The sequence below is a fragment of the Oreochromis aureus genome, linkage group 18 (assembly GCF_013358895.1).
Source record: "Oreochromis aureus strain Israel breed Guangdong linkage group 18, ZZ_aureus, whole genome shotgun sequence".
Lineage (NCBI taxonomy): Eukaryota > Metazoa > Chordata > Actinopteri > Cichliformes > Cichlidae > Oreochromis > Oreochromis aureus.
The window spans coordinates 37292193-37364281 of record NC_052959.1 but is presented as its reverse complement, the minus strand read 5'-3'; the positions used below and the strand labels follow the sequence as shown (position 1 = coordinate 37364281).

Below are 72089 nucleotides of genomic sequence, written 5' to 3'. Positions count from 1 at the left end.
AACAGCGAATGGTACTCATGACCATTGATCAGTGGTTGTTGATCAATGGTTGTGACAATTTGCATATTAATGATCATAAACTGACCTCACAGCCCATTGTTCATTCAGTGGTGCTGGTTTCAGTCATTGTGCAAAGGTCAGCTGAGACTGAAGACGTCACCTGATGATGATGAAACGTTTCTCCCACTGAAAACATCCAGATGAACAGAATCAGCTTTTTAGGATTTGCTTACCTGGATGACTGAGCGTGCATGTTGGTGTTCCAGGATATTGTTAATATCAGAAGATCATTTATACTCATTAAATCGTTGTTTTTTTTTTTCTGAGGTATTCATGAAATTGTTCACTTTGCCCCTTCATGTGGCAGCCCTGATATCACACCATCATCTTCACACAGGAAATATTCATATTAATTTCTCTCCACTACGATTAATACATGACTTAAATCACTGGAACAACCTCTCAGTGTCATGATTACAGGAATGCATCGACTCTAAAGCAGCCCACATGAGGCTAAAGCTTTACATGCTTTTATTTTGAGAAGGTTCAAAGACAGGGGGGGAGGTAAGCAGGTTTCCTGCGGAGGGACAGAGCAGGGAGACACCAGAGAACTGCCCGAGAGAACGACTGCTGAGTGTCAGTGCAGTCGGAATTGCTTATATAGTATTTATTAGAGTCCTTTCTTGTGTTTCACTTTTAGAGTTTCTGTGTCAGGGAGGTAAGTGAAGGTTTCAGAAGGCTGAGTGGGTGGAGAGTGGATGGGCAGGTGAGTTTTCCAGGTGAGTTTTCCAGCTCTGTTACAAGTAAGTCCTTTCCAAACAGCAGACAATGAGAGAATCCTTCAGGTTTCAGGTAACTCAAGTCCACAGAGCTATGAGCAGACACAAGAGAACATGGTGAGGTAACAGAAGCTACAAGCACAAACTCATAAGTCATAAATTAAGAGCTGAATTTCCACCAGAATGAAGACAACAATCTGACAGAGAGTGGATGTTTCAGCTGGACCTTTCATTCCCCAAAACATGAGGAGTTAATGAGATCTGGTTAGGAGGTCACCAACACTACAAGCACCAACCAGCTTGCAGCCAAAGCTCTGCACAGCCCCATCAGCACTGAGTCCCCAGCCTCACTCAGACTGCTGCCAAAGCTCTGCTGGAGGTGGGAGTTGAAGATCACCTGAACCACTTTGATACGCCAGGCCTGTCCAGCATTCTCCCCCACCACCTGACTCAACTCACCCCCAGATGGTGATCAGATGACAGCTCAGCTCCTCTCTTCACCAGAGTGTCCAGAACATACTGCTGCAGACCTGATGATGCAATTACAGAGTCAAACATCCACCTATACTGTGGTTAGCACACAAGTCCAGTAAAACAGAAACCACCATTCTGTCACTCGGACACATAAAGTCCTCAGAAGCACAATAGATGTTTTGTTTTTTTTTAATAAATCCTTGCAAACACAACATGTGCCCTCTCTTTGGAAAGAAGCAGTCGTGGTTCCTGTCCCTAAATCTAGACGTCCAAAAATTCTAAATGACTTTAGGCCTGTTGCCCTTACTTTAGTTGTAATGAAAGTCTTTGAAAAAATCATCAGAAATGTGATTATGAAAGAGACTGAACATCAGCTGGATCCAATGCAGTTTGCATACAGGCCCAACAGAGGAGTGGAGGACGCACTTTTGACTTTACTAAAACTGATTCTTAAACATGTAGAGAGTAAAGGGACTTTTGCAAGACTTCTTTTTATTGATTTTTCTTCGGCTTTTAATACAATACAGCCTCATATTTTAATTAAAAGACTTTTAGAACAGTTTGAAATCAGGAAAAACCTGGTGGGCTGGATTTTTTTTAACTGACAGGTCAGAAAGAGTGAGAATAAACAGGATTCAGTCTGACCCAGTGTTCTCCTCCACAGGTTCTCCTCAAGGGTGCGTCTTATCGCCCTTATTATTCATTCTCTATACAAACATGTGTCAGAGCAGATATGAAAACAGGGTCATTATTAAATATGCAGATGACTCTGTTATTGTCAGCTTACTGAAAGAGGGTGAAACTAACCACGGTCCAGTCATTGATGACTTTGTTCAATGGTGGGAGGAGTCTTATCTCCAGCTGAACATATCTAAAACAAAAGATATGGTTGTTGATTTTAGGAAACAACAAAATGGGCACAGAGTCACTTTAATTAAAGGTCAGAAAATAGAGCAAGTACAATCATATAAATATCTTGGGACCATAATCAATGAAAAACTGAACTTTGATCAGAATTGCAAATCAGTTTGTAAAAAGGGTCACCAGCACCTTTATTGTCTTAGGAAACTTGCTCATTTTCACAGTGACCAAAAATGTTAACTTTGTTTTATCGTTCTTTTATTGAGTCTGTTTTATCCTTTTGTTTGGTGGCATGGTTCGGTCAGACCTCTGCCACAGAGAAACACTCTCTAAATCAGATAGTGAGATGGTCCAGTCGTCTGATAGGTGAGCCACAGTCTTGTTTAGCCTCCCTGTACTCCAAGCAGGTACAGAGGATGGCTTTATCAATCCTTAAAAATGGTTCCCATCCTCTAAGGGGTGAATTTCAGCTTCTTCCCTCAGGACGGAGGTTTCTGTTTCCGAGATGCAGGACAAAGTGTTATAAAAATAGCTTTGTCCCCGTTGCTGTCACTGAATTAAATAAGAACTGTTTTTGATTCGAAATATTAAAATTACTATATATGTGCCACAGTGAGGTTTATATCTTTACTAGGTATGTGTGTTTTTAAAGGGATGCCAAATGCTGTCATTTTTCTGTAAAGCAAATTTACCTTTCCTATGGGTATAAATAAAGTTACCTTGAACCTTGAAGAGTTACCAGATGATGCAGCGTCCAGGATCCTGCTCAGAGACCTCAAGAAGGCCAGGTACAAAGTACCAGAGCAGGACAATGATGAAGGAGAGCATCATCATCTGATGTGATGAGTTCAAAGAGAATAAATGGAGTAAGCATGAGATGGTCTTCCTGGTTGGACTTTTAGCTTCATGTGAGAGATTTTACCTTAAAGAGATAAACCTCTGTTACTCTGTTTATTTTGCTTCTGCTGCATTTTTGCATGTCCTCATCCACTAAATATAAAATAGTGTAAATGAGCAGCTTTGGATGTTTGACAGTTTTTATTGTGTCTGAACGTTCCTACAGTTGGTTTGTGGTTGATGTGGATTTGCTGCTCATGTGAATCCTCCCACAGTGTTTCATTAGCAGCTGTAACCACAGTGACTCTGATAAAACAGGAATTAGCAGAATCCATCTGATATGAAGCTGTGCTTTGAATACCACTTCCCTCCTCTTTGAAGAGTAGTCAGATATCTGTGTTCAGGTTTTTGTACAGCCTCTTCTACACTTTGTATCACTGTGTTTGTAGAGCACAGTAGTAGAGAGCTGTGTCTGCCAGGGTTAGGGCTGTTATGGTCAGAGTAGTTGATGAACGTGATGTTTTGGTTTTATATCGATTATCAGGAATATATTCACCACTGCCTCCTTGTCCATCTTTCCAGAGTATAAACTGAGGAGCCTGAAGGTCAGAATGATGTCTGTACCAGTAAAGCCAAACACCACTTGCATCTGTCTCATAGCTACATGTGAGTTTGACAGATTTTCCTTCTGTTTCAGTGACTTCAGTTTGTTGAGGAGTGATTAAGTCTCCAGCTGTGAGTCCTGGAAAAAGAAAGAAGAAAAGTAGTGAAATGCAGTCTGTATATCTGCTTAATGCAGCAGCTTCAACTAAACTTTAATCCCTGTTCTTAAACTCACCTATAATGTGAGATAGAAGCAAAAAGAGGTGCAGCAACATGTCTTTGGAGTTATTAAAGCCAGACAGACAGCACATGAACAATGTTCTTCCACTGCAGCACAATGACCAACAAATAATGTCATTGGATGAGCTCAACTTCAGTGGGCGGGGACAGTTTAATACCTGAGCCAATCAAATAGTTTTGTGCTTACACAGCAGCTCTGTCTCTGTCTCTGATCTTTACTGCTTCATTTCTCTGTTGTCTTTGTCATCAGTCCAATGACACAAGAATCAGAGGTTTAACAGTGTGTGTCTCCCTCTAGTGGATGTTGTGGAGTATTCTGTTGTCTTTGCTCCAAAGGTTTTTGTACAGAGTTTTGGTGTTTCCTGTCACTGTGGGCCTCACAGCACAGTAGTACACAGCAGAGTCTGTCACTGCAGCAGAGGAGATCTGAAGGTTCATTTTTGTTTCATCCTTTCTGACTCCAACAGAGAGTCTGGAGCTGCTGGGTGGTATTCCTATTTCTCCTGATTCCGAATGAGAGATCAGGAACTCTGGTGTTTTTCCTGGATGTTGTCGATACCAGAAGAAATAATCAGCAGCACCTTTGGTGTACGTGCAGGTCAGAGTAACTGTGCTGCCCTCTAAACTGGACTCTTCATCTTTGGATGGAGTGAGCTGATCACATGTGACACCTGAAAGAAGAAATGTTGGAACTGTTTCAATAAATAATTGACATTAATGAATCGTTTGAATTGAACATAGTTTCCTGTGTAGGTGAGCATACCTGTGAGAGTGAGAAGAATCAGAGGAAACACACAGTGATGTAATGACAGCATGTTGAGGAACATAAAGTTTGTTTTGTGTTGAACTCTGTTGAATGTGGAGGTTTTTCTCTCTTCTGTAGTTCAGTAACAGCTCAGCTCCTCCCTGAATCTCTGCTCCTCCTCTCTGCTCTCAGTCACTCCTCCTCCTGTGGTTAACACACTTTGGGATTCTTATAACTCTATAACCAAAGTTATTTAAGGTGGTCTTTAATTGTTTTACAGGGCAAAATATTACAAACCAAAGAAAATATCATGAAGTCAGTGGTCCATGTAGAGGAGGCTGGTTGTTGATTTTGAAGCTGGTTTCTTTTGTTATTCTTAGAGTAGGTCTTTCTTCATAGGTTCAGGTCTGCAGAGGTCACAGACACTCGAGCTTCTCTCTGATAATGTGATAGTCTGAGTCTGTGACCTCAGGACCTGATGTCTTCTGTTTGGTTGAACTTCTGCATAAATATCTTGTAGAGGCTAAAGTGAGGCTTTAAACTACTGATTAACCTGATGGACGTTAATTACTCACATCTGATGAATCCTCCTTTAATTTTCTTCATAAATGATGATAAGTCATAAAAACATTCTGACTTGATACTTTCCATTTTCAGTAGATGAAGTCATCCATTAGATAAGAACCATGTAAGCTCCCTCAGAGTCACAATATTCACATCACAAAGTTTCACACTGAGGAATCAAACTCTGTTCTTTATTATTACAGGCCATTTACCATAAAGTCACCTGACTTGACTTCAGATCAGCTGAAGTCGTTGAGGGTTTCATTTGAGTTAGTATTTCTGATCTTTTAAAGAAACTGGGTGAAAAGATTCCTAATTATGGGGTGTGGAGATCATGGTTGAAGGGGCGATCTAAGAGACAGATTTCCTCTTAGGAACTGATCTTATCTTGTAAAAATGGTAAATGGCCTGTATTTGTGTAGCGCTTTACTAGTCCCTAAGGACCCCATCCAGTCATCCACCCATTCACACACACATTCACACACTGGTGATGGCAGCTGCATTGGATCCACAGCCACCCTGGGGCGCACTGACAGAGGCGAGGCTGCCGGACACTGGCGCCACTTAAAAAGTCATTGCAGTCCACATCTGAAAAGACTGGTGTACATGGACATGGAGGAGAGACGATGATATTCACTGTATCACATCAAGAGTTGGGAGTTCGCCTTGTAATCGGAAGGTTGCCGGTTCGAGCCCCGGCTCCGACAGTCTCAGTCGTTGTGTCCTTGGGCAAGACACTTCACCTGTTGCTTACTGGTGGTGGTCAGAGGGCCCGGTGGCGCCAGTGTCCGGCAGCCTCGCCTCTGTCAGTGCGCCCCAGGGTGGCTGTGGCTACAATGTAGCTGCCATCACCAGTGTGTGGATGACTGAACGTGTAAAGCGCTTTGGGGTCCTTAGGGACTAGAACATTTTTCTACTATTTAACAATAGAAGAAAAATAAAAAACAAGGTAAAATAGACAAACATTAAGTTCACAGTGAATATGCAGACTTGAACAGATTAAACTGGGGCAGAGATTTCCACAGCCTGGAGGCAGAGCAGCTGAAAGCTCTGCTTCCCGTGGTGCTGAAAGAAGGCACAGCAAGCTGGACAGAAGAAGAAGATTGAAGTGAGCGGGCAGAAGAGGTAGGGCCTAACAGGTGAGAAAGGTGAGGAGGAGCAAGGCTATGAAGGGTCTTGAGAAGAAGTGTGAACACTGTTCAGAGTTTCACAGGGAGCCAGTGAGGTTCCTGAAGGACAGGGGTGATGTGCTGTAGGACGGGGTCTGGTAATAAAACAGGCAGCTGAGTTTTGAACCAGTTGAAGCTGATGGAGGGATTTTTGGGGGAGACATGCAACAGTCAATGCAGGAGGCAACGAGACTGTGGACAAGAATTAGAAGAAAAGGGGAGTGGCCACATTGAACAAGCTAATTACAGAAATAAAAGCCATTCACTTAGATATGAAACAAACAGCAGACTGAAAATAAGGATTTACTGTAGGAGCAGGACATTGACAGCATCCCAGAAAAAAACTGAGTTATATAATAAACTTCAAACTAACAGAGAAAGAAATTAATAATGTTATATCTAAATGAAAAAGAAAACAGGAAAATGGCAGGAGCAAATGGTTATCCATCTGAAATGAACAACCTTTCCAGGAAACTGACAACACCAGCACTAAAAGAATGCTTTAACCATGTCCTTCAGGGTGGGGAGGCCCTGTGCCCTGGAGACAGGCAGCAGTATCAGTGATCTCTAAGCTGGGAAAGAGAAGAGTCAGTGCAGCTGTTATTGACCAATATCAGTTCTAAACATAGATTATAGACTGTTTGCATCAATACCAGCAAGATGACTGGAAAATCTAATCCCAGACCTCAAAGACACAAACAGGCTTTGTATAAAGCAGACAAACACTGGGTAATGTTAGGAAGGCTCTCCATCTCACTGATCACAAAACTCCTCTGAACAATGGACAGCTTTCAGCCTCGATGCTGAAACGGCCTGTGACTCTCTTTGTTGGGAATACTTAGTATTCTTAAAAGCAACAGTGAAGAGTTCAAAAGCAGGTGAACTATTACATTGTTCACACGTTTGAGACAAAAGCTGAATTAGTTATGTTTTCATAAAAGAGAATTTGAGCTCATTTCATGCTCAGAGATCCGAGAATGTAAGTGAAATTTGTCTTACAGTTTTCTCTGTAATAACTTTTGAATTCAAAAATTTTCAGGTCACACACGGCTTCTGGTGATATGGATATGAAACCTAGCAGCACCATTACACGGCCCACAAAATACATTTTGGTACACTGTGTAACGTCGGGTTGTGTTTAATGGTTGAGAGGAGGCGGCAAAACACTTAGCAGGATAGTGTTAAGGTTCAAAAATTGGAGAAAAGAGTACGGAGGTTCTCAACATCAAATGATGACACTGGTCCAGAAGGTATGATCAAAGCGAAGATTTATTGATTACACGCGTGGAGTCCGAAGCTGGGCAAAGTCAGCACTCGAACTGAACTTACAATTATTAGACAAAGGTTTTATATGGATACAACAACAAAGCCCCCTCTTTTGCAAAACAGACAATAGTACAGCTTACGTCAGCCCAAACCACAAAATGTTCCGTTACCTTTTACCATAGTTTTAAGAACATTACGTCTCATCTCCATCCCGGTGTCGCCCCATGTACGCATCCTTATCTCTTAAACCTCAGGTGCATTTCCTGTAAGCATCTGACAGTATGCCGGCAGAACTTGCACTTGCAGCCAAAAATACATCTTGACTTTTTACCTACTCTAGTCAATCTACTATGGTGTGTACGTGTGTGCGTGAGTGTGTGTGCGCCTGGTGTGCAGGCTATGTCTGTGTCATGACCTCTCCTGCACCCCAGCTTCACCTCACACCTCCGTCATAGCTCAGACCTAAGGCCTGAGCTCCTACTATGAATAACTCCTAGACTAAAGGTCACACTCGAATGATACTCAAACCATGAAGGAAACTTACTTAAAAGATATACGTGATAAATGATACAAACTTAAATCTTAGCTCTAAAGGATATAAGTAATAACTAAGCAGGTGTGTTGCAATTCCTTTCAGAGCTCCTGTTCTTCTCACCTTGTATTGGCTGATCATAGCGCCTGCCAAGAGTTTCTGACCTTCACTTGACCAGGAGCCACAGCTCTTCAATAAGCTCAAATGCAATCATGTATAAAAGATTAAAATCATTTTCATAACACAGGTTTTTCCTCCTCAGATCTGCTAATATGTTTGCTTGTCTCCACTACAGTTTGATCATTAAAACTACACTGATCAGCATACTATGTGGAAGTTACAGATTACATAATGGTTACAGATTACATAATGGCAAAAGCATTTTGTCTGACCCCTCATTCCCCCTTTTGACCTCTGGCTGACCAGAGGTCACCATACTTTCAGGTGCTTCACTCCTCGTCCCACACAGCGACTCCCATGTCCCTCAAGGGCATCATGGGCACGTGGCCTTCCGCTCCCGAATCCACCGCCTTCGTGATCACCTTTTCTAACAAAGCTCGAGCACAAGGAATGAGACAACAGCCACAGGTCACCAAAATACCCACCAGCACAGCCAATGAAAGCATAATTGAAAGTACAAACCCTTTCCACTGTCCGAAGACCGAGGTCATCCAGCCCTCCAGCGGATTATCAATTCCCGAGTGTTCGTGCATGGTCTTAGAGAGCGTTTTCAGTCCCTCTAAAGCTCGGGTGACTGACCCATCTGGAGCCGTGTTATTAGGAATAAAAGTACAGCACTGATCACCGAACATAGCACATACACCGCCTCGTTCTGCCAACAGCATGTCTAGAGCCATTCTATTCTGCACCCCCATCAACGAGGTCGGACCCACTTGCTCCACTAGCCCTTCCATCCCATCTCGGGTAAGGTTAGGGAGTCTCAGCAGATTATAGTGAACATAATTAATCCTATCCACATTCTTATTTGGGGTCACTGGAAAGAGAGCAGCGATTATTGGAATGTTTTCAAACCCGGCTGCTATTTGATCCACAAGCTTATACTCATTTGGAACTCCCCTGGGCACTCCTATTGAGTCTATCCAGGTCGGCGAGTCCATCCTAGGATCATAAGCATGTGTTCCCTCAGACCCTCTCTTCACCAAAACGTGTCTCTTGCGCCTAGCTGTCAGTGTGCGTGTGTCGTGCTGTGGGAATGCCTTCACCCGGTTTCCAATTAGCATAAGTGGCGCCCCTAGCCTCACCATTGCGCACGTCCCCACGCTTCCCAGAGGAACACGAGCCAAAAGAGTTTTGTGTCCGCAGTAATAATAAAGCCCACTTCTAGCCCAAGTCCCAATTAACGTGTTTGCATCACCTACACTGTTTGTGGTCCTCCCCGTTTTGGTAACTGAACACCAACTTGGATCAATTTCTCCCACCTTATATTTCACGTGATCTGTCGAGAACTTGAAACACGTATAATTATCTTTTTTCGGCATAAATGGTCCTGCCCTCGTCTGTTTATCGGTCGGGGGAAATAAACCGGACAAAACCGTGCAGTTTCCAGTGCTCACTGCTGCTCTAGTCAGTTGCAACATACAGTCATAGCCCCACTGATCCTCTGGATGTAGTGGTGCAGGTTCTGTAAACAAACGTGGTCTAGCAGATGCACAAGCCACACAATCTGACACTTGCTGTTCCCTGGCATTTTGGGCCATCCAGTCCAGCCACAGATTGCTGTCGCTGAACCCGGTAGCGCGTTCTATTAAATCCTTTGGTTTTAACCTCGTATAATCTACCGTGAGGACTCGCCTGACTTTTGGTTCCCGTTCCTCTGGTGCTGCGGTGGACGGCTCATTTCCTATTGGCTTGGGCTTTGGGTCGACAAGGTTTATCCTAATTACTCCTGTTGGATCTGTCCCTACCATATCTACCCCGATTACTAGGTAGAACACACCTCCCGGACTTTCTGACCTAGGGAGAGCATTCCAGGGACCCAAGGAAAGGGTGATAGGGTTCTGAGAAGTGGAAAAATCCCTCTGAATTGCTATCCCTTTTAACCCCTCAGGCACTTGCGGCTGCCACCCTACTCCGGTCCATCCTACCACATTCCCCCAACCAGGAATACACCACTGACCTGCAGTATAAGGCCCCAGCACAGCGTGACTTCCCCGGCTAGAGTGAGGGCTCCCTTTCCGCGTGCATATGTAAGAGTGACTACAAATCCACACATCATATCCCCTCCAAGTGCTATTTACCCCTTCACAATCTATCACTTCACATAAGTCAAACGTATATGCACTTGTGGACCCTTTAACGTAGTCCAACTCTAGCCCCTTATATCTGCTGAGACACCCATCCTTTGTGACCGAGATCTCACGCTTTATTCTCACCCTCGGCCCCGTTTCGGTGAACGATCCCTCTTGTGGTGCTGGAGTGGGCTGGCCTCCGGTCTCGGACAGTTCACTTGGGTTTTTCTGCAAAGTATAAACGAGCAAACATACGGCCATAATTAATATCATCACAGACATCAAACTCACTATAACAAGTAACATTTTAATTTGTGCCCTCTCTTCACGAGGTTCTAATTCATGGCGTGGCATTTTCAGCGTGTATTTAATGATAAAAAATAAAGAATGTCAAGCGTGCTTTTCCTTTGTCTCTTTGTTGCTTGCTTTTTCTCTTTTCAGCTACTCTCTTCTGGCCACTCAGCTTGTGGTCCTCCTTTCTGCAGGCGCGGCGATCTCCTCCTCAGCGGTTCTTCTTCTTCGACCTTCTGGGTGGACTACCAGTCGGCCCGTTGCACAGGGAGAGGATTTATTCTGCCTCTTAGACTCGTTGCCCCGTGTCCGCCGGAGTCGGATCCTCGTCCACTAGGCTCGCCTGCTGCCGCACACTGCGTCCAATGGAACCAGGTGTCGCTTTTCCTTTCAGCTGGACCGCTGTAGCCGTCCGAGCTGTCACCGTATGGACCGGTCCACCTGGGTTCCTTCCACTTGCGCTTGATGACCTTTAGCCACACCGCCTTGGCCAGGGACCTCTCCTTTCTCTCTGGGGTTCTCACACGTCACCTGTTTTGTGAAACTGGACACAAGGGCTTTCAACTCGTTAAAATATTCAGCATGAGACCTGTTCCTTTTCTGGGGCTGCTCCGTCGAGACCACTGTCCAAGGGGCTGGAAACTGTCTCCCGGTCAGCAGCTCGTACGGGGTAAAGCCTGTTGACTGATTCACAGAACATCGTATGGTCATCAAAGCAATGGGGAGTGCAGCTACCCAGTTTAACCCTGTTTGTGCACATATTTTAGCCATCTTATTTTTTAAGTTCAGATTCATTCTTTCTACTTTTCCTTGGGACTGGGGATGATACACTGTCCCAAATTTATGCTGCACTCCCAACATTCTCTCTACTTCTTGCAGATCCTGGTTTTTAAAGTGTGTGCCATTATCTGATCTAATCCTTCGGGGAAACCCGTGTCGCGGAATGTAATGGTTAATCAAACACTTTATTACACTCTTTGCGTCTTCCTTCCGGGTTGGCCAAGCCTCTGGCCAGCCGGTCAAGGCATCAACACACACCAACAAATACCTCACACCACCTGGACCTGTCTCAATCATGTCAGTGAAATCAATAACAATCTCCTCTCCTGGTCTCTCAGGCATCAAAAACTTACCCGGCTCTGGTTTCACTGCTGGTTTGGGATTGTGTGCTCCACAGATTAAACATGTTCTGGCCTTTTCCTGTACCATGTTCCTTAACTCCGGGTGCCACCACCGACACAAGTTTTTTTCCATTTGTTTTATACCCACGTGGCCCAGTCCGTGAGCTTCACTTACCTTTTGCTTTGCCATTTTGGTCGTTAGGACTGGACGCCCGTCCGGGCTCCTCCACAGACCTTCCTCCTGCCAGGCTCCTTTAGCCTGCCACACCCCCTTTTCCTCTGGGGGTGCTTCCTTCTGAGCCTGTCTGACTTCCTCCAAAGTGTTGGTGTTGACCTCCTCTTCTGCCGTTACCTGCACCATTTGTCTCTGTCCTTTGTAGCCTGCGGCCTTTTTTGCAGCTTCATCCGCTGTCCGGTTTCCTCTTGCCACCGGATTGTCTCCCTGTGAATGTCCTTTGCATTTTACAATACTCACCTCATCTGGATCCTCTAGGGCCTTCTCCAGTTCCTCCATTTCCTTTTTGTGGCAGATAGGTGCGTTGGTCGCGGTTCTGTATCCGGCTCTCTTCCACTGAGCCAGTTCCACATGTGCGGCTCCAAACGCATATGCTGAGTCCGTGTAAATGTTCACTTTCAGGTTCTTGGCCAACCGCAGAGCTCGGACCAGAGCTATCACTTCAGCTCTCTGGGCTGACTGCTGTCCCTCAATCCTTCCTGCTTCTATTACCTGGTACTCCTGCCCTACTCTGCGAACTACAGCATACCCTGCTTTAAGTCCTTCTTCATCTCTGTGGCAGCATCCATCTGTGAACCACTCCTCTGCACCTGCTATGGGTTCTGCTTTTAGATCCTCTCTCACTTTCTCTTCAACCTGGGCTCTTTTCACACAGTCATGTGGTTCCCCTGACCCCATTAAATCTGCCATGTTAATCCCTTCATGTGTGAATGTCAGATTGGGTGCATCTAGAATTTTGCTCAACCTCTGTTGTTTCAGTGGGGTCATTGTGAACGCCTGTGAGTTCACATAAGCCACTACACTATGTGTGGTGAGCACTTTCAGTGGGTGTTCCCTTACTATATGTGCTGTTTTCTGGATGATTTTTGCGACCCCTGCTGCATGTCGTGTGCATGTTGGGTGTCTTGCTTCTAATGGGCCCAGTTTTATGCTGACATACATGAGCACATCTCTACTCCCCCCTTTTTTCTGAAACAATACACCATTTACAATGTCATTTGTTTCAGAAACATCTAGGTAGAACGGTTCGTCGTAATTTGGTGTGGCCAGATCAGTGGCTCTTGACAAATCCTGCTTCAATGAAATGAACGCGGACTCTGTGGCTAGCGTCCAAGACAACTCAGCCTTCAGGTCTCGAGCGCCGACTTTCTTAATCAGGTCCCTTAAAGGGGCGGTTTACCTGCGTGTAGTTCGAATGAACTGTCTGCTATAACCTGTCAAACCTAGAAAAGAAAGCAATTCTTTCACAGTTCGTGGTTTGGTATGTGTGAGAATTTGGTCTCTGTGTGTGTTCATTAACCCCACGGATTTGTGTGCAATCACCCGGCCCAGAAAAGTTACCTCCGGTCGGACCAGCTGCAGTTTCTCCTTACTGACCTTCAAGCCACATTCTGCCAGTCGGTTCAACACTGCGAGCGAGGCTGCCGTGACACGCCGCCACGGAAGGAGCTGCAACTAGGGAGGTCATCAACATACTGAATTAGTGTGCAGCCCTCAGGCAATTGACATGGTGACAGGGCTTCTTTCAGCACCTGATTAAAAATGCCTGGTGACAGTGCAAAGCCCTGAGGCAACCGTGTGTATCTAAACTGTCTGCCTCTGTATGTGAATGAAAAAATGTCTCTGAGTGACTCGTACAATGGAAGACAGAAGAATGCGTTAGCCAAATCAATGCACGTGAACCATTTCTGGTCCCATGTGATTGCAGTGAGAGCTGTGTATGGGTTAGGCACAGGGACAGTTTCAGTACGTAGTATGGCATTAATAGCTCTCAAATCATGTGCCATTCTGTATTTCCCCGTGCCCTGCTTTTCAACTGGTAAAATAGGTGTGTTCCAATATGAGTGTGATGGTTCTAACACCCCTACCTGCAACAGCCCTTCAATGGTTTCTGCAATACCTGCGTCAGCCTCCGGTTTGTGCCTGTACTGTGGTTTATTGATGGGTGCATTCGATTTCAACTCGAAAAGAACAGGTGAACAGGAAGCTAAACCCACATCCGTTGGCCCTCTGGACCACAACGTGTCAGGGAGTTTGGGGAGCTCAGCCACCGCGTCTGGATGATCTGTTTTCTCTCTGCCATGTGTTCTAGAAATTTCTTTATGTTCTAAAATCACAGCATCGTTAGAACAACAAAGTACACGATAGATTTTACATTTAGGAGCATACCAAACATTTGGAATTTGCGTACCTTGCCAACAAGAGTTGTCCAGCGCCCGCTTGACCATTGGCCCTAGTTCTCGTGCCTCATGACCAACATGGACCGCCAAAGTAATGTGAGGGGCTGAATCCTCTCCCACATTGTACCAGGGCAATTGTTCATCCGTTAATTTGACAGCCGCGGCGACACCTTCTGGTCCAATATAAATATTGTGTGTTTTCACCTTCCACGTTTCTCCCTCTAGATCACTCTCAAATTGCTCCCTATAGGTGTCGTTTTCTTCCTTATCATAAAAAGGGTGACGTGGTAAGGATCTCTAGGCTCAGAGTAGACGGCCAAGCTCATTATCCAGGGTCTCCATTGCTGGTATGTTCTCAGAATGCCTTCCTCCACCAGCCTTCCCCAGTATATTTCGGCTGTGGACTGCTCAGAGTCTCTGACCAGATATTGAGTCTTTGAAGGCGCTCCCAGGCACGGGAATTCTTTTCCTCCTGGCAGAGTGACCGTCAGGCCGTCCGCCGAACACATAATGGTTGCTCCCAGTTTCACAAGCAGATCCCTGCCCATGAGATTTACAGGCACCTGTGGTGACACCACATATTGGTGTTTCAAAGTCTGTTTTCCCAGCTGCGTCAAGGCTGGATCAGTCAGCGGCAGAGTCATTGGAATCCCGGAGAAACCCACAACATTAACTGTGCCGGACGAGCCCCCAAATGTTAAGGTTCAAAAATTGGAGAAAAGAGTACGGAGGTTCTCAACATCAAATGATGACACTGGTCCAGAAGGTATGATCAAAGCGAAGATTTATTGATTACACGCGTGGAGTCCGAAGCTGGGCAAAGTCAGCACTCGAACTGAACTTACAATTATTAGACAAAGGTTTTATATGGATACAACAACAAAGCCCCTCTTTTGCAAAACAGACAATAGTACAGCTTACGCCAGCCCAAACCACAAAATGTTCCGTTACCTTTACCATAGTTTTAAGAACATTACGTCTCATCTCCATCCCGGTGTCGCCCCATGTACGCATCCTTATCTCTTAAACCTCAGGTGCATTTCCTGTAAGCATCTGACAGTATGCCGGCAGAACTTGCACTTGCAGCCAAAAATACATCTTGACTTTTTACCTACTCTAGTCAATCTACTATGGTGTGTACGTGTGTGCGTGAGTGTGTGTGCGCCTGGTGTGCAGGCTATGTCTGTGTCATGACCTCTCCTGCACCCCAGCTTCACCTCACACCTCCGTCATAGCTCAGACCCAAGGCCTGAGCTCCTACTATGAATAACTCCTAGACTAAAGGTCACACTCGAATGATACTCAAACCATGAAGGAAACTTACTTAAAAGATATACGTGATAAATGATACAAACTTAAATCTTAGCTCTAAAGGATATAAGTAATAACTAAGCAGGTGTGTTGCAATTCCTTTCAGAGCTCCTGTTCTTCTCACCTTGTATTGGCTGATCATAGCGCCTGCCAAGAGTTTCTGACCTTCACTTGACCAGGAGCCACAGCTCTTCAATAAGCTCAAATGCAATCATGTATAAAAGATTAAAATCATTTTCATAACACAGGTTTTTCCTCCTCAGATCTGCTAATATGTTTGCTTGTCTCCACTACAGTTTGATCATTAAAACTACACTGATCAGCATACTATGTGGAAGTTACAGATTACATAATGGTTACAGATTACATAATGGCAAAAGCATTTTGTCTGACCCCTCAATAGTCAAAAGAATACACACTCACACTGGCATTGGGAATTCCACAGCGTGTTCTTTAATATACCTTCTCTTCGTCACCATATAAGCCCGGTTGAACGGCTGCAGCTTAACAAACATAGCGCAGAGTGTTCGTACAACCCATAACGTTGCAAACAAAGGTGTCTGGAGAGGTAAAACATAAAATCCGTCCCTCCTCATGCACTAGCGTGTAAGCACATGTCCGCACCATCACAGAGAGGGCAGTGACGCATAGCGATGACAACATTAACCCTCGACTTGGGTTGTCTTAAAGAGACACCACACCATTGTGACTGTTACAATTGACAACAAGCAAACTGAGAACTGAATACATTAAAGATGGAAATACTCAGAATTGAAAAGCAATCTGCACGCAGCAAAGACTCCAAATAAAGTCATAGGATATGTTACAAACTGAAACTGCCCTCTTTGATATTTCAGACAGTCACAATGAAAACAGTTCAAAGTGAAATCTCCCACAGACACAGTTCACACGACATGTTTGTAAAAGCAACGTAAGATGAATGAGTCACACCTGGATCCTGTGTGCATGCCATGCCTCCACAACATATACGACACCAATCCCAGCCAGCACCTCAGCACAGTACCTGCATGTGTTGTTCAGGTCCACAGCTGTACTCGAGTACTCTCTTGACCACAGTGTGTCTGTCACACGGTTCGGGGAGCATTTTAAACTCTATCAATCTGCTTGTTCTCATCTGAAATACATCTATGTCCACTGTGAACGACCATCTTTGAACAGAGGGCGGGGCTTACCACACCAACTGTCTGTCATCTATAAGCTCACCCGAAACCCTGGCTGATTGTGACCTACAACCGTCTTCACACCTTGGCTCGTGTGATCAGGTAGAGGATCATTAGGGGGTCCATTGTCCCTCTCCCACAGGGTTTAAATCTGGGACTCTCCACCATTTGACCCTAGAACTCAAGATTTTTGTTGGAGGTGAAACGTCTTCTTTTCTTTTTCTTTTCTTTCCAGGCTCCTTAGACTTTTCGTCTGAAATACACCTCAGTGGAGTAAAAGTTTAAAAACACAGCTTTAGCCCCACATTAATGTTACCTTTGGGTTGTAGAGCTTCCTCTGATTGTGTGTCTTCTAAACTTGTCCTGGATGAGTAGAGATACAACAGTGCAGAGCAAAGCACAGCAGGTCTGAGGATAAACACAGACTAATGGAACCGTCCCTTCAGGAACAAGTGATAAATGTATTCATCATTCTTTTTTTTTTTTTTTTTTAATTGAATTTTATTTTATTTGTTTTCTTTCACTTATTGTTCCATGTGTGTAGTTGATGCCTATGTTTGAGTAATCTCTGTAACTGTGAGACACCTGCTGCTGCCTATCTTGGCCAGGTCTCCCTTGAAAAAGAGGTTTTTAATCTCAATGGGATCTTAATGGTTAAATAAAGGTTAATAAATAAATAAATAAATAAATCTAAAACTACAATGATAGTAAAACGAGGCTGGAAAAGAAGTGAATACTACGAACATAACTCCCGGTATTTTGCACATATACTTCCTCGTAAATAATGATGTCCTTCTTTGTTGCCATGGTGACATAACTGATGATTATTCTTCTGAAACCATCACTAGCCAAACATAACATGTGCTCCCACTTTGATCTAAAGCTTGTGACCCATGAACTCTTCACTGAGGTTCATATTTCAGGCATCCTACATAACTATGAAGAAAAATACATGTGTGAGATTCTCAACACCAAACTCAGCTGACATTAAAAAATAGTGTTTTATTTTTTCTCAACCAAGAGACGATCTGAAAGTGAAGAAGCAGAACATCAGTCACAGGTTGGATGGAGAAGTTGCTCTGTGACAGGTTAGCAGTCTGTCACCCAGCGAACACTGTGCTCTGTTACATCTGTGAACTGCATCTGTTTGAGCTCCATTCAAATAATGACTGTGAATAAATGAGAATATAATGATTATGTTTGAGTCACAACAGAAGATAGAAAACATATCAAAGTTTAAAATAAGAAAATGAACCATTTTAAGAAAAATATGAGCTCATTGTGAATTTGATGGAAACACAACATCCCAACAGGACAGCTCAACAAAGTAAGTGGTGCTAAAAACAAACAGCTGACAGGAACATGCAGCAGCTAATGAGGCTAACTGTCAGCTGGTCAGTCACATGATCGAGTATAAAAAGAATCTTAGAGTTTCTCTGAGGTTCACCAATCAGCTGAAAAGAGCATCTATAAAGTGATTAATGTTCCTCTGTGTGAATATCTCATCATCTACAGAAGATGATATCATCAAATGATTCAGAGAATCTGGAAAAAATTATTTGAACGTCTGTGATCTTCAGACAGCATTAAAATCAGAGCATGAGCTCAGGAACACATCCAGAAATCACCATCTTAGAATATTCATATTCACCTACAGACGTATGATTTATTTGTTTATGTCTGATTTCAAATCTTGAAAACAAGTCAAAACACATCAAAGGAAAGCAGCTTGGTTTCTGTTTGTTTTTAGAGAAACTGTTTCAGATTTACAAACGATCATCAGGAAATAATCATTTCACAAATCTTGTTTTCTAAATGAACTAAAAACTGCTCACACGCAGGACAGACCAAGGTGACAGCGATCATCTCTGCTATGGGTTGAACGTATATAAGGAAGAAACCATACCACTGCATTGTGCATTTTTTTACCACATTTGGGCTCTAACAAGCCGATCTTCTTATATTCATGAAACATCTGTGGGAATAAAATATCTGGGAAGCAAAAAATGGAGGCTCAAGACTTTCACACAGTACTGTACAAAGTACTGACAGCCTCACATTAACCTGATCTCACATCTACACAGACACTAACCCCATGCCTGTAAGTCAGGCTGAAATATCTGTATTAGGCAGTTAGTCTACTAACTGGAAGGTTGATGGTGCAATTCCCTGCTCCTTCAGTCTGAATATTTAGTTTAACTCCGTTTTATTTATAAAGCACTAAATCAAAAAGCACCCCAATGTGTTTTATGTCATACAGACTCCACAGCAACAGCTGATTCCCTGTGAGCAAACACTTGGCAACATTGGGAAGGAAGAACTCCCTCAACTCCTAGAAAAAACTACTAATACAGTTACAAATACTGGTACTACAATAATACTACAGTTACTTCTGCAAAGAATAATGATTATTATTGACATGATGTGGAGTTGGAAACATTGAAGATTATGTCTATATGTTCATCGTCTATGACTGAATCTGAAAGTGGAATAATGTAATTGGTTGGTTGAATTTCAATGGGCGGGGCCAGTTACATCTTAGTACCATTAGTTTTTGTAACTTTATGTCAGTCAATCAAATAGTTTTGTGCTTCCACAGCAGCTTAGTATGATTAACAGAGAATTGTCCTTGTGACAATTTGCATATTAATGATCATAAACTGACCTCACAGCCCATTGTTCATTCAGTGGTGCTGGTTTCAGTCATTGTGCAAAGGTCAGCTGAGACTGAAGACGTCACCTGATGATGATGAAACGTTTCTCCCACTGAAAACATCCAGATGAACAGAATCAACTTTTTGGGATTTGCTTACCTGGATGACTGAGCGTGCATGTTGGTGTTCCAGGATATTGTTAATATCAGAAGATCATTTATACTCATTGAATCGTTTTTTCTTCTTCTGAGGTATTCATAAACTTGTTCACTTTGCCCCTTCATGTGGCAGCCCTGATATCACACCATCATCTTCACACAGTAAATATTCATATTAATTTCTCTCCACTACGATAAATACATGATTTAAATCCCTGGAACAAACCCTCAGTGTCATGATTACAGGAATGAATCGACTCTAAAGCAGCCCACATGAGGCTAAAGCTTTACATGCTTTTATTTTGAGAAGGTTCAAAGGCCGGGGGGGGGGGGTGGGGGGCAGGTAAGTAGGTTTCCTGCAAAGGGACAGAGCAGGGAGTGTCACGTTCCTGGGTCTGTTGACCCAGCGTTTTGAGTTTTAGTTTATTTTGATGTTTATGGTTTATTTTTTAGTTCATTAGGTTATCTAAGCTCATTTGTTTATTGAGATTCCCCTGTGTCTTCTACCCCTGTGTTTTAGTCTCCTTTTGCCCTTTATCTGTTTCATGCTGCGTGTCCTAAGTTATCAAGTTTCAATCAATCAATCAATCAATCAAAGCTTTATTCGTCACATGCAGGTTGCCCTGCAGTGAAATGGGACCCCCCCCCCCGACCTTACACATACAACACAGACATTACATGGGGATACAGGTCGGAGATTGGTAGCATTAGAGAAAAACATTGAAATGTACATTACAATGGGAAAGTACAAGAGGAAAAAAGAGACCCCTACTCATGCTGTGCTTCCATGGTAGGACAGCATGAGAACAGGAAACAAAAAAACTCCTCTGCACAAAAAGCACATGAATGTCCACAGCACAACATTATGAAGGACATGACAAGCCACGGGATGGGTGGGGGTGAGGAGTTATCCGAAGCAAACACAGCAGCCGCCCTGCACAGCGCTATCATTCCAGCGCCGGCACATAGACCCGCCGTGTTCCCCCCAGGAAACAAGCATCGGCGCTTTGGAAAGGGAGGGGATCAGTGTATGCTTATCAGTGTAAGTGTATGTGTATGCGTGTCCATAGTTCAGCGGAGACAGTGTCCTTCGCCTGCCAGGCTAAGTAAACAGTCTACCAGCCAACCCAGGTGGCCTTGCATGGGATGGGAAGGAACAGTCTCAACATAGTCGTTATCAGGGATTGTTTAGATCGGCTCCAGCCTTGAGCCCACAGCTGGCGCCGGAAGGGTAGTCATATTATGATTGCGATTGTCTTCCAACAACTCATGAGAATTTTGAGCCGCTTTCTTTTAGCACTCGACACTGGTCCCTCCATCACCCGTTGGATAGTTGCGAGTTTTTTCCATGATGTTATTTACCTTCAATTCCGTGATCTTGTCATTCTTTTGCTCACAGATCAGATTCTGAGACCTCGCGACCGCAGCCAACTGATCCGTGATGTATTCCAGCTTCCGCCCATAGGTGTTGTTCTGAGCGGATTCTTCCCTGATGTGTCCCAATATCCGCTCAGAGATGTTATTCTGAGTATTCACTGCAGCTGCAATTGCCTCCAAGCTCTTGACCACGTCCCCGTCTGTGAGCCTTTTCTGAAAACCCGCACCTCGTCCCGTCAATTCAATCTCAGCGGGAAGCTTTGTGGCGGTTTGGACAGCCGGTTCCGCTTTCTTAATTCTCTGATAAGTCAGGGCCAAGCCAGCTCTGATCAGCAAGAACCCTGTTATCATGGTTCCGAATAGGTAGATATCTTCAGCGTCCTCGATCGACAGTCCCGCCAGGCACACGATCCTCCAAGTCTGCCACCCGTCCATCACAGTATCCGCAGGGAAGGTCCCTCCAGGGCACTCGGGCTCTCCCGAGCCCAGACTTCTCGTTGAGAAGAGGGTGTCAATAGCATTCAGAGACCAGTTGATCAAATCCATAATTCTCTTTAGGTTTTTAGACACAGACTGTGAGAGGGTGTTCCAGGGAAGTGATAGAAAAAAAAACACGAGACAAGACAAGGACATAAGCAGCTAAGCAGGGAAGATAGGGGAAAGGAGGAGAGGAGGAAAAGTGCGACCGCCTTCGCTGAGAGCCAAAGAGTATTGTCATGTCTGCTTCACATGTTTCCTGTTTTATTTTGAAGGTCTGTGTCCTATGTCAGCGTAGTCAACTTTGCTTCCTTTGTCTCGTTATGTCAGATTAGTGTCAGCTGTTTCCCCATGTGTTTCCACTTCCCCAATCACCCTTGTGTGTATTTAGTCTGTGTGTTTCTGTTCATTCTTGGTCAGGTTGTCTGTTGTTCATGCCAAGGTTTTCATGTCATGTTTCCAAGTTTCATGTCTAGGTTTTTCTTGTTGTATATTTAGTTCTCCCAGGTTAGGTTGATGTAAGTTTGCTTCAGTTTGCCTTGCCCTTTCTTTGTACCTTTTTTACCAGCCTTATTAAACGGCTCGCTTTTTGTTAACATTCAAGTTCTGTTCCCTGTTCCTTGGAGTCTGCGTTTTGGGTCCTTTTTTCAATTCATACAGTCTGCCTCCCCCAGACTGTGACAGAACAACCTGATCAGAATGGACCCAGCGGACATCTGTGAGGATTTTTGGGAGTTCAGCACTCGTGTGACTATTCTCCATGGACAGTGGAAAATCTATTCTGCGTGCAGACAGGAGAGTGAGAAGGAGTCGGTTGGAGTTCAGCTGGACCGGATTCTGTCTGCATACCCGGCTTACATGGAGGGATTGTCGGAGGATTTGCAAGGCTTCGTCCGCACCGTGTTGCCAAAGCAGCAGCCCCCCAGCATGCACACTGAATTACTCCAGCGCCTCTGTGACGCAGCTCTCCCTATGCCAGCTATAGGAGTTGGCGTGTTGAGTCTCCCGCCTGTCTCCATGTCCATGTCATCGCAGCAGCAGACAAGTGCTGCATTTTCCTTGACACAACCAGTGGCTGCTTCTAGCACCACATTCACCTCAGACATGGCGGCACCAGCCTCCACAATCGTAGCTTCCAGGAGGAGGCGGCGTCCACGGCATCACCACGGCTTACAGCCGTGAGGTGGGTGACTATATTCTGAATCCACGTGTTTTTTCTAAGGAGAATATTGAAACAAACACTACCTTAAAGGTTCATGGGCATGTTTATGAAATGACTAAGACTGACAAATTACCAGCCAAGTCTTCCACAGAACATCTTATCCCCCTGCACACTTACCTAGCATCCTTGTGTATCGATCATTCTACGACCCATGCTTCTAAGAAGTCAGGCGTTAAGACTGTTTTCACTGGAGATGCTAGCCGTGAGGATCAGCTAGTCCCCTGTGGGACTGAGACCCAGGACAAGTTGGATCCAGGAGCTGAGTTGGAGGACCTCCCGTAGAGCCTGTTGCTGCTTCCATGGGGGGCACTGGGCAGTTTGTGCAGCCTCTTCCAGTGTCTGCTGGGGGTTCAGGTGAACCACTCCAGCACTCCACGGCTCCCACTCCGCCATCAGTTCCTGCTGAGCGCTCTGGAGAGACCGCCCTGACATCTGTGGTTGCCATGCCGCCACCTGCCACGCCTCAGCCAGAGGACGACGCCGCACCTGCTGGCCCTGCCACGCCTCAGCCAGAGGACGACGCCACGCCAGCTGGAGGTTCAGCCGAGCCTGTCCAGCATCCTGCCATATCTGCTGCAGCGCCACCACCTGCGGCTTCCACGCCGTCGCCTGCAGCGCCACCACCTGCGGCTTCCACGCCGTCGCCTGCAGCGCCACCACCTGCGGCTTCCACGCCGTCGCCTGCAGCGCCACCACCTGCGGCTTCCACGCCGTCGCCTGCAGCGCCACCACCTGGTCCACCACCTGCGGCTTCCACGCCGTCGCCTGCAGCACTACCACTATCTGGTCCTGCCTCGACTCAGCCAGAGGTCGTCGCCACACCTGGTCCTGCCTCACCGGCTAAGCCACTTCCACCACTCCCTACATCCGCTGCCAAGCCACGTCCAGGTCCAGCATGGCTGTTTCCGGGGCCTGTCAAAACAGCCTGTCCACGGAGACCCACCAAACCACCTGAGGGGTCACGTCCACATCCATACTACCGTCGACCGCCCGCCAAGCCGCCCGATGGTCTTCACACACACCCACGTCGCCGCCGACCGTCAGCCAAGCTATCCAAGTGTGGCCACCCATGCCTGCTTTGCCACTGCCACCTTCCACATGGTCGGCCTGTTATGCTGTCGACCTCCAGGTCGGCCCCCTGAAAGTTTTAAGACCTATCTCCTGAGCTTTAGTGCCTTTCATAGGCTTTTTGCACCCTTTTTGTGGGACTTTTTCTCTGGTTTTGGTCAGTTTTTTTTGTGTGTATTTAGCCTGTGTGTTTCTGTTCATTCCTGGTCAGGTCGTCTGTTGTTCATGCCCAGGTTTTCATGTCATGTTTCCAAGTTTCATGTCTAGGTTTTTCTTGTGTATATTTAGTTCTCCCAGTTTAGCTTGATGTTAGTTTACTTCAGTGCCTTGCCCTTTCTTTGTACTTATTTTTTTATTTATTTATTTTTTTTTACCAGCCTTATTAAACGGCTCGCTTTTTGTTAACATTCAAGTTCTGTTCCCTGTTCCTTGGAGTCTGTGTTTTGGGTCCTTTTTTTTTTTTTTTTTTTTTTTTTTTTTTCAATTCATACAGTCTGCCTCCCCCAGACTGTGACAGGGAGACACCAGAGAACTGCCCGAGACAACGACTGCTGAATATCAGTGCAGTCAGAATTGCTTATATAGTATTTATTAGAGTCCTTTCTTGTGTTTCACTTTTAGAGTTTCTATGTCAGGGAGGTAAGTGAAGGTTTCAGAAGGCTGAGTGGGTGGAGAGTGGATGGGCAGGTGAGTTTTCCAGCTCTGTTACAAGTAAGTCCTTTCCAAACAGCAGACAATGAGAGAATCCTTCAGGTTTCAGGTAACTCAAGTCCACAGAGCTATGAGCAGACACAAGAGAACATGGTGAGGTAACAGAAGCTACAAGCACAAACTCATAAGTCATAAATTAAGAGCTCAATTTCCACCAGAATGAAGACAACAATCTGACAAAGAGTGGATGTTTCAGCTGGACCTTTCATTCCCCAAAACATGAGGAGTTAATGAGATCTGGTTAGGAGGTCACCAACACTACAAGCACCAACCAGCTTGCAGCCAAAGCTCTGCACAGCCCCATCAGCACTGAGTCCCCAGCCTCACTCAGACTGCTGCCAAAGCTCTGCTGGAGGTGGGAGTTGAAGATCACCTGAACCACTTTGACACGCCCAGGCCTGTCCAGCATTCTCCCCACCACCTGACTCAACTCACCCCAGATGGTGATCAGATGACAGCTCAGCTCCTCTCTTCACCAGAGTGTCCAGAACATACTGCTGCAGACCTGATGATGCAATTACAGAGTCAAACATCAACCTATACTGTGGTTAGCACACAAGTCCAGTAAAACAGAAACCACCATTCTGTCACTCTGACACATAAAGTCCTCAGAAGCACAATAGAGTTACCAGATGATGCAGCGTCCAGGATCCTGCTCAGAGACCTCAAGAAGGCCAGGCACAAAGTACCAGAGCAGGACAATGATGAAGGAGAGCATCATCATCTGATGTGAGGAGTTCACAGACAATAAATGGAATAAGCATGAGATGGTCTTCCTGGTTGGACTTTTAGCTTCATGTGAGAGTGTCAATGGAGAATTGTACTTAGTAGTCAGTATAAGCTTTTAATGATATAAGTTTGCATATGATAGAATACTGTATGTTGACCTTTTGATGACTTAGACTGTTGTCCACTACAAGACTGTTTTATAAATTCTTTCTCACAGCTGAATAAGCTGTTATTATTTCACTCCTGCCAGGAAGAGGAAGAGCTGGACACTCTTATCTGACGCCTCCCTAACAAGAAGAGAGGCAAGCGTCCTTCTGAATCTCACAACACACACGCATACACCTGAACCACTCTTATCTTCACTCCCTACGCACTAACTTTCCTCTGCCTATGAATAGACGTATTCACTGTTGTATTATTTTTGCATATAAATAAAGACAAGTGCAAGAACAGAGCGCTGATCACAGGGCCCCCACTCTGTTGTGAGCGTTCTGTGACCGCCCTTGCAAGTAAAGATCTACAGTGTGTGTCTCTTCACTCTTAGACTCTCAGCTGAAGAAGTGTCATTTAGAATAAATCTCTTGACATTTATTTTGGTCCTTCGAGCCGGATCAGAAATATCAGAAATGTTAGCTGTGACTCTGTTCCAGGATCTGGCACACTGTTTCCTGACGCCGTGGAGCCAGCACCGAAGTCTGTGCACAGCCCTCTTAGACGAGGAGGACCCGGGACGTTCGAGTCCGGGCCGGTCTGGTCCACGGCGGTGGGATTCAGTCTGACGATCCGAATCACCAGTGAGACGTCTGAGGGTGAGAGAAACACTATTTTGTAAAACGGCCACGAAGGTTTTAAGAAACGCGTAAAATAAAATGATAAAATAGGTTAAGTTCGCCAAAAGGCCAAAAGAACTAAGTTTAGACCAGTTTCAGAGGTAGCGAAATTATCTCGTGACAAATTATTAAAGAAACGCGTAAAATAGGTTAAGTTCGCCAAAAGGCCAAAAAGAACTAAGTTTGGACCAGTTTCAGAGGTAGCTGTTAAATACTTAAGTAACAAATTAGCGCCAAGCAAATGTCTATCTGTGTGTATGTGTGTATGTGTCTGGAAGTAAGTTGATTTTACAGCACAATACGCTGCTGAACTACTTCTATTTTATTTGTTTTCTTTGCTGAGGCTCACGTACTGGTGACAAAGGAGAACGGTTGGGTTTCATCTCATAAAACTGGTACCGCTTCACCTATAGGGTGAAGTCGAAGGCTGTATCAGTAAACCACTCCGAAGTCAAGCGTGCCAGTGACAGCCCAGCAAAATCTTTGAAAATGGGGAATAAACAAGCAAAATTAACACCTGATGAGGAATGGTTAGAAAAACAACAAACAGGAGCAGGTAGAATAAGTGCAAATAGGTGGAGAAATCCACAAAAAGCTAAAACCACAGCTGGGAAGGAAATGCAATCCTCAGCTGTTACCCAGCTGAGAGCTGTCCTGAAACAAGAAATTACATTAACAAAAGACCCAAAGAAGAAATTAAAACGTAAAGAAGAATATAAACTTTTCCAAGCATGGGAAACCAAAGCTGAAAGGAGAAAAAGAAAGAGGAAAAGAAAAAACAATTTAAACGCACTTTCATTAAAGGATTACTACCACCCATTAGGTCTCATGTAGAAAAGAATTGGGTAACGCAAAGATACGGGCACAGCAGATGAGGCGTTTCAATATGCTAACCATGCACAGACAGTGGTGAAAAAGAAAGAGAAGGTCTCAGTTTTTGCCCTCGACGCTGACACTGTTCTCACAGCTTTCAGTGGAGGCTACAGGGGAGGTTTCAGAGGCCAAAAGAGAGGGAGAGGAATGCGTAGGGGAAGAGCAAGAGGTAGAGACAGGCCTAGACACACACCAAGCAGTGGTTTTAGTACTATATGCTGGAGGTGTGGAAAAGAGGGACATTTTGTACGTGACTGTAAGAAACAAAGAAGCAGTTCAGAATAGGAAGAACATAATAATCCCTCACCAAGTAAAAAATTAGAGATCCAAGTATAAGTTTAAAAAGGGCTGGATACAGACCCAACTGAATACATATAAATGCAAGAGGAATAAAGTTAAATAAAACAACTGTAATGTATTCAAATTGATAAAAGCAAGGATAACAACCTGTAAACTGGTATGAACAATGAAACATAGTTAGGATGAAGACCGTGCCCAGACTGAATAGAACGAAAGAAAATACATAACTCACACAAACACATATTAAATGAAATAGAGAGATGCATAAGGTATATTAAGGCTGTGTCATTGTTCAGCCAAGGAAAATGTGTGAAAAGGAAAATGTCTCCAGCTTGGGAAGGGGTGAGACTGCAGCTCACCCTCAGCCCTTGGTGGACACAAATAAAATATAAATAAAATATTGTAATATACTATTGCTGTTATATAAAAAGATAATAACATTAATAATGAAATAATATTAATATGAAGAGGCACCTCAGTCAGTTGTGATGTGAGGTGGATAATTGTTAGAAGTAGTCTGCATCAAGCTTAAGGTTGCTCAAATTCAGTATAATGACATATGAAATGAAGAAAATAAAGAAAATATGTAAACTACTTAAGTGCATAGAGGCACTTGACCTGCTCGAAAACCTGTCATCCTAGATGAGACATTGCTGAAATATAGAGCACACCTATACTAACAACTAAAAACCCTGTATACAACAGCTAAAGCTACACAATTGAGAAGCTGAATTAAATATATGGTCACTGCTAAGCTGATGAGCAGGTTACACATTTTGTAGAGCAGGAGCTGCATAAGAACACATCAGAGGGAGGGAAACAGCTATTAAAGCTCAAACATGAAGCTATCTGTGGGCTCAGTTTTTTGTTTTTTTTTTCCTCATGCTTCTGATTTGTCTTTGGCAGCAGCCTTTTTGCATCCTGACTCGTGTGTAAAGTGTTCAAGCCATCGGTAACTTGTTTTTTGTTTTGTTTTGTTTTTTGTTTTGTTGGGTTGAAAAATGAATAAATTTGTGATCATACTTGTGGATCACAGTAACACATAATGATTAGGCATATGATTTACTAATGCAGATATAATAACTTTATTCTAAAATTCAAGGAGAACAAACAAGAACAACATCTTCAGTTGTGTATTGTTGTTGTTCTCTGTGTAGTGTGCTGAGTTTTGTTTTTGTTTCTTTTGTTTTTTGAAATGTTGCTTGAGTGATGAGTACTGTAACTTCTGTTCAGAGCCAGCTGAGAGCTGGGTTGTCTGTTTTGTTTTAGGTGACAAGCCAGAAAAGTTAAAACTTAGTTTCTTGTTTTGAAAAAGAAAAAAGGGAAAAAAAGGGAGGTTTTGTGTTTCTCAGCCAAGAACAACTACAATTTAATTTTATGTTTTTGAGAAAGGAGAATTTATAACAATAATAATAATAAAACAAAGAGTGATGTTTTGCTTAAGTGTTGAAGCAGGCTAATACTGCAACATATAAATAAACTCCAATTATGGAGACCTGAAGTCACATGCTTAGGGCACACCCTCAGGTGAAGGCAGAAAGCTACTAAACAAAGAAAAGAAGCTATAGAAAATGCGCCACAGCCACAAACTAAGCATTCATATTCTTTCTAACTCTTAGTGAGCCTGAGTTATGACCTTGGCTCCCTGTTTTTCTGCCTCCACCAAAGGTGGGGGTGAAGCTCCCGTGGCATGTGCTCTGTTCTTTTTACTATCACAAAGAGGGAAAAAAAGAGAGAATACTCTCTGAATACAATATTCTTTTCATAACTCGGCAGTATGAAATGTCATGAAACAGTGTAACTCACTCACAGTAAATCAGCAGTATAGGATAATACAAACCTATCTAATAAATCTAATGATTTTCACATTCTTTTAACTCAGAAGTATGATGTGGCCTACAGCAGTATCATGATTCACTCATTTTGATTACAGGTATAATGTAATATATGACAGCATAATAATCTCACAACTGCTTCAAGCACATTTGCCTTTCTTAACACACGCGAGAGAAAGGCAACTGTTGAGAAAATGCTCTTTTGGGTGAGACAGTCCCAGAGGCCTTGCATGCAAGCTACTAACACACATACATGCAATGAAGAACAGCTTACACTACAGCACACACTATACATGCGCCTATATCTCTCATTAGTGTTAAAACAGGGAAAACTTAATAGTTTTGTTATCAAATGCTGAAGTTTACCCACTACTAACAAATAAACTCTCTGGGTTGCAGGACAACAACTTCAAAAAGAACGAGACTGGTATGACCAACCAGTGATGAAACAACAAATTTAGTGGTTAAGAGTCAAATGGTGAGATGTTTTCTGCTGATTGAATCATACAAGTGATTACTGAAGGAAGGAAAATTCCTTTTTGTGCTTTTAAACGTGATCTTACGAATTTTAATATCTACCTGTGTTGTCCTGTCAGCTTGGTGGGTTATGAGTTAATTATATTGTGAGGAAAAACAAAAAGGGGAGAGAAGGCTGACACAGGGCCTGGCCCGGTGTTTCTCCCCTCTGAATAACACAGCCAACACAACATCATTTTCCTGTTCGTCTGTTTTTGTTTTGTTTTTGTTTTTCTCTTTATGTTTAATTACAGGCTGCTTTGCGGTCCTGAAAGCCGAAGCTGACCTGGACTCCTGCTCTCCCTCTACCATCTCTGACCCTGACCCTGACCAAATGCTGCAGCAGCTGGACCCATAACAACAATCTAAAATGTCAACAGTGCTACAGGAAAGCGATCTCATGCAGCAGAGACGGAGAGCGTTAAATCCAAGGCTCGTTTCACTACACGGGAGATTTCCAGACAGCTTCAGCTGACAGAGCTGTGACGAGACGCCCATTAAGCCCGAATGAAAAGTAAGGCCGAGCAAAAGAATGCTGACCTTGATAACCCTGCATTAACACTGTGCAGGACAGTGATGGACCAACACGGATGATCGGGCAGCAGAAGAAAGGGCGTGCCAGAGACAGGAGGAGCAACTGAGGTCAAAAGGCACCTCAGAATGGACAAAACACAGAAGAAGATGCAGGTTTCACCTGCGGTGAGCATGGACACTGGAGAAAGGACTGCCCCAATTGGGGCCAGGACCAGGACAGACTGAACTATGAGCAGCAGCAGCAATGGTCGCAACCGGACTGAAAAGGAGGAGGACAGGACCCCAGGGCACGCTTCAGGCCGTGGTTTACCCAAAACACCAGAACAGGAAAGTGATAAACACGCCAACATACACAAACATACACATCTACACACACTGACTCAGAATGAAGAGAAACACACACCTGAACAGACGTGCACTTGTTGATTGAGTGAGAAATGACACACACACATCAGACAATGTACACTCATCAAACATGACTGATGCCCTGAACGCCTTGAGACAGATCCAGCAGGCCCAAACTCAGGACTATGTAAATAATACAAGTGACTGCTAAAAAGACTACTACTGCCTTTTCACTGTGCAATACTTTTTGTTAAAAACCAACGGTGCAATAGACTTCAATACTTGAAATACTTGAAATACTTGCAATTCCTTTGTATTCTTATTCTTATTTATTCTATTTATCCCTTTTTGTATTTTTATTTTTATTTTGTGTTTTTGTAACATGTATCCTGCCATGTCTAAAACTCATGATTAACCGTATAATTGTTTCCACTGTTGCTGCATACATAGCCGTGACAAATGATGATGATGACTCCGACCTGTTGGAGCATGAAGACTTTGTGTGATTAATGATGGTGTGACAGAAAATGTACAACAAGATGTTACATACTGATATCTCACTTAAAGTTATACTGACAACAGGAGGGAATGTCAATGGAGAATTGTACTTAGTAGTCAGTATAAGCTTTTAATGATATAAGTTTGCATATGATAGAATACTGTATGTTGACCTTTTGATGACTTAGACTGTTGTCCACTACAAGACTGTTTTATAAATTCTTTCTCACAGCTGAATAAGCTGTTATTATTTCACTCCTGCCAGGAAGAGGAAGAGCTGGACACTCTTATCTGCGCTCCCTAACAAGAAGAGAGGCCGCGTCCTTCTGAATCTCACAACACACACGCATACACCTGAACCACTCTTATCTTCACTCCCTACGCACTAACTTTCCTCTGCCTATGAATAGACGTATTCACTGTTGTATTATTTTTGCATATAAATAAAGACAAGTGCAAGAACAGAGCGCTGATCACAGGGCCCCCACTCTGTTGTGAGCGTTCTGTGACCGCCCTTGCAAGTAAAGATCTACAGTGTGTGTCTCTTCACTCTTAGACTCTCAGCTGAAGAAGTGTCATTTAGAATAAATCTCTTGACAGAGAGATTTTACCTTAAAGAGATAAACCTCTGTTACTCTGTTTATTTTGCTTCTGCTGCATTTTTGCATGTCCTCATCCACTAAATATAAAATAGTGTAAATGAGCAGCTTTTGATGTTTGACAGTTTTTATTGTGTCTGAACGTTCCTACAGTTGGTTTGTGGTTGATGTGGATTTGCTGCTCATGTGAATCCTCCCACAGTGTTTCATTAGCAGCTGTAACCACAGTGACTCTGATAAAACAGGAATTAGCAGAATCCATCTGATATGAAGCTGTGCTTTGAATACCACTTCCCTCCTCTTTGAAGAGTAGTCAGATATCTGTGTTCAGGTTTTTGTACAGCCTCTTCTACACTTTGTATCACTGTGTTTGTAGAGCACAGTAGTAGAGAGCTGTGTCTGCCAGGGTTAGGGCTGTTATGGTCAGAGTAGTTGATGTAGAAGATGTTTCTGATTTATATCGTTTATCAGGAATATACTGACGATCACTGTCTGATTTTGCTCCTTTCCAGAGTATAAACTGAGGAGCCTGAAGGTCAGAATGATGTCTGTACCAATAAAGCCAAGGATAACTTGCATCTGTCTCATAGTTACATGTGAGTGTGACAGATTCTCCTTCTGTTTCAGTGACTTCAGTTTGTTGAGGAGTGATTGAGTCTCCAGCTGTTAGTCCTGGAAAAAGAAAGAAGAAAAGTAGTGAAATGCAGTCTGTATATCTGCTTAATGCAGCAGCTTCAACTAAACTTTAATCCCTGTTCTTAAACTCACCTATAATGTGAGATAGAAGCAAAAAGAGGTGCAGCAACATGTCTTTGGAGTTATTAAAGCCAGACAGACAGCACATGAACAATGTTCTTCCACTGCAGCACAATGACCAACAAATAATGTCATTGGATGAGCTCAACTTCAGTGGGCGGGGCCAGTTTAATAGCTGAGCCAATCAAATAGTTTTGTGCTTCCACAGCAGCTCTGTCTCTGTTTCTGATCTTTACTGCTTCATTTCTCTGTTGTCTTTGTCATCAGTCCAATGACACAAGAATCAGAGGTTTAACAGTGTGTGGCTCCCTCTAGTGGATGTTGTGGAGTATTCTGTTGTCTTTGCTCCAAAGGTTTTTGTACAGAGTTTTGGTGTTTCCTGTCACTGTGGGCTGCAGAGCACAGTAGTACACAGCAGAGTCAGACAGCTGAAGCTTCTGGATCTTCAGAGGAACTGATCTGATGCTGGAATCCAGTCTGGATGAAAATCTCTCCTTGAACTCGTCTGCTGTGTTTCCTTGTTCCCCACTAAAGCGGGTCGTAATGAATTTGGGGCTGTTGTTTCCATCTTGTTTGTACCAGAAGAGATAATTAGTTGTTGCGCTGCTCTCATACTGACAGTGAAGTGTTACTGTGCCTCCTGCAGCAGCAGTCTCTTCTCCTTTTACTTGCAGCACGTTGTCTTTTTGTGCTCTGCATTCTGTAAAACACCAACAAACAGTATCAGTGTGCTGTTAAAGAATCATGTCAATGTTGGATTGATATCAAAGAAACAGAGTTGTGTTCATACCGAGGCACATAGCAGCCAGCAGCACTGAGATGAACAGAGGCGTCATATCTGCAGTGTAGAGTAACTGTGAGCTACAGCAAGTATAAAGAAGCTGTGATCTCTGTTTTAGTCTTCATCAACACTAAGTTGGTGGATTAGAAGGAGGAGCCTGATCACAGTGACAGGACTCATTCACAGCCCTGTGTTATTCCGCCTGCTGACAGCTTTACACTCTGCACGTCTTTCTGCTGCTCTGCTTTCATTGGATATTTGCTCCTATTGCAGGAAGCAGGTTTAACTGACTAAACTGTGAGTCGGGAAAGAAAGAAATCATCAATGGAGCTCTGATACAGGCGTTACCATGGCAACACGTGAACCAAAAGCCTCCATTTTAATCCAGTGAAACTAATAATCGGCTGCCCTCTCCTCAAACTGGAAGATCTACACAGTTCTCGCTGCCTCAAAAGAGCCCATAACATTATAAAAGACATTTCACACCCTGGACACTCCATGTTCGAACTGTTGCCTTCAGGTAAACGGTATAGAACAATATACACAAGGACTAACAGACTCAAACACAGTTTCTACCCAATTGCAATATCCTGTCTCAATGCTACCAAGAGTAGATGACGTTCACTGCCCCTGCTGTTATGTATTTATGCCCTGCTGTTGGAATGTTTGATTGTTGAGTGATATATCAACTAGGACGTATGTCGAGTGACTGTATGTGGCATTAGGCCTGGATTGCTTGGGTGCATTTACCGTATGAGAAGATTGTATTTTATTTTATTTTCTATAGTATTACAACATAGTTTTTAAGTATTTATTTTTGTGAATGTTGCACTGATCAGAGACATCTCTCAATTTCATTGTACTTGTGACAATGACAATAAAGAATATTCATTCATTCATCTATGTCTGTGTGGACCAAATAAAAAACAAAACTGCATGCATGTAAGTATTCACAGCCTTTGCTGCATGTTGTTGAGTATGATGCTAAAAGCTTGACACACCTTTTTTTGGGCAGTTTCTCCCATTCTTCTCTGCAGAACCTCTCGAGCTCCATCAGATTGGATGGGGAGAGTCAGTGCAGGACCATCAGATCTCTCAGAGATGGTTTAAATCTGGACTCTGGCTGGGATCCTCAAGGACATTCACTGAGAGGTCCTGAAGCCAATCCTTGGTTAACTTGGCTGTGCTTAAGGTCGTTGTCCAGTTGAAGGTGAACTTTGACCCCAGTCCAAGGTCCAGAGCGTCTAATGCAGGTTGTCATCAAGGATGTCTCTGTACATCTCTGCATCCATGTTTCCCTCCACCCTGACTCGTCTCCCAGTTCCTGCTGCTGAGAAACAAACTTGGCATTCAGACCAAAGAGTTCCATCTTTGTTTCTTCAGACCAGAGAATTTCACTTCCCTGGTCTGAGAGTCTTTCAGGTGCTTTTTGACAAACTGCAGGTGGGCTGTCATGTGCCTTGTACTAAAGAGTGACTTCTGTCTGTCCACCCTATTATACAGTCCTGATTGGTGGAGTGCTGCAGAAATATTTGTCCTTCTGGAGGTTCTCCTCTCTCCACAGAGCGATGCTGGAGCTCTGACAGAGTCAGATTGGCTTGGTGCTCAGGCTTAGTGGTTCCAAACTTCTTCCATTTACAGATGATGGAGGTCACTGTGCTCACTGAACCTGCAGCAATGTTTCTGTACACTTCCCCAGATATGTTCCTCAATACACTCAAGACCAGGAGTAAGATAATGGAGAGTAACATGAGGTCGAGCTCACAGGCAAAAGAAAAAAAATGGAGCAAATGAAAACAGTTACTAACTAACTGATGTATGCACATACTCGAAACAATGACTCTCCTGCTATGAAAAAAAAAGAAACACCTCCTTACAGATGAAGGAGCTCACCAACTGAAGGGGAGAAACACAGAGCACCAGTGAAAGACAGCAGGACAAGAGCCTGTGGAGAAGAGCAACACTGGCACTGCAAAGGCCTACGTCACTGATGAGGCCTGCACAAGGGTGGAGAGGAGGAGTCAGCTGGATGACGACATCCAATGGCTGGCACATGTGAAAGCCCAGGAACTCCAGAGAGGATCTTCCAAGTGAAGATCCACAATTCATGAAACTGAGTCTCCTCGAGTCCAATGAAAGACTGTATCTGCAGAGGGCTGGAAAAGTGTATTAAAACACACTTTTAGTCAGCTGACATACTCATCAATCTGCTGAGGACTGACAATCGATGGCCTCTAAGAGCCAACATCGTCTGCATCTGGGATGTTCTCTGTGTGGATGTTCCTGGAGAACTCCAAGAGAAATGTGGGCAGCACCGTAACAACAAGAAATTTACTGCCAAGAGAAATCTTCAGTACATGGACTGTGACTGATACCAGAGTACCTAACTATCCATGATATCTGCAGTGAACAACATGAAGCAGCTGCATCAGTAATGCTCCCAACAAACTAATAAGTTTAAAGCCCTGGGCTCCACCCCTTGTGTTACTCTCCCAGAAGAAAAAGAACACAAATAATAAGAACTAGGCCACATGAAAGCATTAGATAGGAGATTATTAGAAATATATTCATTACTAACACTCTTACATTAGAATATTATTGAAAAGTTTAATACATAAAGGGTGCAGACATGACTCCCATTGACACTAGAACAGATACACACAGAGCATTAGAACCCCAGTAAAGCATGAGACAGATAAGTAAACTTAGGGAAGTTATTAATCACCTTATGAGCATTGCATTATTGAAGGGATGAGACCTATACATGGGGATTTACTAAAAGCTGGGGTACTGATGAAACTCAGGATCCCTGGTAACATGAAATGAGAAATTTAAACATCTGCTGTTTCTGACCCTGGTACACTGCTCTTGGGTATCCTCCTGACATGTATGTAACTGTGTGGGTGCAAATATGTGTGACTCTGTATGCAGATATGACAAATAATCTGTCTTTTATCTTTTTCAGTGCGGCTACATATAGACCAGTGGCAGCTACCTCAGTTCATGTGTTGAAGCTAATAGTAAGATGCTAGCTCTAAACGTGCAGCACTAAACTATCCACAGTGCTATAATTCAGTGTGAGCAATTTGTAGTTACTTTCAAATGGAAGAAAGATAAAAATGAATGCAGTGTGGAGGAGAAAGCAGCGAAGGATTCTGTCATAATCCTAACTGCATTGGCAAAGGGGGGAACATATAGCTTAGCAGAGCTAAATTGTTAACTCTCCCAAGGAATGAACCAAAAAAAAAAAAAAACCCCAACAATTTAGGAGAAAATCTAAATTATCAGATATTTTATAGGGAAAGAGGCTAAAGCCTGATCCCCTATAAAAATGAGCAAACCTCAAATTAGAAAAATGGGGCCTAAATTATCTTTCCTGTGTGTGGCAGGGTCCAGTTGTCTGTGGATTGACATATTTAAATTACTCAAATGCTTACTCTAGTAAAACCTGCAGAACTAAATGACTCTATTCTAGTTCTATTCTAGTTCCAGTGTGCAAAGGTAGAGTTTGAAGCACTGAGGAGGGACATGCAGTCTGACCAGGCACATGGCAACCAAAAGGAAAGAGAAGAACATTTCATTGGTGTGGGGCAAACTGAGAAGGTTAAGGTAAGGCAGAGTTGAGTCAGCATGATTAAACCTTCATAGTTGAGCAACTATTGACCAGGTACAATCCAAATTTACAAAAGTTGAAGTAGACCTTTAACCCTGCAATTAAAACTGTTTGTTTTTCAGGAGGTCTCAATGTTCCTCATGGCCATCCAGGTGTATTGTAAATATAATGCCAATTACATGTATTATTTACGGTCCACAATTTACTATCATTCAAGTTAAGGAAAATGGGGTGTGAAGTAATTGTCTGCCACCAAAATGTGTAACAAGATCCAATTAGAGAATTTCTTATGATTACTGCCTATAAACAACCCATGCATGAAAATTTGTATGATTAGTCTAATATGGCTGTTTTAGCTTTTCAATGGCTATTTTTCTATAAGAACAAAGACTGTCAAGCTGTATAGTATTCAACTCAAGGTTGAACAGGCATGAAATTATGATGCCAGTCATTTAAGGGCACTTTATTATCTAAGGATAAACTGCAAAATTAAAACATTACAAAACGATTATTTATCTGACCCCCTTTTAGCAAGAAATTTGGAGAGGAGGAACTCCCTTTTTAACAGGAATAAATGCCCAGTAGAACTGGGCACAGGGGGGAGTGGTCATCAGCTGTGACCAGCTGAGTAAGGAGAAGGAGACAGGACTAAAAACATGCTGTGTAGGAGAGCCAGAGATTGATAATAACTAATAATAACTCAAAAGAGAGACCTAAAAACTGGAGGCCTGGCTTCCCATTTTACTTTTAAATATTCTAGTAAGCTTAAAGTTTGGGAGTGAAGTGGGGAGATACAGTACTATAGGAGCAGGATGGTAATTAAAAAAACAGATTTAACAAGGAGCCTATGAAGAGAAGTCAATGAAAGAAATATACTCTGTCGTTCTAGTCCCTTTCAGCATTCATGTGCAAGATTTTGATGTAGTTGAATGCTTTTTAAGGAGTTTTTACCACAACCTGATAATAATAATAGCTCAGCCTAGAAGTAATGAATGCATGAACTTGTCTTCCAGCATCACTCTGGGACAGGACTTTAGAGATATTGCAGAAATTGAAGAAAGCAGTCCTTAATATTCGCATATTAGCACATATTGGGATAAAAATAACTCATGGAAACCTCACAGTGTTAATGGAGACCAAGGTAATGCCATTCAGAGCATCCCTTTAGGTTGACTGACAGGTGTGTGGTGTTTGGCTTCATGGATGGATGAGAGAGAGAGTGTCATCAGCATGGCAGAGGTATGTTGTGTTTTTTGTGGTGTTACCTGAAGGAGGCATGTGTTATATAAACAGGAACTGGTCCTGATGCCGAACGTTGTGAAGCTCAATGGTTAGTCTTGTGTATGTGGGAGGATTCTTAGAATAACATGTTCACAAGTATCGAACATAGAGATCAATCCACTGTCAGAGGCCTTAAGAAGATCATTTTTAACCTTCACCAAAGCTGTCTCTATACTGTGATGTGCTCTGAAACCTGACTGAAACTCTTTAAATAAGACATTCCTCTGTGACTATTTTACAGCATCTCTTGTGGGGATTTTTGACATAAAGGAAAGTTGGAGATTGGCCTATAATTGGTTCGGACAGTTAGGTCAAGTGATGGTTTTTGAGTGATGGTTTAACTACTGCCAACATGAAGAACTGTGTGGTCAATGTTGCATTGTCTAACTTAGCTTTGAAAATTCCGATTCGGCGGCTATAGAGGTGTGGGAAGTTTGATCAGCCATATAGCCAGCAACGCCAAGTCTAGGGCTAAAAGCGCTAATGATGAATTGTGACCTGGCAGCCGGTAACAGAGTTAATGTTTATCCAAATTCAGCATATAAATTTGACATGTGCTCAAATAGTGTTTAAGAACAAAGAAGATCTTAGAGAAGCCAACAGAGCCCCAATACTGTATGAAGAAGCAGTAACTCAGCTCCTAGTCGCCCTAAAGCTCCCTGGTGCTTTGGCTGTGATTAGATGTCTTGATCACCAGAAAACAGACACATTAATACTTAAATGAAACAACATGTTAGAGCTTTACTATGCACTTCCTAAATTGATAGCTAGGTAAAGATAAGTAAAGCTTTCTCTTTATAACAGCATTTGAGACAAACATTTCAAAGTACTCCACAAAATAAAGCAACGAATTGGAATTTGTTAAGGAAGAAGTCAACTAGGTACAAATATTAACTTTAGTACTAAGGTGCATGTAGTTGGAATTAACAAGACTAAAACAACTAACATTGCATGGCATACTCACAAAGGTCCATAGATAAGTCCTCATAAAGGGCCTGTATTGGTAACTGTGAACAAAACTAATGCAGTCTGCAAAGCTATCTTTCTGTAGGAGATGGCATCTGGACAACAGACGGAGATGCAAAGGTCCTGGAGCAGGTGTTGGCGATGCGAGTGTGAGGGGACAACGGAGTGAGACAGGCTGCTCCAGACAGCTGAGCCATGACCCATCCAGTAGCTGTTGAACCTGCTGCAGAGCCTACAGTCCAAGTGGACCCATACAGTGCCCAAACCAGCTTCCGAATGATGGATGTGCAAGATCAACTACTACCCATCGCCGACCCTGACTTTAATCAAGAGTAGGACCAAGTCGTCTCGAGTATTCTTAGAAGCTATGCAAGATCCAGCAGTCAAGAAGTACCATAAGAGACTTTTCTCGGACTCATAAATTAGTTGAAATATGGACTGAAAAAGGGACACAAGTTGAGTAAAGGTTGAAGCTGCTGCAGAGAAATGTCAACCTTGAAGCTAACAAAGGACATTTCAAAGCCCACACTGAGAAGTCTGTTCAGAAATAGAAGTTGCACCTGATCAAGATGAAATCCAAAATTGGGAATTAATTGTTTAATTGTATTATTTTTCATGTCATTTATGGTGTTGTGTAATCCATGTATGTATTATGTGTCTCTGCTGATGTGTTTTATGCCTTACTTTCATTTTCCTGTAATTAGGCTGATTTTTAAGTTTCTTGAGTATTCTGTTAGGGATACTGTGTAGTATGATTTGCAGATGAAGAGGAATCACTTTGTCTTAAATTAATTGACTAAGAGAAATGGAATCTTGGGAGAATGTTATGTTGATAACTGTGAGGTTTTTGGTGGAAGGAAGGGCTTATTCATTTGAGCAACAACTGTGTGGGATCTTTATACAAATTCTTATGTTCTATTTACAGCTTGCTTTTACGTATGTTAGCAAAAAAACAGCGCACGCATTAGTTTTCACAATTTTTGTTCTTCTTAAGTTATGGGGTCTTTTTAGGTGGTACCTCCAGGTACCACAGGGGGGAATGTGGTGGATTTTTGTTTGATATGTATAACTATGTAACTATATACACTATATATCTATGTGCACTGAACATATATATTTAACTTTCATGTAGAGTCTTAAGCACAAGACATTTTTGCTTCACCGAGGTTTATTAAGTTGGTACAGTAACAGGGCAGTTAGGTAAGGGGAGAGTTCTCTTGAATAATTTACTTAATAATTAATTAATTTAACGTCTTTAACGCAGCACAACCAAAACAGTAACATTGTAATAGAGATCCTGAACACATCACGATAAAATATCACCCACACACACACACACACACACACACACACACACACACACACTTTGAACCCAAACTGAAGTGTTTTTATATATGAGAAAGCATGTAACCTATAAGATTGTGCCACTTGCTGTATAAGATTTAATAATTAGGATTAATGTCTGACCTTTGACCGTGTCATGACCTATTGTGATAAGCCAGAGCAGGGGTACTCAGAGTCCTGACTGGCCTTTGGCCAAGACCTTGGCCGCTACCTGACCCCAGCAGCTGTGTTGGGCGCGTGGGAAAGTTAGCCAGCAGCAGGGGGCGGCGATACTGGTCCCTATATTAGGGGACCAGAGGACGCCCCCAGAGCTCTTTTCCTCCTGCTGCTGCTACCTGTCCGTCTCTGTGTTGCTCTGCTGTCTGTGTTTAAGGCTGTACACCCCGGGGGTTTGCTTTGCTTGCTTTCTGCTTTGTAATTTTCTTGCTAAATGTCTGTATGTATTTTTCCTGCTGTTCATATGATTCAGTGTATTAAACTCTGTTCCAAGAATTCTACTCTTTTACAGAGCATCTTTTTGAGTGTCTTGATTTTAATTGGATTTGGATCTCCACATCGTTGGTGGGAGAAGGTTATCAGAATGGCTTCAAAATTTGCGACCACACTGGCCTTAGTCCAGGCAGCATCCCTTTTTTTCAGTAGACTGGAGAGCTGAGGAGAAAACCAAGGGTTGTTTCTGCATTTTACTCTAAATTTGCGCATGGGGGCATGTTTATTTATAATTTTGATAAAAGTGTCATAAAAATAATTCCATGCCAGCTCAAGATCAGTTATCAGGTAGATTCTATTCCAGTTATAGTCCCATAAATCATGAAAGAAAGCTTGCTCACAGAAATGCTTAAAATCTCGTTTAAAAACTATTTGTGGCCTTGATTTTGGGAGCTTCGATTGCCTCACTACAGCTACCACACAGTGATCACTGATATCATTTGCAAAAACCCCAGTAAGAGAATATTTATACGGCATATTAGTTAAAAATAAATCAATAAGTGATGATTTTTCTGGGCATTTAAGATTTGGACGAGTTGTGCTGTAAATTAGTTGTGTGAGATTATATGAATCACACATGGATTTAAAACTGTCTGAGGCAGAGGACAACCAGTCCCAGTTGAAATCTCCGGCCAGCACAATTTCATTAAAATTTAAAGTAGACAGTTTTTCACTAAGTGAAACTAAAGCCTCACTACTAGCCGAGGGGGGTCTATAACAGCCCACAATGGTAATAAAATAGCCCTTGAAAAGTTGGAGCTTGAGTGCAAGAAGTTCAAACTGTTTACAAACAGATACAGATGAATCGACAGTAACATGGAATTTACTTTTTACATAAATTGCAACACTGCCACCCTTTCTGGGGCGGTCGCAACGGAAAAGATTATAGCCCGTTATTGCAATGTCTTTGTCAGTAATTGATTTTGTAAGCCAGGTTTCTGATAATATAAGAATATCGGTATCTAACTCTTTCATCCAATTTTTCACAAAATCAAGTTTGGGAAGAAGACTTCTGACATTTAAATGAGTGATACCAAGACCTGTTCGAGTTTTAAAATCACAAGGAGTACTTAAGCATTTGCAATCTGGACCGGGATTAGGTTGCACATTTCCAGAAGTAGAAGAACAATAAAACATTTTCTTTTCACAGATCTTTTTTGTAGGATTACAGACTGATTTCTCTTAGTGCCCAATCTCTTTGGGGGGTGAGAGAATTGGGAAATAAACCAGTGATATGGAATAAATAAATCAGTTAAATCAGTTGAAATGAGATCTCTGCTGATGATCACGTTTGAGAAGCTTCTAAAAGATGTAAAATCCCACCTTGTTCCCTTTGAGAGGAGTAAGAAGTATGGTTTCTCTTGCTCCACAGACTGTTCCTGCACCTCGTGTAGACAAAAGGCTGTCAATAAAAGCAATAAAGAAGAAAAGACTACTGAGGATAACATACTGACTGACAGATAGACCTGGTAGACCTGTGGTAGAGCCTGGTTATGGCCTGCTAGGTGATGGTGGAGCCTGGTTGTGGCCTGTTGGCTGATGGTGGAGCCTGGCTGTGTGGCCTGCTAGGTGATGGTGGAGCCTGGTTGTGGCCTGCTGGCTTGGACCAGCTAGCTGATGGTGGAGCCTGGTTGTGGCCTGCTGGCTGGACCTGCAAGCTGATGGTGGAGCCTGGTTGTGGGCTGCTGGCTGGACCAGCTAGCTGATGGTGGAGCCTGGTTGTGGCCTGTTGGCTGATGGTGGAGCCTGGTTGTGGGCTGATGGTGGAGCCTGGTTGTGGGCTGATGGTGGAGCCTGGTTGTGGCCTGCTGGCTTGGACCAGCTAGCTGAAATGATGACAGGCTTGCAGCCCTCTGTCATTTTTTAAAACTGCTGCTGTGTCCGCAGCGTCATCCGTAAAATGATGGCTGTAGAGCAAACACACATAAGGTAAGACTGAGCACATGGAGGCCATTGTTCAGCACTCACAGCTCCCGTGTTCAGATGCTGCTCTGTGTCACATAATTCAACTTTGTCATGTTTACAGGATCATTGATGAGGAGTAAAAACTTTCCAGTTCTCGTTGGTGTAGCTGAGAATGATCTGATGCTCAAAGAAACAATAGATTTAACAAACTGTGTGCAGAACATCAGCTTCTGTCAGATCCAGGCTAGTTTCAAAAGACCCAAAAACAAAAGAAGTTTCTTGTGAAACTCAGCAGAGTTCTTGTTCTGAACAAAGGCTGATGAAGGTTTAATACACCGATGAGAACTACCTTCTCCACAAACTAACTGGCTCTGTGGGAATCTCCACTGATACACACTGAGCAAGAGGACACGTACATGAGAGTCTGTAGTTTGAGAAACAGACGCCTCACAGATCCTCTGCTGGAAGCTTCACTAAAGGTGCCAGTAAGAGAAAGATTGTACTGGTTTAATGGGAGATTTACACACTTTTCATTTCTTTCAATATCCTATAAAAAATACCTCCAGTTTCTTCAAACAGGAACACTCTGATGCTTCTTTACTGTTTCCTCTAAAACTCTTTCTTCATGACTGTCTGATGACTGAAAGCTCCCTTAACTCCATCCTAACAAACTACAGAAGTTTACAACCTCTGATTCACACAAGAATCAGAGGTTTAACAGTGTGTGTCTCCCTCTAGTGGATGTTGTGGAGTATTCTGTTGTCTTTGCTCCAAAGGTTTTTGTACAGAGGTTTGGTGTTTCCTGTCACTGTGGGCTGCAGAGCACAGTAGTACACAGCAGAGTCTGTCACTGCAGCAGAGGAGATCTCCAGATCTACACGTTTCTCTGTTTTGTCAATGTGAGCTGAGAATCCCGACACAGCTTCATGAACTGATCCTCCCTCTGTGATGTAGAGCAGAAACTCTGGTCTGGATCTCTGGTATTGTCGGTACCACTGGATATTGTAGATAGAACCATCATATGTACAGGTCAGGTTGATGTTTCCTCCCTCTGTAACAGCTTCTTCAGCACGTTCCTGCTTTATGCTGTTCATGGAGCCCAAAGCTGCAAATGAATGATTCATGTCAGTCAGTCTTTTTCTTTCTTTGTGAGCATAATGAGATGAAGAAATCTGCTAATAATAACTCTGATCAAATCTTGTCACAATGAGACTTTTCTGTGTTCTAACACTCACCTATGCAGTGAGAGAAAAGTACAAACAGGTAAAGGAACATGTTTCAGGTGTTGAAGTCACACAGCAGATGAACAAAGTTCAGCAGAATGAAAAGACTAAGCAGCCTCTCTGCTGCACAGCCTTCTCCTCAACATCAGGCTGTAGTTCTGCAGAAAGAGACCATCTCATTGGCTGAGTTCAGCATCAGTGGGTGGAGCCAGAGAGAAACCTGTTTAGGGTCTTTATGAACAGCAAAACATCTGCTGGTTGTTTTTACAGCTGTTCTTGTTGCATATGTGTTTCTTTCAGACTGACACATTTTGGAGGAGAGTATTTGAATTACTAATAAAAATAATAATTCCCTGAGATTTAGAGATAAATCTGTTCCTACACTGTTATTAACACTGGGAGCACTGAATGTATCCTGTTATGTTTTGGCTGTGATAGCTGAAGCTGCCATGAGAGAGTGTGTGGGAGATGAGAGAGAGTTTCCTCCACTTGTGTTGGTTTATGAGGAAGATGTGACCAGAACACAGTGACTGTTAAAGCAGGTGTTAGAAAAACGTATTATGTATGATACAACATCTTTGTTTAACACATGAAATATTGTGAGAAGTCAGAATGGTGTGTTGTGGCTCTTATCACATGTAACTGAAAGCACAGCAAGTTCCCAGGAGATACAACTCCTGAGAAAGTCCTCCTACACGTCTGTCCCAGGGTGATATGCAACATGCTACACACATCCTCTTTGTCTGTAGAAAAGCAGCTCGCTGAGACGTCCCCAGAGAGCGCTCGCACAAAGCTATGGTTGCTGCTGCTGCTCACTTGAAGTCACTAAAAGCTTTAAAGTCACATCTCTTGTGTTTCTCCATTTGTTGAAGAGTTGTTCCAACAGCTTGGTCCATTGAGCCGGACTCCACATCTGTCCTACTCATTCCAACAATGTCTGGAAGGTGAGGTCAGCAGCAAGGGAGGAGTAGGAGAGTGATGAGATCTGTAACTACATATACACTGGAGAACCAGAGGTGTGGAGAGCGATGGCCTGAATCCTACAACAGGTCGTAAGAGCGTAAGACTCATAAGACGGTCAGGGAGCACAGAGTGTGCACAGAAAATGACACATAATAACAGCACATAATGATAGTTATGATAGGAATCAAAAGAATAACAATAAGTACAAAAGGTCAAAGGTCACCAGTGTCTCCAGAGACTCAAAAGGGAAAACTGATGAACTAGCAGTGTAAACAAACTCAGGTGAAGTCATTTCATCAACAGTTTGGTCTTTTTGTCCAGCTTCCATGAGCTGGAGGATGCTCCCCAACCTGACTCCACTCTGTCTGTTCCACAAAGCAGCTGTAGGGTAGGTTGAGGTTGAGGCTAAACAGTAACACATGTAAGGCAGCCCCATCCATGGATTAATCACCAGAGTATGTTAGAGTTATCTGATGAACTGAAAATGTAAAGCTTGCATGTGACTCCCTTTATTTGAAGGAAACGATGTGAAGTTCAGATGAATTGTAGCCGATGATGCAGAGATCCATTCACTGATTTCCACCTTCACACCAACTGTGTAGTGCAGAGTAAAGACAGCAGAATCAGTGTACTGTCAGTGTAGAGGATGGAAATCAGCCAAGAAACATCTGCTTACGTCCATCCATCCATTCTCTTCCACTGAGCCAATTTAGGGGGGCGGGGCCATCCCAGCTACTGTAGGACGAGAGGCGGGGCACAGCCTGGACAGGTCACTGGTCTATGGCAGGGTAACACAGAGAGACACACAACCATTCACACTCACAGTCACACTTATGGGCAATTAAGAATCACCAGCTAACCCAACCCCACTAAGCGCATGTCTTTGGACTGTGGGAGGAAGCTGGAGCACACGGACAGCATCCTCGCAAACAGCTGCTCACATCTGGTTGAATTCACATTACAAAGAGCAGTGAAGCTCAGATCAGCTGATCACAGCCTGTACTTGAATCAAATCTACTGGAGCTCTCAGCAGAAATGATTGTGAGCTGTCATTCTTTTCCCCACACTGAGCCACTACAGCTGATTTTAGGGTTCCCACCTGCTGAATCCACTTCAACCTGTTCTCTGCTCATGTTCCTGTTAGAGGCACAGTCACTCTCTAAAGGAGCCAACAGAAAATAGAAATGTCTTTATTTTCCCCCTTTTTCTCTGCTCATGTTCGACTTCACTGATTCAATCTAAGAAAGTGATTTTATTATAATTCAGATTTACACTGAAATAAAGTTTGTGTTCCTGTGTGCTGATATCATTCATTTACATTAATGTAGCACAAGGTTCAGTTAACGCTGCACTTTTTCACTTTTGAGTAAAGAAGTCGATGAAACAAGTCCTGGATGTCTGTACTTTACCTACAACCACCTCTGTGGGATCAGTGATCAATCATTTATCATGTTGTTATTGATGAGTTTGATTTCTGTTGGAGATAAAGATGAAGATTTGTTATCAGTCCCTCTAGTGGATGTTGTGGAGTATTCTGTTGTCTTTGCTCCAAAGGTTTTTGTACAGAGTTTTGGTGTTTCCTGTCACTGTGGGCCTCACAGCACAGTAGTACACAGCAGAGTCTGACAGCTGAAGCTTCTGGATCTTCAGAGGAACTGATCTGATGCTGGAATCCAGTGTGGAGGAAAATCTCTCCTTGAACTCGTCGGCTGTGTTTCCATCATCCCCACTAAAACGACTCAGGAGGAATTTGGGGCTGTTGTTTCCATCCTGTTTGTACCAGAATAAAGTCGGGCCTGGGTCACTGGTTTCATATCTACATCCAAGTGTAACTGTGTCTCCTTCAGCAGCAATGACATCTCCTTGTTCCTGGATCACTTCGTCTTCTCCTTTACACTCTGAGGAAGAACAGAACATGCAGAGGAAGAGATGGATCAATAATTGATTGAAGGAACTGATCCTTAAGTTTACATATTTATGAGAAAAACTGATATAAAATTTCTCTGATGTAACATCATTTAAAATGATTTAAAGGTAAGATCATTCGAAAAGACATTTACTTTATAATACACAGTCTTCATCTCCTCGTCGTGTTGTGAATCGTGTGCAGAGGAAACATGTTGATGTTTGTATCTTACCAAAGAAAAGAGCAGCAAGAATAATCCACAGCCAATGTTCCATCTGTACAACAAGGTTTCAATCAACAGGAGAAACTAGCTGATGTTCAACATTCAGTCTGAGAATTGTTCTCTTCACAGCAGCACTTATTATTGACACAATGGTTGAACACAGTGCAGAAGGAGAGCACCGCCTACTGGATGATGTCGCCCTCTAGTGGAGCGTCTGTGGGTTTGCTGTCACTGTGGGCCTCAGCAGAGTCGATGACATTTACAGCTGGAACACTGATGAGCTCCATCAAACGTATCTGAAGGAGAGCATCAGTCATCTGATGGGCTCGTATGAGTTCCTGGTTACATTTATCTCTTCATGTAACAATTTTGGACTTAAAGAGATAAACCTGCTACACCTTTGATTTTACTTAAAGCATCAAACACAAAACAACAGATCTTATCCAATATGCTTAATCTAATGAATTTTATGCATTTTAAATGACTTTATTTGAATAACTGTTCTTGTTTCTTTGTTTTTGAACGTTCCTACAGTTGGTTTCTGGTTCATTTTGACATATTTGCCTCTCTTTTCTTCCACAAATAAATATTTTGTCCTGATAAGTTTCACACGTGATTGTGAACATCTCATATTTTCAAATATTGTCACGGCGACTGCGATGAGCCTTGTGGAAAATAATAAAGGAGGATCCAATCGCAGGCACGAATGAAGGTGAGAGGGTGGTTTAAACACAAAATGAAATGGACAAAACAGCAAACGGGACCGAAACTATCTAAACTGAGAACAACTAAACTACTGACACAAACCAGGACCTGAACATGAAGGAGGAGGAAGAGCGGAGGTGGCAGACGACGGACAGCAGGGAGACACGCAGATGAAGCAGGGTGGAAACGCAGACGGACCAGCGACTACAAACACAGAAGACGCGACTTAAATACACTCAGAGAAACACAGGGAGATTACACACAGGTGGTGGACACAGCTGGGAGACAAGAGGTAAAACTGAACACATTCACATGAGACGCAGACCTTCACAATAAAACAGGAAACAAGAAAACACTACACTGGGACGCAGACATGACACTGAGAGACAGACAGAAAATGACACATGGAACTTCAACTAAACCTGCAATAAACATGAGAGCACAAAACCTACGAACTAAACCCTAAACGAGAATAACCGAAACATAGATTCATAATCATCATCATAAGAAAAGAATCCAGAATGCCAAAACACACCAGAACATAACAACTCAAAATACTGGGTCCAACGGACCCAGAACCGTGACAGATATAAGCTGTGGGTGGAGATTGGTTGAGAGCTCAACCTTGAATCTAAACATCTTTTAAGTCTTTAACTTTGAGTGTTTTGTGTGTTTCGCTTGATGTGCAGTAGTGGAGAGAAAGCTACAGTGAAGACGATGTTACTGAAATTGTTGTCAGCTGATTATTTTATGTACAGGTACTAATCAGTGTTTCCCCGCTAAAGATGGCGCCGGGTGTCATGGCATGCCGTCTCTCGGTTCTGAAAAGTTTATGGCAGGATGCTGTTAGGTTTTTGTATTGTTTATTGCCATTTATGCTTAGAAATATTTACTCATATATGCTTAGAAGTATATAATCATTTGTAGATTGAAAGAATGTCTCATCCTAGGAGGTCTGTAACAACTCTGTGTAGCATGAAGAGGGGAGTGCGTTCACTCCTCTTCAGAGTGTTCTGGCATAGATCACACACCTCCTAGGAGAGGTCGTATTTTCTCTTGCTGATATATGGTATAGCAAACATACGTATATCTGTTTGAGTCTAAGAGCCTTTTGTTCAGATGTACCGCTAGACTCCTGGCACCAGCTTTGGGGAGTCACACACACACACACACACACACAGGGTATTCTTTGTTCACATGTATACCTATGTAAGAGATTATATGTTAATGAACCTATGCATATTCATGTAACCACAATAAAAGAGCAGTGTTACGGGGGAGCGGACAAGAGCAACTGGGGTCAAGCGAAGGAACGGCGCCTGTCCAGTTCTCTCCCGTGCACGTGAAACATAAAGAACTTGCCTACTCGTGTCTTGCTTGCTGTGTAATTACATTGCCTTCAACGTTCCAGCGAATAGGTTCAAGCTACAAACCTATCAATGCAGCCCATGAATAAATATGAATTTCGACACCCTTTATATATTGTGTTTATAGTGGTGTCCCTGCTAGCTTTTAAAACCCCACACCCTGTTGGTGTATGAGCGACAGACACTTCTTAATATCCATGACTCACTGCTGATGCTCCCCTGTGTTAGCCATCGATTTGGAAGACTCTCGCCGCCTCTGGCGTCAGTACTGGAGGAACTGCAACGACGTGATCCACCCGGAATCCTTCGAGACGGAAGCGCTAGAGAAGTGGACGTATACGTGCCACGTGCTCTGGGAAGCGTGTGCGGATCAGACCTTTGATGCGGCGACTCCTCGCCATCAGAGATCCTGGCTGTTTAGAACTTTTCTCTACCCTCAAACAGCGCTGCCTTCTTGCTGTTTATCCAACGTCATCGAAGCATGCTCAACTGACGCAGTGTTATTGGTCGCCATGCCGACTGGATACGAGGGGAGGTGGAGCAAATATAAACAACTTGCAATTACTGCATATCCAACCCGCTACCATGGATGGGCAGAGAGTTAAGCTGTGAGATCTTTATAGAATAGAATAGAATGCCTTTATTGTCACTATACAGTTGTACAATGACATACAGAGCATCTCCTACTCAGTGCAAACATGCTGGGGGTGGGGGGGCACAGCTCTGCAGCACTATATACATATGAACAGAGAAAAAATATATAAAATGTGCAAATATACAAACCAGTTTTAAAAAGTAATATGTAATAAATACTGTTATGTATATACAGTTGGGTTAATGCACATACAATTTGGTGGGTGGGGTGGGGTGGGGGGGCTGTGTTATCAGTGAATATGTGAGTTAAGGCTGGTTATGGCTTTTGGGATGAAACTGTTCTTGAATCTGTGGGTTTTGTGCTGATGCACCTGCAGCACTTCTCTGAGAAAAGCTGGCTGAAGAGGTCAAAGCCAGGGTGGGAGCTGTCCTTGATGATGTTTGCTGCTCTGCTGAGGCAGCGGGAGGAATAAATGTCCATCAGGGAGGGGAGAGGACAGCCGATGATTTTTTGTGGTGCCTTAACTACACTCTGAAGCCTCACTCTATCCGCCTTGGTGCAGCTGCCGTACCATACTGTGATGCAGTAGGTTAGCAGGCTCTCAATGGACGAGCAATAGAAAGTCAGCAGCAGGTTGGAGTTCAGCTTGTACTTCCTGAGGACTCTCAGGAAGTGCAGCCGCTGTTGGGCCTTCTTGACGACCGCTGAGATGTTTTCTGTCCAGGAGATGTCAGCAGAGACGAGGACACCAAGGAACCGGAAGGTGTGGACCCTCTCCACACACTCCCCGTTGATGTAGAGGGGGGCTAAGTCAGTGCTGTGCCTCCTGAAGTCAACAAGGAGCTCTTTGGTTTTCTTAGTGTTCAGTGCCAGGTTGTTCTCTGAACACCATGCTGCCAACTTCAGGACTTCCTCTCTGTACTCTGCCTCGTCTCCCTTCGAGATGAGTCTGACTACCGTGGTGTCATCAGCAAACTTGATGATGAGGTTGTTGTTGTGGGTCGAACTGCAGTCGTGGGTGTAGAGAGAACAGGAGGGGGCTCAGCACACAGCCCTGTGGGGAGCCGGTGCTCAGTGTGCGAGTGGAGATGAGGGCTGAGCCTCACAGTTTGGGGCCGGTTTGTGAGAAAGTCCTTTATCCAGGCACATGTGAGAGGAGGGAGGCCAAGAGTGACCAGTTTGGTGATGAGGATGTCCGGGATGATTGTATTAAAGGCTGAGCTGTAGTCCACGAAGAGCATTCGGACGTAGCTCTGCCGCTGCTCTAGGTGACTCAGCACAGAGTGGAGGGCTGTGGCGATGGCGTCTTCTGTGGATCTGTTTGCACGGTATGCAAACTGGTGGGGGTCGAATTCTGGGGGGAGGTAATCCTTGATGTGCTGAAGGACTAGTCTCTCAAAGCATTTCATGATTACCGGTGTGAGGGCCACAGGGCGGGAATCGTTCAGGCTGGAGATGGGAGACTTCTTCGGCACTGGGATGATTGTGGCTGATTTTAGACAGGATGGGATGGCTGCCTGACCCAGTGAGAGGCTGAAGATCCTTGTGAAAATGGGAGTGAGCAGGTGGGCACATGCTCTTATCACCTTGCCAGGTACTCCGTCTGGACCGGCCGCCTTCCTGGGGTTCACTGCTAGGAGCACACGTCTGACATCGTGCTCCGTTACAGTGAGTGGAGCGGTGCAGGAACCAGGTGAGGATGAGGATGGGAGCAGGGCTGAAGCAGATGAGTGCTGCTGTTGTGGTTTTTCAAAGTGGGCGAATAATCTGTTCATTTCCTCTGCCAGCTGCACACTCGGGTTTTCTGTTTTCGCAGTGCTGCCTCTGTGGTTGATGATGTCTATTATTCCCTGCCACACCTCCCGTGTGTTGTTGCTGGACAGCTGGGACTCAGCATAGCGGGCTCAGAGGAGTGAGCGGACCTCGCTGGTCATCCAGGGTTTTTGGTTTGGGAAAACCCGAATGCTTTTGTCTACAGTCACATTTGCAATACAGAACTTGATGTAGTCCAGTACGGATCCTGTGAAAGTTTCTAGGTCCTGGTGTTCAAATATGTCCCAGTCTGTCTGTGTGAAGCAGTCCCGTAGTTTGGAGAGAGCATTTTCAGGCCAGGTTGTAACCGTCTTTGTGGTGGACCTGGCACTGCGTCTGAGGGGGGTGTAGGCTGGGGGGAGCGGGAGGGAGAGGTGGTCGGACTGGCAGAGGTGGGGGAGGGGTATGGCTCTACATGCATGCTTGATGTTGGAGTAAACATGGTCTAGAGTGTTCTCTCCTCCGGTGGGACATTTGACATGCTGATAGAACTTTGGGAGTACAGTCTGAACACCGTCCGGGTGGGTCAGCTGCTGTTCGTTAATGGTGTTCAGCAGGACAGAGAGCGCCATGTTTACGTTGGCATTGGGTGGAATGAGATGATCACTGCTGTTAGCTCTCTCGGTAGAAAAAAAGGCCTACATCTTACTGACATATACTCAAGGTTCGGGGAGCAGTGACTGTTTATGATTGTCCCGTTGTTGCACCACAGCTTTCATGCATGTAGATAAAGCCTCGATCATCAAAGACTGTTTTAAATGCAACCAGATACAAAGTCCTGGTGGTTTTACCTCATTTGAATCCCAGCTCCCGACTTTAAGCTGTCCCGTGGTTCTAATTATAGTCATCTATCGTCCACGTAAATATAATGACTTGTTCATTTCTGAATTCTCAGACTTCTTGACATGTTTAATGGCTCACTATGAAAGGATTCTTGTAGCGGGTGACTTTAATATTCATCTATGTTGCGAGGATAAAACCCAGGTCAAAGATTTCTTGAATATGATTGGTTCCCTAAACTTTACACAATTTGTGTCTGGGCCCACACGTAAGGCCCACCCTAGACCTTGTCCTGGGTTATGGACTGAATGTATCTGTGACTGAAACTTGTGTTCTACCTGTTTTAGACCATTTAGCAATTTTATTTGATATTTTAATTCCTAAATCTGCAGCTTCTGAGAGGGAAAATTGCCCCTCAGGTCATCTCGTCACATTAACCCTGAAGCGTTGCTTAAAGTTAATTTACATCTAACTGATGTGTTGGATCCCATTTTTATCCATGTGTGGACACTTTGACTGTGAACTTTAACCCTAGAGTACTATTGCTATAAATAGTAACACAATCACTAATGCCGGGTGATTTTTACTCGATGACCAACAAAAAGTACTTGTCATCAAAATATGACAACACATGACAAATCAGAGTGATCTGATTTTACTTTCAACTGTGCCATGTTTAACAAACTGAAAAAAGTGTCTTCGGTGACCCTAAAATAATGCTCCAAAATTACAGAAAAATCAGGAATTCAAGAAGAAAAAAAATTCCTTAAAAAAAAAAGTAATGACACTGGAAAGCTGGTCCTTGATCCACCCATTCCTGGGACTTTTGAGACTTCCCTGGTGAAGGCACAGTGTCCTCGACACACAAATCACCCAGCGATAGTGTTCTAGGGTTAATAATGCACTTCTTGAACTGTTGGACTCTGTTGCTCCTGTAAAGAAGTTAAAATGTCATAAAAGGAACCCTACAGCCTGGCTCAATGAGGAACTGATGACTTTAAGAAGAAATTGTAGAAAAGCCGAGCGTCACTGGTGATGTTCCAGATTAGAAATATTTCTCCAGACTTGGGAAGACACTTTGTCTTTTTTTTTTTCAATCATCAACGTCTGCAGCAAAAGCAAATTATTTCTCAAATGTCATTGTGAGTCATCAGCATAACTCAAAACTTTTACTCAACACTGTGTCGCAACTTACAGAAAGTAATTCAACTCTCTGCTGTTCAAATTTGACAGCTCATGACTTTCTTATGTTTTTCAGAAACAGGGCTGAAACACTTAGAAATCAGATTACTCCCTCCTCAAGCTGTTCATTAGACTACTCAGCTGATTTGTCCGTCTGTGTTGATCAAGTGTTCTCTGACTTCAAGGTTATTTCCCTGTCTGGATTCACTAAGGTTGTAAACGCAGCTCGTTCTTTACCAGCCTGGGCTATAAAGGAACTGTGGTCACTTTTAGGACCCTACGTTCTGTTTCTTTTAAATTATTAATTGACGACCGGAATCTTCCCTGCCTGTTTTAAATCAGCTGTGGGAGTCTTGAAAAAGCCTGGACTGGATGTTGAAATGGTTGAAAACCATAGGCTCATCTCACATCTGTCTTTTTTTGTCTAAAGTCTTTGAAAAAGTTGTTTTTAAGCAGCTCACTGAGCATCTGTCAACAAACAACCTGTTTGAGCCATTTCACTCTGCTAGACCAAACCACTCCACAGAAACAGCTTTAGTCAAAGTGGTAAATGATCTGCTGGTAAATGCAGACAATGATCGCACCTCAGTTTTATTACCGCTACATCTACGTGCTGTGTTTGACACTGTGGATCGCTGCATTTTATTGGATAGGCTTGAACATTTTATCGGAGTCACAGCAAATGTTTTAACATAGCTGAGATCCTCCCTGTCTGGGAGATCTCAGTCTGTTAGTTACAGTCTGAGACCTGTGCAGGGAGCCATGGGGGCCCTCAGGGCTCTGTACTCGGCCCATTGCTGTTTCTCTGTATCTGCTGCCTTGTGTTCTTCTTCTACGTTCTTTTAATGTAACCTTTCATTGTTACGCTGATGACCTGCAGCTTTATGTTCCTTTAACCACTGGAAACTGTGCTAACGTGACTCGATTAGAAGCTTGTCTATCTGCAATTATGAGCTGGTTATCTGATCATTTCCTGCTTCTTAATACTGATAAGACAGATTTGATGGTCACTGGACCAAAAAAATTTCAGTACTTGTCCCAAAATTTCCCAGTGAAAATTGATGACTGTGTCATAAACTGCAGGAACAAGGTAATGAACTTGGGCGTGTGGTTTGACACGGTGCTCTCCTTAGAATCTCATGTTAAAGAGACAACAAGGACTGCCTGTTATCACCTAAGGAACTTTGCTAAAATCAGACAAGTTTTATCACTTGACACTGCAGAGGTTCTTATCTACGCATTTGTGTTGCATTGATTATTGTAACGCTCTTCTTTCTGGGTAACCGAAGAAAAGTTTTAGAGGTTTACAGATGTTACAAAATGCAGCTGCTCGTATTTTATCCAAAACTGGGAAATTTGAGCCCATTACACCAGTACTGAAATCTCTTCACTGGTTGCCTTGTCAGGTTCAAGCTGATTTTAAGGTCCTGTTGCTCACCTACAAGGCTTTAAATGGTTTGGCACCTTCATATCTCTCTGAGCTTTTGCACCTCTATGTTCCTTCCCGTCCTCTCTGATCTCAGGATACTGGCCTTCTAAAAGTAAAACATTAAAAAAGATTATTGGGAAGAGAGCTTTTTCTTTTTGTGCCATATTTTTATGGAACAACGTCTGCTGTAAATGTCCAATCAGAACACAGAGGAGAAACTGTATGTATGACATCACACAAAGAGGTGATTCTTACAAAAATAAGGAAAAGTTTAAACCACGAAGGAGAAAATGTGAGAATACCAAAGTAAATCTTTCAGCTGTAAAACATCATTTAATGCACCAACAATGTTGGGAGTTTATTACTAGTTATTTTATTTGATTTCAGATGCTTTTTACACACATCATCACTAAATAAGGAAAAAAGTGTCTTAATTGTGTCTGAACGTTCCTACAGTTGGTTTGTGGTTGATGTGGATTTGCTGCTCATGTGAATCCTCCCACAGTGTTTCATTAGCAGCTGTAACCACAGTGACTCTGATAAAACAGGAATTAGCAGAATCCATCTGATATGAAGCTGTGCTTTGAATACCACTTCCCTCCTCTTTGAAGAGTAGTCAGATATCTGTGTTCAGGTTTTTGTACAGCCTCTTCTACACTTTGTATCACTGTGTTTCTAGAGCACAGTAGTAGAGAGCTGTGTCTGCCAGGGTTAGGGCTGTTATGGTCAGAGTAGTTGATGTAGGAGATGTTTCTGAGTCATATCGTTTGTCAGGAATATATTCACCCAAGTTTCCTTTGGCTCCTTTCCTGAGAATAAACTGAGGAGCCTGAAGGTCCGAATGATGTTTGTACCAGTGAAGCCAAACATAACTATCATCTGTCTCATAGTTACATCTGAGTTTGACAGATTTTCCTTCTATTTTAGTGACTTCAGTTTGTTGAGGAGTGATTGAGTCTCCAGCTGTGAGTCCTGGAAAAGAAGAGAAAATGAAGCCATCAGACTAACATTGTCCATGAGGCTGAGTATCTGTGAGTATTACTGTGTTTTTTTAAACACATTTTACTGCTGATTTCTCTGAAGTTTCTCTGATTTCACAATTGAAATATTTTCTGTTTAATCATCACTCCAAACTTGAGCTCAAAGAAAGTCCAAACTGGATCTGTAACGCTGTAAACATGTCTTTGAATTTCAGGTGTTCCTGTCAGAAACATACGTACCTACGAGAGCTGCAAAGATCCAAATCACAGCCAGTTTTTCCATGTTTCCAGAGGAGAAATGTTGGAAGTGATGTTCACTGGGAGTTAGCTGTGAGTGGTCTGATGTTCACAGCTGGAGTCAGACAGGTTTCTGCAGTCAGGAGGAGGAGGAGGCTCACATCACATTAACTTCACCTGAAGCTCTTCATCACAGCTGTGTGATATGTGTTAGTCTGTATCCTTACAAAGGTGTGTGGCTCCCTCTAGTGGATGTTGTGGAGTATTCTGTTGTCTTTGCTCCAAAGGTTTTTGTACAGAGTTTTGGTGTTTCCTGTCACTGTGGGCCTCACAGCACAGTAGTACACAGCAGAGTCTGTCACTGCAGCAGAGGAGATGCTCATCTTGATTTCTGTTCCCTCCACTTGAATCTTCAATCCAGGAACTTTTTTTTCTCCTACTGACCCTGAAGGTGAGTGTGAGATCAGGAGCTCTGGTGTTTTTCCTGGATGTTGTCGATACCAGAAGAAATAAGTAGCACCTGTGGTGTATTTGTAGGACAGAGTAACTGTGCTGCCTTCTACACTGGACTCTTCATCTTTGACTGGACTGAGGTCTTCACATGTGACACCTGGTGGAAGAGATAAATGTTAGAATTGTTTCAGTGGATAATCGACATTCATATAAAGATTTCATTGAACATAGTTTCCTGTGTAGGTGAGCATACCTGTGAGAGTGAGAAGAATCAGAGGAAACACACAGTGATGTAATGACAGCATGTTGAGGAACATAAAGTTTGTTTTGTGTTGAACTCTGTTGAATGTGGAGGTTTTTCTCTCTTCTATAGTTCAGTAACAGCTCAGCTCCTCCCTGAATCTCTGCTCCTCCTCTCTGCTCTCAGTCACTCCTCCTCCTGTGGTTAACACACTTTATGACCAAAATGATTTAAGGGAGCCGTGTGACACGTCACACAAGCAGAAGTCACATTAACGATGTAGACAGAGTCAGAGAGTCGGTGATACTCACACAGTTAAAAAGTCTGAAACTTGAGACATTTGGAGAAAAATGTGTAAGAAGTCCTGAATTCAAGAAACATCTCAGAATAGTTTGTGTATGTTGGGAAGGATTTTTGTTCACAACTGTTTGTTCAAATGAAGCATCATCTTATTTGATTGGATCTTAAAACACAAACCTGAGAGACGTCATGTCTGTGGACACGACACGCAGGATTGTTGTGGTGCAGCAGCAGTCCCAGTTACTGCTGACACTTTTGGACACAACATTTGTTTGACTTTGTGGCTCTTTGGTCAGTTTGATGGTGCGTGATCCAACAGGAAATAATTCATTTACTTTAAGTTACTTTGCAGTTTATTTAAATGCTTCACTTGTATTAGACTACGATGTATATTTGAATGTTTTCATGACCCTTTGGGTGCAGATGTAATCCTTCTTTATTAATAACTGAACGTCTGAGCCATTTTGATTATTTTGTCCAGTTTAACAGCTCAGCTGCAGAAGGCTGAACATTATGGGCTGTGATGAAACTGCTGCACGGACAGGAATGAAATGGTTGAAGAAAACAAGTTTTCTAATTATTTTAATTATTGTAATTAATTATTTAATCTTTACTTTAAACAGAACCACACACAAGAACCTGAAGAAGCTAGCAGAACTTAAAGAAATAAGGCAACTGTACCACAGTGGGGAATCGCTGAAAAGAATATATCAATGGGCCAATAGGTTCGACTACAGCAGCACAGGGTTGTGTTTAAATGAGACACAGAGACATGAATGTTACTCAAAAGAACCAGTCGGCTTTAGTGAAATAAACCACAGGTTTGACAAACACAGGTTAAGGTACTTTACAATTGTAGAAAGAAAACTTACAAAAAAAATGAAAGAAAACTAAAACACATAAAACTAAAATAGTGACTTGGCCAAGTGTTACCTTTGGGTTTTCAGTGTTGGGTGCACCATGACTCCTTAACTGTTACGGAAAACAGATCATTCAAACTCAATGTCCTTTCAAATGAAAATCTCACACACCTTTCACACCTTTCACATGTGGAGAATGTTCTACACAACAGCTTATTATTCAAAGTCCCAAATAAAACATGTCCAAGGGGTAAAGTCCAAAGATTCCCAGGGTGTGAAAGAAAATAGTGACGAGAAAATGTCAGTCAGTGGTCTCATGTATAACCAGCTGTGTGGGAAAGTGTGAGTGATACAGTCCTACCACACCGCAAGGTGCAGCAGATCATCAAGTGGAAAAGACAAGGACACTGTACACAGCAGAATAATGAAAGCAACATAAAAGCAAGCAGTTTACACAATCATAAAAGCATAAAACATAAAACAAATTTAAAATAGCAGAGTGGAGAGGTTATGTGGGATAAGCTATTTTGAACAAGTGAGTTTTGAGTTGGGCCTTAAAAAGAGAGAAGGAAGAGATATTGCTTAAATCAGGAGGTCGGGAACTCCAGAGTGGAGGAGCAGAGGAGCTGAAAGCCCCACGGTGGCAAGACGGGGGGAGGGGACAGAGAGAGAAAGAGAAGAAGACGATCTGCTAGATCGCCAGTAGTGTCAGTAGAAGACAAGAAGGATTACATTGACTGGAGGAATCCACCTCAGGAACAAAAACCTGACCTGTCAACAGACAGGGTCAGGAGAGCAATTCAAATATTAATTATGCTGTTGTAGCAATTAAAATACTCAAATTTGCAAAAATAAATCATCGCTCTCATACAACTATGGATTACCTCAATATACTGTCAAAACTCTTTTTTTAATTGTAAAACAAACACTTCCAAATACAGTATGAAAACATTACACCTTACTGATCAAACTAAGTTACTGCATATGCAACAATTATTACTCAAAACAATTTAGATGAATTCAGTTTCTCAACAATAAAGTGCAAAACAGACTAAAACTGAGACATACAGTATGTGCTCACCAATCTCAGTGCATCATGGCCAAAGACAATGGTATGGTGTCTCTCGGTCTGAATATGCAGGGATCTAAATAACGTAACAGGGCATGTTTTTTTACTCTTTCATGACAGTAATACGACGTCCCAATGTGAATACAAATAAACAAAAATTACACTTTAAGTGTTACCTTACTTCTGTAAGCAGATTGAGATGAACTTTCAGGCAGTTGATAATTTGGCAGCAGGAGGTGGGAATTCACAAATTAACAGACAACGCCACCCTGGGAATTTCACCCAGAGAATACTGGATAGAAGTAATACTAATTCAATTCAATTCAATTCAATTCAATGTTATTTATATAGCGCCAAATCACAACAAAAGTCACCTCAAGGCACTTTATATTGTACAGTAGATACAGAGAAAAACCCAACAATCATATGACCCCCTATGAGCAAGCACTTTGGCGACAGTGGGAAGGAAAAACTCCCTTTAACAGGAAGAAACCTCCGGCTGAACCAGGCTCAGGGAGGGCGGGGCCATCTGCTGCGACCGGTTGAGGTGAGAGAAGGAAGACAGGATAAAGACATGCTGTGGAAGAGAGACAGAGATTAATAACAGATATGATTCGATGCAGAGAGGTCTATTAACACATAGTGAGTGAGAAAGGTGACTGGAAAGGAAAAACTCAATGCATCATGGGAATCCCCGGCAGCCTCGTCTATTGCAGCATAACTAAGGGAGGATTCAGGGTCACCTGGTCCAGCCCTAACTATATGCTTTAGCAAAAGGAAAGTTTGAAGCCTAATCTTGAAAGTAGAGATAGTGTCTGTCTCCCGAATCCAAACTGGAAGCTGGTTCCACAGAAGAGGACCTGAAAACTGAAGGCTCTGCCTCCCATTCTACTTTTAAATACTCTAGGAACAACAAGTAAGCCTGCAGTGTGAGAGCGAAGTGCTCTAATAGGGTGATATGGTACTACAAGGTCATTAAGATAAGATGGGGCCTGATTATTTAAGACCTTGTATGTGAGGAGCAGGATTTTGAATTCAATTCTGGATTTAACAGGAAGCCAATGAAGGGAAGCCAATACAGGAGAAATCTGCTCTCTCTTTCTAGTCCCTGTCAGGACTCTTGCTGCAGCATTTTGGATCAGCTGAAGGCTTTTCAGGGAGTTTTAGGACATCCTGATAATAAAGAATTACAGTAGTCCAGCCTGGAAGTAATGAATGCATGAACTAGTTTTTCAGCGTCACTCTGAGACAGGATATTTCTAATTTTAGAGATGTTGCGCAAATGGAAGAAAGCAGTCTTACATATTTGTTTAATATGTGCATTGAAGGACATGTCCTGGTCAAAAATGACTCAAGGTTCCTCACAGCATTACTGGAGGCCAAGGTAATGCCATCCAGAGTAAGAATCTGCTTAGATACCATATTTCTAAGATTTTCAGGGCCGAGTACAATAACCTCAGTTTGATCTGAATTAAGAAGCAGAAAGTTAGCGGCCATCCAGGTCTTTATGTCTTTAAGACATTCCTGCAGTTTAACTAATTGGTGTGTGTTACCTGGCTTCATGGATAGATAGAGCTGCGTGTCATCTGCATAGCAGTGAAAATTTATGCTGTCTTCTAATGATGCTGCCTAAGGGAAGCATGTATAATGTAAACAGAATTGGTCCTAGCACTGAACCCTGTGGAACACCATAATTCACCTTAGTGTCTGAAGAGGACTCTCCATTTACATGTACAAATTGGAGTCTATTAGATAGATATGATACAAACCACTGCAGTGCAGTACCTGTAATACCTACAGCATGTTCTAATCGCTCTAATAGGATATTATGGTCAACAGTATCGAGCGCTGCACTAAGGTCTAGCAGGACAAGCACAGAGATGAGTCCACTGTCAGAGGCCATAAGAAGATCATTTGTAACCTTCACTAAAGCTGTTTCTGTGCTGTGATGAGCTCTGAAACCTGACTGAAACTCTTCAAAAAAGCCATTCCTCTGCAGATGATCTGTTAGCTGTTTGACAACTACTCTTTCAAGGATGTTTGATATGAAAGGAAGGTTGGAGATTGGCCTATAATTAGCTAAGACAGCTGGGTCTAGAGATGCTTTTTAAGTAAAGGTTTAACTACAGCCAGCTTGAAGGCCTGTGGTACATAGCCGATTATTAGAGATAGGCTGATCATATTTAAGATTGAAGAATTAATTAATGGCAGGACTTCTTTGAGCAGTTTTGTAGGAATGGGGTCTAAAAGACACGTTGATGGTTTGGAGGAATTAATTATTGAAGTTAACTCAGAAAGATCAATTGGAGAAAAAGAGTCTAACTTAACATCGATGGTACTAAAAGTAGCTGTAGATAATATTACATCTGTGGGATGATTATTGGTAATTTTTTCTCTAATGATAAAAAATTTTATTTGTGAAGAAGTTCATGAAGTCATTACTAGTTAACGTTAAAGGGATTGTTGGCTCAGTAGAGCTCTGACTGTTTGTCAGCCTGGCTACAGTGCTGAAGAGAAACCTGGGGTTGTTCTTATTTTCTTCAATCAGTGACGAATAGTAAGATGTTCTGGCTTTGCGGAGGGCTTTCTTATAAAGCAGCAAACTATTTCTCCAGGCTAAATGATGATCCTCTAAATTTGTGACACGCCATTTCCTCTCCAGCTTACGAGTTATCTGCTTTAGGCTACGTGTTTGAGAATTATACCACGGAGTCAGGTACTTCTGATTTGAGACCTTAGTTTTCACAGGAGCTACAGTATCCAGAGTCGTGCGTAGTGAGGAGGTAAAATTATTAAGAAGATAATCGACCTCTGTTGGAGTAGCGTTCAGGTAGCTGCTCTGCTCTATGTTGGTACAGGGCATTGAAGATGATAACAGTGGGTGGATTATATTCTTAAACTTAGTTACAGCACTTTCAGAAAGACATCTACTGTGATAAAGTCTACTCTCCACTGCTGTGTAATCAATTATTGTAAATGTAAATGTTATCAGGAAATGATCAGACAGCAGAGGGTTTTCAGGAAACACTGTTAAATGTTCAGTTTCTATGCCATATGTTAAAACAAGATCTAGAGTAATCCTCCACCGGTTACACTATTCTAAGGCCAGACTGCCCAACATTTATCCTTCTATCTCCCCAATGTGTGACAGGTGCAGACTGGCAGAAGGTACGTTGTAGAGCTGGGCGATATATCGAGTTTTTTAAAAATATCGATATATTTTTATACGAGATATAAGATGTGACAATATCGATATAGTTTATGTTACGTTATAATTATAGTTGCGGAGCTGCAAGTTTGCCTCTCTTTCGTCCACTTTTGTCTTTACATAGCGTTACTCGACCTCGCCTCTCCTTCACTGAACACAACTCCCCTCCTCCCCATCGCTTCACCTGCAGGCAGCAACAAGATGGACACGGCAAATCTCCGTTAATGAGTTACTGCGCATCGCCCGTGCGTGGGGCTGGATGGCGTCAACGTGTTAACGAGCTAACCACGCTAACGAGCTAGCCACGCTAACGAGCTAGCCACGCTAACGCCATGCACGGCCTGAAATCCTTTCATTCTCTCAAAAGTTGACTGCGCGCCTTTGTATGAATTCTGGTTGTGCTTGATGACCGCGAACCGATTTTATGTGATACACAGCGCTCAGCAATCTGTCCAAAAATGTTTTAGTTCGACTTTGCTAAGCTACGGAGCTGCACCGCTTGATGGATTGTCGGAGCATTACGGCTACCGAGGAGCCTCGCGAGTAATACGTGCTGTGCTTCAACGTAATATTACCGTATTGTGTGTATAAGGATCATAAATGGCTCCTGTTCAGAGACATGGTTACTGAAGCAGATTTCAAACTCCAGGCTGTCAGTCACGCAGTAGAAGTTGGGAACAGAGCAGCTGTGAAATCTGTCTTTGTTATTATGCTCAGCGTCTTTTAGTTTACATTTTGACTGCACAATTGTGAGCTCTTTGTTATGCACAAAACAACATAGTTTTCTTTTATTTATAGAGCATCATTATTTAATAAATGCTCATAATTTATTTTTGAGTAGTTTTTTCATGTACATCTATGCTGTATGTTAATAAAAGTGCCTGTGTGACATCTGGGACACAGCTTTGACTAAGAACTCTCTTTTGTTCTTACTTTATGGCTTTAAAAAATATCAAGATATATATCTTATATCGCCATCCAGCTAAAAAATATCGAGATATGAATTTTGGGTCATATCGCCCAGCTCTAGTACGTTGTACCATGCCTTTTGGTCTTCTCCCTCGTTAACAGGCTTTTGGTCTAAAATATTTGACTGGTATTCCAAAGCATATATGACACCTGTACAGCCTGAACCTGAACTTGTCATTTTTGGATGTTCTCTGACGTCAGAGCTGCTCCCGTTTAAAGTGCAGCAGCCATTGGAAGTAGGTTTGATTGCTGCCAGGAGGCTAATCCTGAGGCAGTGGAAGTCCCCCACTCCTCCTTCCTTTCAGTTGTGGGTAACAGACATGATGTCCATAATACTAATGAAAAAGTTCAGCAAAGACTCAAAAGATTCTCTTGGGAGTGTCTGGAACCCCTTCTTGGAACACTTTGCGAAGCCAGATTGGACTAAACTGGACCCAGATTTGTAAACTCTAATCAACTCCAGCTTTTGGTACCTGTGGTGTTTTGGGAAGTGCATGGTTGTTTGTTTTTGTTTGTTTGGGGTTTGTTTTTGTTTTACATTTTGGAAAAAATATGTTTCAAAAATAAAAAAAAGTATCAAAAACAAAAATAATAAGCTGGTGTGGACGACTGTTAAAACTGCAACTCCTGGTCCCAGAACTGGACAGTCACGTTTCTCTGTTGTCTTTGTCATCAGTCCAATGACACAAGAATCAGAGGTTTAACAGTGTGTGGCTCCCTCTAGTGGATGTTGTGGAGTATTCTGTTGTCTTTGCTCCAAAGGTTTTTGTACAGAGTTTTGGTGTTTCCTGTCACTGTGGGCCTCACAGCACAGTAGTACACAGCAGAGTCTGTCACTGCAGCAGAGGAGATGTTGAGATCGATTTGTTTTTGATCATCCACAACTTGAACAGACAGTCCAGAGATTTCTTGTTTCATTACACTTCCTGATCCCAAATGATAGATCAGGAACTCTGGTGGTTTTCCAGGATATTGTCGATACCAGTAGAAATGATCGCTTCCAGCTGCCTTTTTGGAGTATCTATAGGACAGAGTAACTGTTCTGCCTTCTACACTGAACACTTCTTTGTTGGTTGGAGTGAGATCTTCACAGCTGACACCTAAAGGAACAGAAACATATTTGATACTTTTATAAATCATCACAATTCAAATGTATTTCTTTAAACACACAGATTGTAACGTACCTGTTAGAATGGTGAGAATCAGTAAAGAAAGTGCATAATAGTCCAAAGACAACATGTTGAATGAAGGTAAAGTTTATGGTTTGTGTGCTGAACTCTGTTGAATGTGGAGGTTTCTCTCTCTTCTAGTTCAGTAACAGCTCAGCTCCTCCCTGAATCTCTCCTCCTCCTCTCTGATCTGGGTTTGAACTTCTCTCACTTCCTCCTCTTTACACACTAGTAGCAGCATTTTCACTTTCAGGTGGGAGCTCATATTTCAGCTCTGTGCTGCTTCAGTCCACAGATGATTCATGCTGTAAATATAAATCAGTGAGGGGAGGCTCAAGACTTTCACACAGTACTGTACAAAGTACTGACAGCCTCACATTAACCTGATCTCACATCTACACAGACACTAACCTCATGCCTGTAAGTCAGGCTGAAATGTCTGTATTAGGCAGTTAGTCTACTAACTGGAAGGTTGATGGTGCAATTCCCTGCTCCTTCAGTCTGAATATTTAGTTTAACTCAGTTTTATTTATAAAGCACTAAATCAAAAAGCACCCCAATGTGTTTTATGTCATAAAGACTCGACAGCATTACAGGGAAAATTCCAACAGCTGATTCCCTGAGAGCAAACACTTGGCAACATTGGGAAGGAAGAACTCCTAGAAAATACTACTAATACAGTTACAAATACTGGTACTACAATAATACTACAATTACTTCTGCAAAGAATAATGATTATTATTGACATGATGTGGAGTTGGAAACATTGAAGATTATGTCTATATGTTCATCGTCTGTGACCGAATTTGAAAGTGGAATAATGTAATTGGTTGGTTGAATTTCAATGGGCGGGGCCAGTTACATCTTAGTACCATTAGTTTTTGTAATTTCATCTCAGCCAATCAAATAGTTTTGTGCTTCCACAGCAGCTTAGTATGATTAACAGAGAATGGTACTCATGACCATTGATCAGTGGATGTTGATCAATGGTTGTGACAATTTGCATATTAATGATCATAAACTGACCTCACAGCCCATTGTTCATTCAGTTGTGCTGGTTTCAGTCATTGTGCAAAGGTCAGCTGAGACTGAAGACGTCACCTGATGATGATGAAACGTTTCTCCAACTGAAAACATCCAGATGAACAGAATCAGCTTTTTAGGATTTGCTTACCTGGATGACTGAGCGTGCATGTTGGTGTTCCAGGATATTGTTACAGTTTTTTCTGATGGCTTGAGCACATTTTTTGTAACTATTGGCTATTTTTGCAAAACTCTACACACAAATAAGAAAACTCTTCACCAAATCAGCAAAACATTGTAGTTTTCTTGTAAAAGCGAATAAACCTTGCTTAACTTTCCACACCTTTGTAAAAATTGTATTTTCGTATCCAACAGTTAACACAAGCCATCACATTAATAAGCACACAATGCACCAACTACACACTGATGGTATGAATAAAAAACACATCTGGCTTTTGCTTTCTCTGTGCACAAGGTAGGCTATGTCAGTTTGAGTTCATACTTTTGTCATAGATCCGTAACCATAGAGGGATCCAAACTTCAAGTACTGGTATTTATTCACACACATCAAAACAAACACAAGTGTTTATTTCCAAGTACAGCAATCGCCATATTGACTATATGGGTTTCTTGGTCTGCAGTGAACATGCTTCCTCTACACCCAGCATCTGGTCGTCTAGCAATTCTGTAAAGTAACAATTTCAGTATTTTTACATCTATGGTATTGTTGTGTTTCTCATTAGCATGGCAGTGCTACAGATCTTAGTGCAAAGTGACTGTACTAACCGACTCTCATTTCAAAATGTCCTTATGATGCTTGCTACAGTGTAGCGGCTCAAGTTAGGCTGAACCCGTTGGCCAGCTTCCCTCAGGGTCACTCCATGGTTGATTACATGGTCCACTATTGTAGCTCTGATGTCATCAGCAATTCTGTTTCTTACTCTTCTTACCCTTCCTCCTCCCCCTCCTCGTCCTCCTCTTGGTCCTCCTTGTCCTCTTCCTCTAACTTCACCTCCTTGTCCTTGTCGTCCTCTTCGTCCTTTTTACTGCCTTACTTTCAGTTAATGTATTTTGTTTTGCACTATGCATATTTTATATGCCATTAGGTCATTTATTGTGAAAATTCTAATGTAGGAACTATTGTACTGCATGTTGGTTCCACTGGTGCACCTGAGGGAGATGCACGCCCATGTTGATGTGAGCATGGCAAGTTGAAGCAAGAGAAGCCAATTTAATTCAGAGAAGGCTGTTTCTTAAAAGTATCTGTAAAGTGCTCATTTCTGCCTCAAAGCATGGGTCAGCCAGCGAGGTATGTTTGTATGTTATGTAGATCATTTTATGTCTTTATTTCACTCGTCTTACAATTCAATTGCATTTTATGTTATGTTTTAGTTCGACGGTGGCGTAGTTTGTGATCAAGGTGAAGCTGTAACAACCCCAAGACCTTACAACTAACATTAAAGCCAACTTCATGCCATCAGTAAAAGAATTCTTTATTGACTTTAAGAAGAGGTAGAAGTGATAGTCGAACTCGGACCTGCATGATTCCCGGCCCCCTGGTGGTGACATCGTGCCAATGCACCAAGGACCAAGCTGCTGCAAATGTTAATGGACACACAAGTTCACAGTTGCTTCTTCATAAAGATGTCCAGAAGCCAGACATTAAAGTTCATGTTTGGAAAGATGACACAAGGAGGAAGAAACAATAAGGAACTGTGTTAAGCCTGACAACAACAGCGTCACAAGTTAGCAAGAAGGGAATTAATGCACCCAAGTTCACAATTCATTACTCAAGTCAAGTTAAAAGGAGATTTTGCATCAACAAATAAGTGCATTACAAGAAAAACAAAATGTCAGACACAAATGAGACAGAAATTGAAGTTCCCAGTGCAGAACAAGCTGCAAGGCAAGTGGATGAAACCTCTTTAGAGCAAACAGTGCAAATAGAGCAACGTAGAAGTGAAAGGCCTCGTATGCTTACAGAAAAAGGAAAAGAATTTCATAAAGAAAGGTTACAAGGGTTGCAACGTCGCTTTGACAGTATTTATGACAGATGGAAAGCATTAATCAAGGTGGCAAAAAAATCTGTTATAAAAGGAGATCCATCTGACATTCTTGAAGGTCACATGAGCGTTGTACAAAGAGAAGCAGTCGAGCTTAATGATATTTATGATGAGTACAGAGCAATGGATGGACCACCTCATGATATGCGTTCCAAGCTAGACAAATGCACATCAGTGACTACAGTAGTTTTGCAAAAGATCAAATGTCACATTAAAGGAGAAACTCAAGAGGAGATTGTATGGCCTGATGCAGGCTCTATATTTACATCCTCTAGCTCTGTTAGCACAATAGCATCAGTGTATGACCCACTGGGATTTGTGGCACCGGTCATCCTAAGAGGAAAGCAAATCCTGCAACAGCTATGTCAAGAGAAAGTTGGATGGGACGAGCCACTCTCAGATGATCTCAGCACACAGTGGGAATCCTGGCTCCTAGATCTTCAAAACCTGTCAAAGGTGAAAGTTCAAAGACATGTCTTACCTGCAAACACAGACATCGCACAGTGTGAATTACATCATTTTTCAGACGCTAGTGTGACAGGCTACGGACAGTGTAGTTATTTAAGAACAGTAACATCAAAAGGTGATATTCATTGTGCCCTAGTCATGGGAAAGGCACGTGTAGCCCTAGCCAAGGTCACTACTGTCCCTAGACTTGAATTAACGGCTGCAGTAGTTGCAGCAAGAACAAGTGCAATGTTAAGAAATGAACTGGAGATAAGTGATCTTGAAGAACACTTCTGGACAGATTCCAAGGTAGTGTTGGGATACGTGAATAATGATGCAAAGAGATTTCACGTGTTTGTGGCAAATAGGATTCAAAGGATACGGTCACTCACAGACCCACGACAGTGGCATCATGTACCATCTGAAAGTAATCCCGCAGACCATGCATCAAGAGGACTCAGTGTCCAACAGCTACTCAACTCTAACTGGTTTAAAGGTCCAGAGTTTTTGTGGCAAAGCGAGCTACCCGTTGAAAATGTCAAGTTTACGGAAGTCAAGCCCAATGATCCAGAGCTAAAAACAGTACATGTGTTCAACACCAAAGTAGAAGAAAGGAGAACAATACTAGACCGTCTCACCAAATTCTCAGACTGGAGAAGAGCGGTTAAAGCTATTGCTCGTCTACAGAAATTTGTGAAGGATTTTAAAGGACTCACCCAAACAAAAGGTGAAAACACAAGTGTTGAGGACAGACAAAGGGCGGAACTGTTCATAATAAAATTTGAACAAGAAAACACATTCAGCAAAGAAATCAAGGATTTAACTAGAGGAAAGGACATTCAACTGAAGGATAAGACACACAAGCTGTACAGCCTAAGTCCATTTGTTGATGAGCAGGGAGTGCTCAGGGTGGGAGGACGTTTAACAAGAGCAACTCTGCACCCATATATCACACATCCTGCCATTATTTCCAAATCAAGTCACGTGTCGTCTTTACTTATTAAACACTACCACGAAAAGGTGCAGCATCAAGGAAGAGAAATAACTGTCAACGAGCTGCGCTCCAATGGACTATGGATCACAGGATGCAGCAATGCAGTTGCTTCTCACATCTACAAGTGCACAACCTGCAGAAAGTACAGGAGACATACTCAAGATCAACGGATGTCCGATCTACCAGAGGATAGAATGGAAGCAACACCCCCATTCTCCTACTGTGGCATTGACTGTTTTGGACCTTTTTATGTAAAAGAAGGTAGAAAAGAACTTAAAAGGTATGGTCTTCTTTTTACATGTATGTGTTCTAGGGCTATACATATTGAAATGTTGGATGACCTTACCACTGATGCCTTTATGAATGCGTTACGTTGTTTTATTTCTATTCGTGGACATGTAAGACAAATCAGGTGTGACCAAGGTACTAATTTTGTCGGTGCTAAGGGAGAGTTTGTGAATGCACTAAAGGATTTTGACAAAGAACAGTTGAAACAATACGGATGTGAGTTTGTTCTGAACACCCCCTCTTCAAGTCACATAGGAGGTGTTTGGGAGAGGCAAATTAGAACTATTAGAAGTGTTTTAACTTCTATTCTGGATCACACTTCTAAGAGACTTGACAGTTCCTCACTCAGAACATTTCTTTATGAAGTCATGGCTATTTTGAATAGCAGGCCATTAACAGTAGAGAACCTAAATGATCCAAATTTAGAGCCTCTTACACCGAATCATATTCTCATGATGAAGTCCAGTGTTATTCTACCTCCTCCTGGCGAATTTGTGAGCCAGGACCTGTACCTAAGAAGGAGATGGCGCCAAGTTCACTTTTTGGCCAATGAATTCTGGACAAGGTGGAAAAAGGAATACCTTCTCAATCTTCAACAGAGACAAATCTGGCAAAGAGATAAAAGGAATGCAAAGGTGAATGACATTGTTATTCTCCAAGAGGACAATTCTCCAAGGAACAAGTGGAAATTGGCAAGAGTAACAGAGGTATATCCAAGTGCAGATGGAAGAATTAGAAAGGTTAAGCTTTTGCTCAGTGATTCAACCTTGGATAAGGATGGGAAAAGGACTGTCAAACCAGTGTACCTTGATAGGCCAGTACACAAAACTGTGCTATTGCTAGACGCAGAATAAATGCAAAAATGTAAACATGTTCCTATTATAATGTGTTTAAGTAGAAATCACAATAGTTTTGTGATTTGGTGGGAGTTTTACTGCCTTACTTTCAGTTAATGTATTTTGTTTTGCACTATGCATATTTTATATGCCATTAGGTCATTTATTGTGAAAATTCTAATGTAGGAACTATTGTACTGCATGTTGGTTCCACTGGTGCACCTGAGGGAGATGCACGCCCATGTTGATGTGAGCATGGCAAGTTGAAGCAAGAGAAGCCAATTTAATTCAGAGAAGGCTGTTTCTTAAAAGTATCTGTAAAGTGCTCATTTCTGCCTCAAAGCATGGGTCAGCCAGCGAGGTATGTTTGTATGTTATGTAGATCATTTTATGTCTTTATTTCACTCGTCTTACAATTCCATTGCATTTTATGTTATGTTTAAGTTCGACGGTGGTGTAGTTTGTGATCAAGGTGAAGCTGTAACAACCCCAAGACCTTACAACTAACATTAAAGCCAACTTCATGCCATCAGTAAAAGAACTCTTTATTGACTTTAAGAAGAGGTAGAAGTGATAGTCCTACTTCTTCACCTCCATGTCCTCTTCCTCGGCCTCCTCTAATTCTCACTCTTCTCACTCTTCCTGCTCCCTCCATTGTACTCCACACGGACAGCTTACCTGTAGCTTATTTATAGTGCTTAGGCTGATTGCAAAGTGAACTAATGATCTAAAACAGTTTTCACATGTGACAGTGTGCCAGACAGTTGGCAAAATAGCGTAAATAACAGCCATAAATGTGTATAGTTTTGCTAAGATTCAATTCAATTCAATTCAGTTTTATTTATACAGCGCCAAATCACAACAACCGTCGCCTCAAGGCGCTTTATATTGTACAGTAGATCGCACAATAATAAATACAGAGAAAAACCCAACAATCATATGACCCCCTATGAGCAAGCACTTTGGCGACAGTGGGAAGGAAAAACTCCCTTTTAACAGGAAGAAACCTCCGGCAGAACCAGGCTCAGGGAGGGGCGGGGCCATCTGCTGTGATTGGTTGGGGTGAGAGAAGGAAAACGGGATAAAGACATGCTGTGGAAGAGAGACAGAGATTAATAGGGCTTTGGAGCGTGATGTCACTGGAGGTGGGCCACGCCCCCTTCCGCCATGACAGTAGGCTAGACACAGGATACAGCTTCAGCTATGGTTCGTACGTGTTGTGTTATCAGTTGCAACGTTTGATCACACGATCGTGAAGGCAAGAAGCTGGATAATGGGCTCTCTTTTCATCGTTTTTCAACCTGGAGGCAACGTGAGGGATCCCATGTATCCGATATTACTAAACAAAGACGTCAGGCTTGCATTGCAGCGGTGAGACGAGCGGATCGAGTTCTGTGCAATCCCCAGCTTTTTGTTGGTTTGGTCTCTGCATCTTCTTTCCGGTGAGTTCTAAATTAATTCATATCACTATTAAAATGTTTTTAGTGTTATTTTCAATGTGCTGAGGTCATAGATAATGAGATAAAACATCCTAATGTGTGATGCGGCAGAACCACGTCATGTCATCATGTCGACTGAGTAGCTTATGATTTAGCATTATTGCAGGCAAACCAGCATATGAAATGGATGTAACAAATCCAGACTGGGCACCAACACTGCTCATGGGCCTCTAAAAACATACTAAATTGCTCTCATTGTACACTAATCCGCACATAACTTCCAGATGAATCACACACCTGTCATGTGCACTAATTTTATCTTACAGGCTTTTATGCAGCTGCAGAGTCTGAAGGTGTGCCCCGTGCAGAAGTAATCGATGAAGATCTGACAGAAGAACAACAACAAAATTACAATGTCATAGCTGTGGACAGCAGTTGTGTTGGACAAGTGGAGGTTGAGGTACCACCTGTAAATGTGGACAGTGGTGATCAGACAGACAGCATCACAGAAGCTAAAGGGCAGACGAAGCATTGTGTGTGCAATGAACAGGGCAGAGCAGAAATAAACACAACACTGCTTGATAAGATTGTTAAGGTTTGCTGTGTTTTGGTGAATATGTGCCCCAGTGTGGTTGTCAAACCAGCGCCAAATGAAACTTGCTCTTGTTGAGCATTCATAAAGCTGTTGTGTTGCATGTGTGGTTCATTGTAAATAATTGTACTTTGTGTGAAGTAGTTTCAATAAAACAGAAAAGAATAGTATACATGTTTTGTTTTTTTTATTCTTGATCTTATCACATGTACTTAGCAAGTACATAGAAATGAAATG

The 72089-nt window shown here is 42.7% G+C and overlaps 4 gene segments (V, D, J or C); all 4 read right to left on the bottom strand.

The window, feature by feature from the left end:
• Nucleotides 1-32424: 32424 nt before the first annotated feature.
• On the bottom strand, nt 32425-33000 carry LOC120434403. The segment is given in 2 exon segments: nt 32425-32820; nt 32911-33000. Coding segments are annotated over 2 exon segments (435 nt in total).
• A 9952-nt stretch (nt 33001-42952) lies between these two features.
• On the bottom strand, nt 42953-43928 carry LOC120434411. The segment is given in 2 exon segments: nt 42953-43604; nt 43735-43928. Coding segments are annotated over 2 exon segments (411 nt in total).
• Nucleotides 43929-44688: 760 nt separating this feature from the next.
• Nucleotides 44689-47007, bottom strand: LOC120434406. The segment is given in 2 exon segments: nt 44689-46583; nt 46824-47007. Coding segments are annotated over 2 exon segments (429 nt in total).
• A 9139-nt stretch (nt 47008-56146) lies between these two features.
• LOC120434407 lies at nt 56147-56734 on the bottom strand. The segment is given in 2 exon segments: nt 56147-56511; nt 56608-56734. Coding segments are annotated over 2 exon segments (429 nt in total).
• Between the last annotated feature and the right edge of the window lie 15355 nt (nt 56735-72089).